The sequence below is a fragment of the Dermacentor silvarum genome, chromosome 1 (genome assembly GCF_013339745.2).
Source record: "Dermacentor silvarum isolate Dsil-2018 chromosome 1, BIME_Dsil_1.4, whole genome shotgun sequence".
NCBI classification, from domain to species: domain Eukaryota; kingdom Metazoa; phylum Arthropoda; class Arachnida; order Ixodida; family Ixodidae; genus Dermacentor; species Dermacentor silvarum.
In genome coordinates, this window is record NC_051154.1 from 77,346,976 (window position 1) to 77,419,064 (window position 72,089).

General features: G+C 48.6%; 1 protein-coding gene and 1 non-coding gene across 2 annotated transcripts; both read right to left on the reverse strand.

Annotated features, from left to right (window-relative positions):
- Positions 1–19,806: 19,806 nt before the first annotated feature.
- LOC119437841 (U2 spliceosomal RNA) lies at positions 19,807–19,988 on the reverse strand. Its single transcript, XR_005189553.1, has one exon. It is a non-coding gene; the product is annotated as a U2 spliceosomal RNA (small nuclear RNA).
- An 898-nt stretch (positions 19,989–20,886) lies between these two features.
- Positions 20,887–25,316, reverse strand: LOC125942694 (uncharacterized). Its single transcript, XM_049660967.1, has 2 exons — positions 24,617–25,316; positions 20,887–21,489 (listed from the first exon to the last, which is right to left on the reverse strand). Exons 1-2 carry the CDS (start codon positions 25,256–25,258, stop codon positions 21,391–21,393), a joined length of 741 nt encoding a protein of 246 aa, XP_049516924.1. The 5' UTR covers positions 25,259–25,316; the 3' UTR covers positions 20,887–21,390.
- Positions 25,317–72,089: the final 46,773 nt, after the last annotated feature.

Below are 72,089 nucleotides of genomic sequence, written 5' to 3' on the forward strand. Positions count from 1 at the left end.
CGTGCGAGGCAGTCATGGTGCCCGCTTTCCCGTTATGCCGTTTTAAATGCGAAGCATTTCTAGGCGAACATTTGCTACTTTGACAGTATCTATCTATCTATCTATCTATCTATCTATCTATCTATCTATCTATCTATCTATCTATCTATCTATCTATCTATCTATCTATCTATCTATCTAGCCGCCGGCGTCTTTGTGCTCTCATGGTCGTTTCGTTAACTTGGTATGTACCAAAATTGGCATACAATGACAAGAGTATATGACGAACCTAAATGATTTGTCATGACATGAATGTTATGACATGCGTGTCATGTAGGCCATGAAACAGCCGCCTAAGTCTTTGTGCTCTCATGGTCGTTTCGTTAACTTGGCAGGTACCAAAATTGGCATAGTATGACAGGAGTGTATGACGAACATAAGTTATAGGTCTGACATGCGTGTCATGTAGGTCATGACAATGACCCAGCGAAAAATATTAACACTTAAAAACCACTGAAATGGGTTCGGACGTGGGTAATAAGTGAAGGAAACATTAAAGGATGCTGGTACAAGTCATAGTCATGAGCATGACTCAGTAAAAATGTCAATGACTCAGCGAAAAAAGATTAACACTCAAAAACCACTGGAATGGGTTCGGACGTGGGTACTAAGTGAAGGAAACACTAAAGGATGATGGTAGATGTCACAGTCATGACCATGACTGAGCAAAAATGGCAATGACTCAGTGAAAAAAGAATAACACTCAAAAACCAATGGAATGGGTTCGGATGTGGTACTAAGTGAAGGAAAAGGCTGAAGATTGATGGTCGAAGTCATAGTCATGAGCACGACTAAGGCTCTCGCCTTAAGGTCTCTTCGGTGTAGTGACATAAATGTCATGACATGCGTGTCATGTAGCTCAAGAAAGAGCCGCCTACGTCTTGGTGCTTTCATGGTCGTTTCGTTAACATTGGTAGGCTCCCACACACTGCTTCGCATAACATCGATTCCCACAGGACGTGGGATCTGCCGGCTATTTTTTTTTTTAATTTTCTTTCTAAACATTGCATTTTCTTCTAAACATTGTAAGAAATTGGCGCAAGCTATAATTTCATAGATCAAATTTGTCCGCTTTAGGTGCTCTAACAGATGGAGTTTACATAACGGCGATATCTGTTTTCGTTGCAGAGTTACAAATCCGTAACTCTGCAACTGGAACGCAAATGCGTATTTTCGCAGTTTTTATGGACGGGTGTTTCGCAAATCGCCACTGCAGTCTTAGGATTTCTGCCGAGGAGACGTGACTTCGCTACTGCTTCGCTTCAATTTCTCAATTGCAGCTTGAGCTCTAATGTGAATAATTAAAAACATTATTAGTTATTTTTTAATTAGCTATCTGGACACTGCTATTTCTCATGGAGGGAGTTTTTCGCTTCTCTAGGAATCTAGATGTACAGGCGGAAAAGCGATATCTGTCAAAGGCGAGTTGTTACAAATTACTTGAAGTAAAATAAAATATAGTAGTGTAATGGTCGATGCACTGCGCGGGCGCATATCCACCGTAATATATCCCAGGTTTCTGACCACCACCTTGCTCGCTTGCGGCTAATCAGACCTTCATGCTATTGAGCGCGGTCGCCCGCAAAAGAATGCCGTGTCCTTCATGGTGCCTGAAAAAGCGTTCTGTTTACCTGAAAGTTCCAGGAATTGTGGAGACAGATAGCCTGTCCTCGGCGGATCTCAATCAGATCACATTGACGCTCTAAATGCTCACCGAATCATTAACGTTTACATGGATGCTTCGGTCTCGCCGAAATTCTGATGGTCGTAATGCCCCAGCTCGAGTAGTCGAGGTCGTCCATATTCGCGCCTCTGTAGAACATATCGGACGATAACTGCCTTGCAAATTGGCAATATTAGGCGATTCCAAGGTTTCCCTTCAAAGCGTTCGAGGTTTACGTCACTTCCGTTCAGCCGCCCTTGTGTGTTTATGCGTGTACAAAATAACGTGACATGCGTACATACATAACATACATTCATACATGCATGCATACATACATACATACATACATACATACATACATACATACATACATACATACATGCATACATACATGCATGCATACATACATACATACATACATAACATACATACATACATACATACATACATACATACATACATACATACATACATACATACATACATACATACATACATACATACATACATACATACATACATACATACATACATACATACATACATACATACATCATACATACATACATACATACATACATACATACATACATACATACATACATACATACATACATACATACATACATACATACATACATACATACATACATACATACATACACGCACGCACGCACGCACGCACGCACGCACGCACGCACGCACGCACACACACACACACACACACACACACACACACGGCCGGACAGCTTTGCCGCGGAGGGCGGCGGTTAAACAAAGAAAAACGTTTCAAGAAGCCCCTACTTCCACTCATGTCCGTCCGCGCCACTCTTCCTGTGTAGTGTTGCCAATTATTCGCACTATGTAGAGACGGGAGATGGAAGAAGGCTATTTACTATTTCCGGCCCACAATACTTCATTACGATATCATCCTTAATGATCGTGCAATTTCTCACCATTCAGGCATAAGTTTGATTATATCGCCTCTCGACCAGCTCTCAGTGACAGTGAACACTCTCTTCGCGGCAACATAGCGCATACGCGGACAAGAACAATCGCTAGAACGTTTATAAATCGTCGATAGTTCCAACACAACGTTCACCAATTCGTTTTTGGCACACCCGCACATGCGAGGGGAGATGCAACACCGACCTGAACGCGGGGCAAATACATGTCCCGACAATGTCGACCCGGGATTCGGGGCTTTCTCGTAAAATGCAGGATGGTTGTCAACCTTATCCCCGTTTCGTTGAGAAGATGTGCGTGCTATTGGCAGTGGGCTAAAGCGACGGGGATGCGGTAGTAATGCTGGTTGCAAAATCGGAACCAAAATCATAGGGCACGCCTGATTTGCGTTCACGGCCGTTTATATTTTCTTTCCTTTTTTTCTTTGCTCTGAATTCAGAAATGCGCCATGCGACGCATCCTTCGACGTGAGATCTTTCCTCGGCAAGTATCAGCACTGAGAGAAGCAGAAACTTGCACGTCTGTTTCTGGAATACCGACTAGACATTCTCCCCTTGTATCCCCCTCGAGCTCACTGTTCGACAGAAGACCAAGAAATAGCAGCAATACTATAGTCGCGTTAAAGCGCACGTTTAGAAAAAAATGGGGATTCCTGCGCCGTCTTTTCAAAACTACTCTCGGACTGTGGCCTTCTGCAGGCATTGTCAAGGTCGAGAGGACGTGATGTGCTGTGCGGATTTTTCTTTTTTTTTTTTCCCTTTCGTGCAACATTGCTTCAAAGTACTCATAGCGCATATGCGTTCGAACTATTTTTTTAAATCTTTTTTTTTAAGGCGAACGCACTCTCCGAAGGTGGATGATCAGCGAAGCTGTTTAGCGCACGACACAGGGGTGACTGAATTTTGAACAGAGGTACGAACATATTTATTATCCTTATTGGTAGTCATCGTGACGATAGGTACGCAAACACATTCGCGTATCACCTCTGTTACTAGAGAGTTTTAGATTAGGGGGACGCAAGCGTTGGGGCCCGCTAGCGCTTGAGGCCACGCTACTGCGCATGTGCAGACCCCTCTGCGCATGCGCAGTACTGTATCCCCTAGCGCTAGGGGGCCCCAACGCTTGCGTCCCCCTAATCTAAAACTCTCTATTAAATCTGTCCGTCACGTAAGACAATGAATGGCTCATATCCCCTTGAGCAATGGCTCATACCTACGTAAACGCGGCCTTCCCATTATGACGACAGAAGAGAAGTGAAATTCTACGCCGGAATGATGAGCGGCAACGGAGCCAGCTGTGGAAGGAGACGACGACGGCAAACGCGTGAGCAGTGGCATGAGCGCATTCGCGCGGTTGCGCCGAGGGGCGCCAACGAGCCAGTTCGCGGACGACAGATTTACCCTAGCCATATACAGCTTCATTGTAATAACGCTGCACCTCAACAATGCAGTCGTTCGGCGCTTCGCAAGAGCTTCCCATACACAGGCTTGTGCATGTAAAGGAGGTCATTTCAGGAGAGAAAATGCTTAACCGGCGCACGGCTTTGAGTCTTCTTCGCCGTTCACGTGCTTCTTGCTAGTCCACTGCGGTACTATAGCCACATTGTGTCCCTCTAGCACCGCAACATGTCCGAAGACTGAAGCCATGGTCGCGTTATTCGGTCTGACGCTTTAACGCCACTTCCTGTCCCTTGGTGTGCTTTTTTATTTTCTCAGGAGGGGGTGGGAAGAGGGAAGGAGGTGAGAAAGGGGAGTGAGTGGGGTTGAAAGATGGAAGTTGAGCGAGGAAGAGGTGCTAATATGGGAAGAGAAGGAGAGGGTTTAAGCCGGAGCAAGTGGCGCTCCAGGACAACCTGAAGAGGTGAAGCACGAAGCTTCAAGCACTCCGCCGCACGTCAGAAAGGGCAAGGAAAAGACCCATTCCGTAACAGCCAGAGGCTGCTCGGAGGGCCGCTGTCTCCTTGATCGCTCCATTGCAAGCTCAATGAGAACCCCCATAGAACGCAGAGAGAGGGGCCCAAGCTCACATTTATGCAGATGTACAGACGCATGTTTTGATGGTGTCTTTTCTCTGCGGCAACCTAGTCAAAAAGAAATTGCGACGAAGTTAACGTTTTTCTCGTGAGAGCACGTGCCGTGAGGCCACCGATCATCGAACGAGCCACGTGCTTGCCATTCGTTGCTTTGTTTTATTTCTTTATTCATTACATATTCAACTACAGAGGCGGAATGGCCCCATAGACAATGGCTAGTAGTGCAACCATTCACAAAATTGCAATTTTTGCCTCGCCAGGCGGTCACCGAATGTGCCTCTGCAATCCCCGAGCGTCATGTTCCTGCTCGGCTTGGCCGCCATGGCTTTCTCCTCTCCTTTAGGCGATTCCGGACCGTCGTTCAAATGCGGAGGTACAAGGGAGTTTTTCAGCGCCTCCTTGACCTTTTTAGGGCTGCTAAAACAAGCCTTGTCGCCGCAAGGAACGTCTTCCGGAAGAGCCACTGTTTCTACTTCCATGGCGTAATCGTTCTCTTCTTCTGCCGCAATTCCTTCTTTAACAACCTTCAGAAGGTCTAAAGATCCTTTCGATTGTGGCAGCACCAAATTGGTTTCTAATTCCTCTGCTAGCCCTTGCTGCGGTATGCCCCCTCAGCCGGATGCCTCCTCGCTAGCGCCTTTTCCCCCGCTTTCACTAGCTATGTGCTGTGCTTCCTGAGTGCCTATGTCATGAGGACTTTTCCTTTCTTCGTTGCCGAGCCTTATCTCCGCCGCGATCTCCTGAGCCTGGGGACGCGGGAGAGCTTGGACCGTGTGGTCGCCAAAACTCAGGCCCTTCTGCTTTAGCAGCATCTCCGAGCGATTTGAAAATAAGTAGGGGTATTGTTTGGGCAAATTTTGCGATACTGCTGCTTCGGTCAGCAATATTCCGAAGGGCCCCTCGATCTTTACGCTGGCTATCGGCAAACAAACACTATTCTCCTCAACTACCTGCCGGATCCACGTATGTTCCCCGGTGAAATCTGTTCGGCTCGGTTACAGCTCGGTCGGCGCCGTCGTAGAGGGCGCTGCGGGATGCGGTCCCAGCCTCGGCGGCAACGCGCGTGCTGCCGCTGCTTCGTCTTCCTGCTTGCATGTGCGGCCGCGCTGTTTTGAAGGCACGCTTTTTGTTCGCGTGCGTCTCACAAGCTTGTGCTTGGGTACTGTCGCCACGGGCCCTCGAAAAAGGTGGCAGCGGCCTTCTGAGGGGCGTTTGAAATGGGTACAAAGTGCTTCGTTCCGAACTGCAATTCTGGACACCGGACTTGTGCGGAGCGTGTGCCTTTATTCAAATCGCCGCCTGATGCGGTTGTCTAGAGCATTGGCGCTGTGTAAATCTGAGGGCAGACCGAACTTTAATGCCTACCGACTATGTCTGCGCCAACCATTTTTCAGAGGATACGATATCGACGGCATATTACGCGGAGCTCGTTAAAAGGGTTCTCACCTTATTTCCAAACTGTCCAAAGAACTTCACACGGTAAAATAAACCTCGGAAGCCGCGGCGGAAGAGAGAACCTTCTGTGTGCCACAGCAGATTGCGCAAATTTTTCTGCATGTACAACATATATATTGGGTGGCTTAACTATCATGCACTAAGATTTATAAATATGAAAATGTCACGTAGCTGGACAGAACCAAGGTAATGTTGTCTGCTGTTGCTTGCAGATACTCAGATAATTTTTTTGCATTGAAATTTGCTGAAGGTTTCATCAGTAAACTGTGTTGGTGAAGATGAGACGCCTGCCTTCGTTCAGCGTAATAAATTTTGATATGAAATAGTTTTTACATAGCTGGTGTGACTCTCATCTTAAGTTCTAGCCATGAACAGCCACTTTGTGCTAGTGTGTTGCATATCGCAAGCTTGCGCCGTTTCATTTCTTAAGTTATATCGCGGTCACACTGAATTCGCGCAACGATGCTTGACGGTTTTCTGAGTGTGAATGGAAGCAGCGATAAGCATGAAATACAACATTTTCTGGTGCAGTCACTACTTTCTTCTGATCGAAGGGTAGCACGTGGGCTAACGCATTAATTTTTTTATGCTTGGATGAACGGCTAGACCGGATGAAACAAATTATGAGCGCGAGCATAACTTGAGTGGGCTTTGAGTGCTGCCCGATCGATCCGTGTTCACGTCATTCACGCTCTGCACAAGGAACCTCCATGTTAGCGAAGCATTAAGCCTGGTATACTTATCCTTTAATCTAAAATAACAGATTTCTTTTGAGATTTGAGTATTATTCGCTCCACTATAAACGAAAATTTAGCGGAAGCAGATCAATGTCAAGCCGTCGGCGCCGCTAAGCTGGGACCGCTGACCGCGGCGCCATCTATCGGCTCGCAGCAGAGCTACTCGCTGCACCCGCGCGCTGCCGAACATAATCTGGACGCTCGCGCGCGCGCAGTGTCAACACCTAAATGTTCTTTACCGTGACCCGGAGCAAGTGGCACTCCAGAGGAACCCACGGCAGAGGTGAAGTACGAAGCTTCAAGCACTCCGCCGCACGTGAGAAAGGGCAAGGAAAAGACCCATTCCGTAACAGCCAGACGCTGCTCGGAGAGCCATGATCGCTCCATAGCAAGCTCAATGAGAACCCCCATAGATCGCAGAGAGAGGGGCCCAAGCTCACCTTTGTGCAGATGGACAGACGCATGTTTTTGATGGTGTCTTTTCTGTGCGGCAACCTTGTCAAAAAGAAGTTGCGACGAAGTTAACTTTTTTCTCGCGAGAGCACGTGCAGTGAGGCCGCCGATTATCGAGCGAGGCACGTGCTTGCCATTCTTTGCTTTGTTTTATTTGTTTATTCATTACATATTCAACTACAGAGGCGGAATGGCCCCATAGACAATGGCTAGTAGTGCAACCATTCACAAAATTGCAATTCGTACCAGTTTACATATTAAGAAAGAAATAAAACATTGCGTATACAAGGTGCCCCAGCTTCCGCAAAGCTTTTCAAAGAAAAAGAAAAGATTAAGAAAACACTGTACAAGATAGGATCTGACCTCTGAGACCTCTGATGACCGAACACCGTACGTCTTTTAATCATATATTGCACCATTATTCTTTAATCTTTTTTTTTTCTTTCAGCAGCTTAGCTGACGTTAGCTGGGACCCGTACAGTACGAAATTGTTTGGGAACAATAAGGAATACATTTTTTCATATGCATTGCCATAACAAAGACGGCGCGCAGTCAATTCACCGAGATATCTCTCACATTTCCAATTTTACTGCGGCGTGAGGAGGATATATAAGAAAGGAAGAAACACATATGAATGGAGAGAGAGAAACGTTCATAATAAAAGAAATATACAAGCATGTATTCCAAGAGCATGAAATGCATATCTCGGAGCTATTATGTGGATAATTGCTGACGATAGCATTTCTTTACCCCTGTGATACGTCATTGCCTTGTTTTTATTTCGTATGATACGTTCCACAGCTTTAGATATCAGTGAATAAACCAGGTCAGCAGCACGTATACAGTCCCGACGAATATAGAAGGCGTAAGCATTCAAGAATAGTTAATTGTTGGGCTAGTTGGTTTTCCATAACTGAACAAGTAACTAAGCGCGATATAAAAGACAGACCCAAGAAAAGAAGAAACAAAGACAAGCGCTACTCACAACTGTTTAATGCAATGGAAGGATTGTACATACATATATATCCTCTTGTCACGCATGCGCAGACCAGACAATAAGGAAGGCACGTGTACATTAAAGACGGTTGCGCAAGAAGTCAAATTCGGCATCAAGTAAAGAGATAGACGGCTCACTTACACACCGTTCTCTGTTCTGCTTGATAAAGAAGGCCTCCAGTGCAAGACGAGAAGAGGCATTGCCACTCCTTCCCAAAATGGTAGTCTCATAAAATCGAGCGTCACACCCACATGCGGTAACATTAAAATTAAATTATGGGGTTTTACGTGCCAAAACCAGTTCTGATTATGAGGCACGCCGTAGTGGGGGACTCCGGAAATTTAGACCACCTGGGGTTCTTTAACGTGCACCTAAATCTAAGTACACGGGTGTTTTCGCATTTCGCCCCCATCGAAATGCGGCCGCCGTGGCCGTGCGGTAACATGGGCCACCAAATGCGCGCCCTTATCCTCCTTTTTGTTTATTTTTTGCGCATGTTCCCTTAAGCGGTCGTTCACGCGACGTTCAGTTTGGCCGATATACAACTGCCCACAAGGGTGCAAGGAGATGGCATAGACAACCCCTCTAGAGCACTTCACAAAGGGCTCCTCATGCCTAGTACGGCAGCCCCGCCTGCTCTCACAGCAAACTCGAGAGCACAGCTTCGAAAGCTTACCTGCACAATTGGAAACGTACTGCAACATTCTCTGTACGTACCATCAATTCTTGCCATTCTCCAATATCTTACGCAGATTCCACATTACTCGGTATTGTGTAATAAGTATTCAATAAACATTTATGCGCATGCTTTGAGCGGCAAATTCTTCGCATCAACATAGACACCCACGTTTTGTGAGATCTGCGAACCTTCCTCGTTCAACTTCGCCTCGTCACTGGCCGGGCCTTCTCCGCTCATCTATTACCTGGCCAAGCTCCAGGCCACTGGACCAGCACTACTCCTGGGACCGAGGATCCTTACTCAACAGTATCTATTCGTACGTTGTACGGTATGTTGGGCCAGCTTAGTATTTCTTCTCACGATGACTCACTATAGACTACATTTAGAGCATTATAGACCATGCTTAGCTGCATAGAACACCTGCAAACACGTGTTCGTTCATGTGTAAGAAATTATCAGGCGGAACGTTCACCGGTCTAGGTTGCCATGCATTACCATGGCATCAGTTTGATCCGTATACATCGATGCTCGACGAACCGAACGCACCCCTGCTGACGGAACCACAAACAAAAACGTAAGGGACATAGAAAATTAGCCTTTCCCTGAGTATTTATTTTGTGTTGAAGTTGAGAGAAGCCCACACTCAAAGAGAAAAGCATGTATTAGTAGAACAGTGTTGGAATGCACAATTACTCGTGTGTTGGATATGCTGCTCATTTAGTATAAGTATACACTCGTACAGGAGCTTTAGCTCGGGTGCTCTATCTAAATATATGAAAACGGAGAAATCGTTTTGCTCGGCGACCACTGCGCCAAATTTGATGAGGTTTGTTGCATGTAAATGAAAAAACTAAAATCTAATGACTCTATAAATAGCCAGCATATTTTTATTTAGGCTGACGCTTTTTAATAAAAATTGTTGATAACTCCAAAATTTCAAGGACGACACTCAATTTTACAACTTTGTAACTCCGCAATGAAAACCGATATCATATTTCCGTAAACTGTGCCTAATAATACATCTAAAGCGGACAAAATCCATGTATCAGTCACCTCTTTGAATTATTTCATTAATTTGTGAGTTGGACCTTTGCAAAACCATTCTAAACGTTGGAACGAATTGGCGTAAGCTGTAATTTATCAAATTTGTCCGCTTTAGGTGCTCTAACAGGTGCAGTTTACATAACTGCGATATCTGTTTTAGTTGCAGAGTTACGGGTTTGTAAACTTCGTATCTCTATTTTTTTTTCCGTAATGACTTTTGGGAGTGTTGTGAAACATTGTAAACACTAATTCAAAATTGACAGTCGCTAGAGTTTAACTTTCATTCTCAAATGGAACACATTTCATTCAAATCGGTCAAGGGGTTGACTCATAACGCATTTCTGCTTTTTGCATGTATGACACGGCAGCTGCATACGCAGATTGAGAGTCATTCACACGTTCCTGACAATTTTGATATGTTGGAAATCCGGCTTAGCGTTTCGAAAGGAAGATTTTTCCGATGTGGCACATGCAGTAATATTTCTGGCGGTAAAGTCAGGCAGGCCGTCCTTTATGCTTTTCGACAGCCAGCTAACCCACGGAGTGCCCACGTTGATTTAACAGCTGGTTAAATTTCGAAGGCGATAACACACTGTTCTCCACTAAGACTTCACGTATGTAAAACCACATTTCATCTAGTGATTGACGACTTCATGTCAGCCTAACTTACTCGTTTATAATAAATCTAAATTTGCGAGATATACGAGTAAGATAGGCTACAGACCACCTCCGAAATGCTCTAAATTCCGTAATGTTCCGTAATTTTGATCGCTTCTTACGCTTCATAATGAATTGCTAGGCTTGAAGTCATTCTATTCGATATACGCAGCGTTATTTTGTGAGTTAAATTTCTAATTCGTCTAGAGAGAGAGAGAGAGAGAGCATTTTAAAGTGAGAAAATTGCAGAGACGTCGGCCGGGAGGAGCTTTGTCTCTGGCCTGCTACTCTGCGTGGGGGAAAGGGAGAAGGAGCGAGAGGGAATGCGAATGACGATGATAGTGTACAGTTACCTACGTACACGTGCGATATGCATTCGTCTGGGTTGGTTATACATTGAACTGATCGATGTTAACTATAGGCTAATTCCGTGCATCATTCTGCTTGGTGTTTTCAATGCGTCTTAGAACCATTAAATTACCCGTATTGTTTCTCTCACCCACATTGTCAATATCAAGGAAGAAATGTGCGATTTCAATGGCCCCACTGAACTTGAAAGCATGATGCCCCGTCACCTGTACCCGTATCTTGCACACTTGCGGGATTAACGTGCTATTCTGGTGTCCTTCATTCATTTCCCGAACTGAAAGAGCCACCCACGACTTGTCTCTCTCTTTCTATTGCTTTTACAGCGAAGCTGTTAGGGGCTCACTCTTCCATGGTCGCGTCCGGATGTAGAAAAAAATTACTCCATCTCCCGCTAAAGGGAACCATGTGTGGATGCGAAGCAGCGGGGAGATGGTTAGCTTGAGCACGAGATGGTTTCGCGGCAACAGCCCGAGCGCTCATCGCGGCGCTGCACAGGAGAGAGAATGAGGCGCGCGCGCTCCGTCATTTTCATACCGCGAAACTACCGTGGCGCCCCCAGCGGAGTATGCAGCTGTCGCACCACCTGTCGTGCGCGCCGCTCCGGATTCCTAGAGGAGAGAAAGGGGGAGCGTAGGAGAGGAGAGAGAGAGGGGGGAGGGGACGCGCATGCACTGGGGGGTGTGGGACGCGGGCGCCGCTCGGTGAAGGGTTCCTAGAGGAGAGAAAGGGGGGAGCGTAGGAGAGGAGAGATAGGGGAAGTGGACGCGCATGCGCTGTGGGGGTGTGGGACGCCGCGGGACGGGGGGACGGGCAAAGCCCCGCCATAAGCTGCTTCGCATCTAAAAAAACTCTCATTGGCCGTATGCTGTATGTGCGAGTGAAAGCGCGCGAGGGCGACGGACACACGCTTTCACGGGGAGCAAACGCACGGCGGAGAGCAAACGCGACTTCCCAGTGGAAGGGGAGCGGTGGGCGAGGAGGGCATCGAGGCACCCTAGACTGTGCGTGTGCGTGCCCGCTCTCCCATTGCGGTACATGCGCGCAGCCCTGCCGGCCTCTGCTGCCTGTGCCGCAAACTCTGTCTGGGCGTCGGGCATTCGCGCGCACCGTATCTTGAAAACGATCTGCAACACGGCTCCTACCTTTGTATGCGCTGTGCTTCCGCCGCTCAGTTTCCGTTGAAGCGATAGACCGCATGAACCTTCGCCCGCTGCTGCTGGCGCGCTTGCTCACGCCAGCGTTTTGACAGCGGTTGTGTGCGGTCACACAAACAACGCGCAGAACTGTTGTCGACGATCGCGGCGTTTTGCCTGCGTTCGCACCAAACGCGCGCGGAGTTGGTGACGTGTTTATGAAGAACGTGCCAACTTTTGCCGTACACCCTATGGCGGTGTACCGTAGCGACCATAAGGCCATGGTCCCTGTGGTCACTAAATAAATGAAAACCACCGAATCATATATATTTCTCATTCTTTAATAGTTCAAATAACCAATTACACCATCACATCTTAGTAGTCATAATTGGAAATACAGAATCCCCACCATAGTACAGCTTCGCTGGTCTTCCATCTCCACCCCAGTGGAAGGGCTTCAAGGGCTTGTTAGACGCGTCTGACAGATATTTTGCCAGGGGCTCTGATTTTGCCTGCTTTTTTTCCAGCCATATACAAAGCAGTCGCTAGTCATGGGTATGACGCATGAAGTCGTGCAGGAAATGTAATTAATAGAGCAGTCTTGAGAAATTGCACAAGTTACCTAAGGACCTCGTGTCCTACAATAGAAGGCGCGGCCCATTTACATATCATCGTCGTATTAATGCCAGGACAGAGGAGCGCTGACTCACGAGGCGTTAGACGCGTGTGACCCCTTGAGTAACGAACTGGCGACAAGTCTCGGTCTCGCCTCCTTGGAGGGAGCTTCTGCCGAGTTTCATGCGTTATTTATCGCGGCCAGCGCCAGCGGCGGCCGCCACTCCTTTTTTTCGTCGAGTCCATGCAGCGTCCGTGCAGACACACTCTAGCAGGCCCGGGCGGGCAACAACATGGCCCCAGGTGCCGGAACAAGGCCCCGGCTGGGCCACCGCCCCGAGCCACGCATGCGCGCTGGCTTCCCGCCTGGGGGGCCGGATTTCCCACTTCCCCATATTCCAGCAAGAACGCCAACCGACAAAGCAGCGGTCCGACGAACTGAGTGCCCCGGGCGCCAAGGAAGCTCTGTGGAAAGAGGGGCGGAGGGAGGGAAGGCAAAAAAAAGGAAAGGGACTTTCCAGAAGGGCAAGCAAAAACGGAACGAAGAGTTCACGACCGAGGGTGCAACGGTGGTAGGAGTGGAGGATGGGGAGAGTCGCCTCCTGAGAGAGGAGGGAACAGAAGTAAACGCGAACAGACACACTTTTACTAACGTCCCTGGTTGTTATGGCAACGTAAAATTGGCCTCGGGGCAGGACAATTATTGGACGTAGCGGATTATATGGAGTTCTGGAGGCGCGAGAGAGGCTTCGTGCGTATGTGTCTGTGCGTGTGTATAGAGAGACGGATAAATATTCGCCGGGAAGCAGCGAAGGAGGCGCTCGAGGCGAAAGCGATGTGCGCGCGCTCGCGCGAGTGCCGGGTAGAAGATCCGGAGGGGATTTTTCGCGCCGCCGACTCGCCTCGAGCCACTTGCAGAGAGGCACGCCGCACGTGTTAGAAAAAGCAGAGAAGAAGCGCGCGGCGGCGGCGGGTACAATCTCCGACGGAGTTTTCGATCGGCGCCCGGGGCGGTTTCCCCGTTCCAGGCCGCTGTGCTGGCGGCTGCTGCCCCGGCCTGTGCACGCCCCCCCCCCCCTCCCCTTCCCTCCCCCATCGCCCTTGCAACCCCCTTCTTACCCCCGGGGCGGAGACGCGGCCCCCTCTCGCGTGCCGGCCGCTCCTTTTGTCCGGGACAAACTTTCTCGACTAGGGCTCCCCGGCACGGAGGTCGTCGTGATAAGGGCACCGCAGTAGTACAAGGCGCACGCTGTACGTTGCACGCAGTACAGGTCAGCAAAGCTTACGTCCACGTGTCACGCTGCGCACGGCAGCAATACACGCGGGGTTCCTCACATACGAGAACCCTTGTACCTGTATCAACGCGATGGAAGCATGCAAGCGCGTCACGTTAGAACTTCGCGCTCATGAGCGCGAAGCTCTAAAAGGAAAGGTTGTAGTAGTTACTACCTAGTGTCACACCATTCGTCATAGTGTCATATCGGACCAGCTGTGGCGTATTCCAGAGTGGGTCTGATATATATGTGTTATAGAATAGGGACTTTGAATTCGGTTGTGCCAACTACGTTCGCAATGGGTAGCTGAGACCCATTAGTAACAGTGACTACGTTGTTTAGTCAGTGTGACAGTTGGTGACGACAGAGTTAGTAGCAATACTAACTAAACAAGGTAGCCACTGTTACCTAATGGGTGTGAGCTCCCAATTCCAAACACAGTTAGCACCACCTGCCACAAATATTCTCGCCTCTGTTGCATATATCGGACCAGCTGTGGCGTATTCCAGAGTGGGTCCGATATATGTGTTATAGAATAGGAACTTTTAATTAAGTTGTGCCAGCTACGTTCGGAATGTGCGTTGTTTAGCCAGTACTGTTACTAACTCTATCGTTGCGAATTGCAGTTATACCTAGGCAGCAAATGGTCTACATTGGGTAGTAACTACTACGACCCTTTTTTTTTTTTTTTTTTTTTTTTTTTTAAGAGCGTAGTCTCATTGTGTGCTGGCTTCCACGGGCGGCAAAGTTGTCTTTTTTTCCAGTGTCGTTTCCATTGTCCGTTATTAATAGTGTGATGTTTATTAGAAATCTAACTCTATTTTTATTTAAATAAACGTTCAATAAAAAAGTGATTTTCTCGGCTTTTTAGGGTTGTTACTAAAAATCGAGCTCCTGGGTTTCCTTATACGCCTCGCTCAGCCTGACGGCTGGATAGTCGCCTGGGTAAAGCCCGAAAGGCCGCCGCTCGACCTGGCATCCTACCCATTTATTGCGCTGTCTTGATGCGTTGGAAAGGTAATAGAAAATATGGTTACCACATGCCTCGAGGGCTATCTTGAAAGATCGTGACACCGGTGCACAACGAAAACACCTGAAGGGCATCGCACTTTTCTTCAACGTGAAAGGCGCACATGATAATGTAAAGCACGAAGCCATTCTTGATACCCTAGGGAATGTTCAAAGAGTTGACGAATTTTACTGCTTATTCGGAGCTACCTGTTCAGGTGAGCCTTCTTTGTGGTATAGATGGTCGAATCACTGGCCATTGCACCTGTCTTGGCGTCCCACAAAGCGTGGCTCCCAGCCCCACTTTGGTCAATATTGCAATCATTGGACTTGTCGAGACCGCAGACAGTCAGCCTCTCCGTTTACGCTGACAACATATGTATCCGTTGCCTCAGCAGTAACGCGTCCCAAGGCGATTTTATGGCTCGAAAGGGCAGCAACCCTTTACCCCCTGCTCAAGACCTCAACATTTCAACACAGAACTGCGCATTAGCTATAGCTTTTACCCGCAAGCCCATGACCAGGCACTGTGCTTCAATGGACTATGCATATACTAACGGCCATATACGTAATATTAGCGGCTCCTTGGCGTTCTTATTGATAATAACCATTCGTGTGGAAGAGGCTTACTTCTATCGCTCACATAATTAGGTTTCTCGGCGATAGAACGGGGGAAACACCCGTGCGACTTATCTATACGGTACGCTCTTCTCGAAATACTTGGATGTGCAGCGTACCAGTGTTGTCCAACGCTGGCAAAACTAAACTCTTTGTCCTGTAGTAAATTCAAGGCCAAGAGCTTCAGTCACGTCTGGAAAAACATCGGTGCGCTTCAACAGCCGCAGTAATTTTCAATGACATGTACCATGTTTCTTTAGCTCAAAATTATTAATTTTTTTATTCGCATAACGCATACAGTGCTGTTCGGACTGTTCAGGTAGATTACCTTAAGAGGCTAACATTGCTTGCTCGCAAATTGTAAAGTTCCAGTGGCTAATTCAAAATCCATATGTAGCTTTGTAATGAAGAATTTTAGGACACATGTTGCGATTGCGAAATTGAAGCCGATATGTAGTAAAGTCATTCCTGCTTGGCAGAAATTTTACGAATAGAACCACTTTAGAGTTATACGCCCTTATTATGCCTCACAATATACATTGGTGTTCTAGTTAACAGTTTCCTAAAAGTCTCCGTCTAGTAGTCTGGGACGATCTGCACTCCATGGAACGCCAATGCGTATTTTAGCAGTTTTTAGGGACGGATGTTTCGCAAATTGCCACTGCAGTTTTAGCATTTCTGCCGAGGAGACGCGACTTCACTACTGCATGGCTTCAATTTATCAATTGCAACTTGAACCCTAATGTGAATAGTTAAAAACATTATTAGTTATTTTTAATTAGCTATCTGGACATTTCGATTTCTCATGGAGGGCATTTTCGCCTCCTCCACGAATCTACATTTACAGGCGGAAAAGCCATATCTGTCAAAGGCGAGTTGTAACAAATCTGCTTGAAGTAAAATAAAAGAAATAATAGTAGTATAATGGTCGATGCACTGTGCGGGCGCATATCCATCGTAATATATCCCGGGTTCCTGATCACCACCTTGCTCGCTTGCGGCTAATCAGACCTTCATGCTATTGAGCTACTCGCCCGCAAAGGAATGCCGTGTCCTTCATGGTGTTGTGCGGACTGTGGTGTTGTGGTGTTGTGCGGAATGCCGTGGTGTTGTGCGGAATGCCGTTATGTGTTGTGCGGATTTTTTTCTTCCTTTCGTGCAACCTTGCTTCAAAGTACTTATAGCGCATATTTTAAGGCGAAAGCCTTAAGTGGTTCGTTGCGCGATGGCCTTGAAAAATAACACTGCACCTCAACACTGCAGTCGTTCGACACATCGCAAGAGGTTCCCATACACAGACTTGCGCATGTAGAGGAGGTCATTTCAGAAGCGAAAGTGCTTAACCGGTGCACGGCTTTGAGTCTTCGCCGTTCGCGTGCTTCTTGCTAGTCCACTGCGGTACTATAGCCACAATGTGTCCCTCTAGAACCACAACGCGTCCCGAAGACTGAAGCCATGGTCGCGTTATTCGGTCTGACGCTGTAACACCACTTCCTGTCCCTTGGTCTGCTTTTTGATTTTCTCAGGAGGGGGCGGGAAGAGCGAAGGAGGTGAGAAAGGGGAGGGAGTGGAGTTGAAAGATGGAAGTTGAGCGAGGAAGAGGTGGTGATATGGGAAGAGAAGGGCTGGGTTTAACCCGGAGCAAGTGGCGCTCCAGGAGAACGCGCGGCAGAGGTGAAGCACGAAGCTTCAAGCACTCAGCCGCACGTCAGAAAGGGCAAGGAAAAGACCCATTCCGTAACAGCCAGAGGCTGCTCGGAGGGCCTTGATCGCTCCATTGAAAGCTCAATGAGAACCCCCATAGAACGAAGAGAGAGGGGCCCAAGCTCTCCTTTATGCAGATGTAGACACGCATGTTTTGATGGTGTCTTTTCTGTGCGGCAACCTAGTCAAAAAGAAGTTGCGACGAAGTTAACGTTTTTCTCGCGAGAGCACGTGCCGTGAGGCCGCCGATCATCGACCCAGCCACGTGCTTGCCCCGCTCGCTTACGGCGGTAAGGTGGATGCTCTAAAAACATTTACGTTGAATCTCCTCAGGGAGTTATCTGAATGATGCGTAAGCATTTCCTAGTAACGACATGGTGTTGAGTGCCCACACTCGACACTGCTGGTAATCCTAGCACTACTCAACGACTGCGGTCGTCTTGGCGCCATTACGGTAAATGCGACAGCACTGCGGCGACACAAACTGCTGCGGAAGGCGGCACAATGTGAACAGATGAGGTAAACAAACTATACTGCAGGTGGCGTCGCCAGGTGCGCTGATGACGTTCCGATCCTAGGGAGCCTATACATTCAAGCGCTGTGTAACGGCGTTGCATGTAGGCTCCCTATCCGATCCCAAGCCACGGCTGCTCAAATGTTCTGGCTTACTAAAGGTGTGCCTCGTACGTGTCTGATTGCACACGTTACGTGGTCACAGAGACGCGCTCGTGCCACTGCTCACGCGTTCGTCGTCGTCTTCTTCCACAGCTGGCGAAAACATTGCTGCTGGCTCTATTTTGAAAGCGATCGTCTTACGCGAAGGACGGACGTACGCTCGGACAGTTTTCTCGTTCGGCAACCATAGAAGTGCTTTCGCATTAAAAAAAATATGAGCCATTCCACTGTGAAGATGGATGACCAGTGAAGCTGTTTGGTACTAGACACAGACATGACACAGAATTTTGAACAAAGTTACAACACTTGCAGTGCACGAGTCCGCTTTGTAGGGTCCCGCACATTGCCGATCTTGGTCAAGTCGTTGTCGAACCACAGCCGATCACACACTCTACAACTACACCCAAACTGTCTGTCCAGAAAATCACTTTTGAATCTAGAGTATATTCCAATAAAGTCTTGTAATCATTACCGGCATGGTACCTGCGTCTTTGTGATGCGTTCTCCGCCCCGCGACGTTGATCGTCTTGTCTGTCTTGCCGCATGCGTTTAGCGTTTTCTGCACCATCTTCATTGGTGTTTGCGGCCCGCCGGCGTCGATTGCACTCTCGCATATGTTCTCGCCGTCGTTCTTCATAGGCGCTTTGCTCCTCGGGAGTCCGGATTATTCGCAATGCACATGTACGGACTATAGGTGGCGTGCGAGGTGATCCATGATGGCGGGTGCAGAGAGTATCACAATTCTCGACTGCGCGTCCGCGTCGTAGCACGCCGGACTTTTTCTCGCCCTTCTCGCAACACGCCGAGTGTATTCTTATTTTTCAAAGTTTATTCTCATCGGCTGTGGAATGGCGCTGCCTTTTACAAAGCAGCTAGAGATTATGCGGGACACCTTGAAACCTACGAAATAAGGATCCGGTGTTTAATCGAAGGCGAAGAAGTTTTGAACGCTGGCCATCTAATTTGCTGCGGCGTCAAGATATGCAGTGCTTACGCAGTTACAATTCAGTGAATGTGTGTGCAGACGTCCCACGCTTGAGGGAGGTCCCACATCCCCCACGTCCAAGCTTTTTGTTGTGTGTTGCAGCGGCAGTGGCCGCACATGTTGTCACGGCGTGTGCGCCCCGTAAATATAAATGAGCCTTAAATTTAGTAATTCACGCCCCACGTAAATATAGAGGACAAGCCTGCATAACCAGAAGTGCGTACGTGCTTGTTATTTTAAGGCGAATGACGCCCTTAACCTTACTGAAGCATGTATGCGACGATAAGCGTATCTAGAACGAATGCTGAGGCTAGAGTGCAGTGTTATCAGTTTCTGTCAGAAAAAGTACGCCGATTTTGTTTTCAAATTCGTTTTTAATCGAAAAGTATCAGTCCAAGCATTTGAAATATGCCAGAGACCTAGCGATCGGCGCGCATCTGCGAACGTAGTTAATGCCAGAGACCTAGCGATCGGCGCGCATCTGCGAACGTAGTTAAGGTCCGATACAACGAGCCTGGCGAGGTCGAGCAGGCGCTTCAGCGTGCCACCCACATTTTTGTTTGCTTCAGTTTTGCCTGCCACTGAGACAAAAGCGCAGATTGGTGGTCAGGGGGGAGGTTTGCAGTGAACACTTCGGCGATAAATCGTGCGCCGCAAACCTTCACTGGCGGCTATTTTCCAGCGGATCGATGTCGATAGACCATAAACGTAGGCCGATCCTGAAGCTACTAAGTGCAATACCGGGCCGATCCGGCGGAGGTGAAGCAGGCTTCAAGCACTCCGCCAATATGCAAAAATAAGTTTCATATCTTGGGTCCTAATATAACCCATATCACATTTTAAGCTGATAAGAACAGATACTACACTTTAACCCACGTCGACCATGTCTACGTTCGCACCATACACGTGTACGAAATCACGCGTATTAAAACTAGTGCCTACCAATCTGAGCGTCTTCTGTCTCCTGACGTGATGCTCTACGTATGCTCCTTTCCTCAGTACTGCTCTGACTGCGAAATGGGTAGGCCTCGTGTTGTACGGTCTGAAGAAGAACAGCGTACCTACCAAGAACGACGGCGTGAACAGAAAAGGGAAAGGGCGCGGCGGCGACGGAAGGAGACCACCGACGATGAGCGGGCCGCGGACGCCAAGCGTAAGCGTGCTGCCCGCCAGGACCGCGAGGCGGAAAGAAACGCGAACCGCCCATGTGGCCCCGATCCCGCAAAGTTGCAACGTTTCAGCGGAGCAACGGTCAATCACCACATACACAGCTTCGCTGGTCATCCACCTTCACAGAGTGGAATGGCACTGAATTTTTTTAAGATACGCGTCCAGCGGAAGCGAATGAAGCCTTATCTCATCCTTCGCCACTCGGTTGGTGTGCTGAGGCACGCAACACATTCGAGTGCTTTTATTTTATTTTTCCGTGGCGCAAATAGAAGTTGTTCACAAAACAAAAACGCGTCCGCGCGTTACAAGTGAAATTCAAAATGGAGAACGCCAACTTGTCTTACTGTTATATATATATATATATATATATATATATATATATATATATATATATATATATATATATATTGTTACGATGGGGTGCGTTTATTTAAATATGAATCGATGAAAAGGGGAAAAGGGTTGCCGCGCCGACACCGAGCCGCTCCAAAGACAAGCGCACTACGTTTTCTTCTTCCACCGACCTTGCTGTTAGCGTAACACTCCTCCCTTCACAGACAAAGCCCGCTGGGCGGGTGACTGTTACGTCCACTCTCAGTCACGAGGATGACAGCGTTTCAGGCGGGCTACGTGAACAAGCTACGTCTTCTTAGACCGGTAGCCATTAGGCACGAGACGAGCAATGGAATAAGTCACATCACTTAGGCAATCAGTGATGACGAAAGGCCCGGTGTAACGAGCCAGAAACTTCTGGCACAGGCCGCGTTTGCGAACTGGTGTCCAAAGCCATACCATGTCCCTTTTGTCGTACGACACATTCTTGTGTCGTGAATCGTATCTGACCTTGGAGCGGTCCTGGGACGCCAACGTACGGAGATGAGCTATGCGGCGTGCTTCCTCAGCGCGGCAGAGAGTCTGGGCGATAGAAGAGTCCGCATGAGGAGTAAAAGGTAGAATATGGTGTCAAGAAAGCTGCGGGGTGGTCTCACATAAAGAAGATAGAAAGGGCTGTAGCCCGTAGTTTCAGGCTTTGCAGTGTTGTAGGTGTATGTGATAAAAGGCAAGATGTCATCCCAATTTTTGTGCCTTGAATTGACGTACATCGAAAGCATGTTGGTCAAAGTTCTGTTAGTGCGCTCGACGAGACCATTTGTCTGCGGGTGATACGGGGTCGCGTGGCGAAACTGCCAAGCACAGAGACGCAACAGCTCTTCGACTATACGTCAGCCACGAACTGGCGACCACGATCGCTCACAATAACACGAGGGGGTCCATGAGGCAGTATAACGGAAGACAGGAGGACGCTCGAAACATCAAGAGCCGTGGCCGTTGGCATCGCTGCGGTTTCAGCATAACGCATCAGGTGGTCGACGCAGACTATAATCCAACGGTTGTCGTTTGGTGATCGCGGGAATGGGCCGAGAAGATCCACTCCAACCATTTCGAAAGGAGATGATGGTGGCGCTACAGGGTGAAGGAGTCCGACCGGCGCAGTGTTAGGGCGCTTGAATTGCTGGCACTTGTTACAACTGGCCACATACTTTTCTATATCCCGTCGCATACTAGTCCAGTAAAATCTGCCCTGAATGCGGTGGTATGTTTTGGTGAAACCCAGGTGTCCAGCGGTCGAGTCGTCGTGCATAGCACGGAGTACGTGGGTTCTCAAATTCTTAGGGACCACTATAAGAGGAGGCGGGCACCCTCAGCCGCGTAATTCTTGTAGAACAGGACATCTTGGATGACAAAGCCATTGGTACCTGTCGACTGAGCAGCTGAGGTGAAGAGGCCATCCAGGCTTGGGTCATAACGCTGCTCTTCCCGGAAGGTGGCCAGATCGGGAAAAAGAATGTCGTCGATGGCGGCCAGAAACTCATCGAAACTGTCGGCGTCACATTCACTTGTCGGTAGAGGGAGCCGCGAAAGAAAGTCGGCGTCCGCATGATGTCAGCCACTCTTGAAACGGACTGCAAAGTCAAATTCCTGCAAACGTAGCGCCCATTGAGCAAGGCGCCCAGACGGGTCGCGGAGACCAACCAACCAACATAGCGAATGGTGGTCAGTAACGATCGTAAAGCGGCGCCCGTCGAGATATCGGCGGAACTTCTGGACTGCACAAACGACAGCGAGGCACTCCAATTGCTCAGTGACGGTGTAATTCTGTTCGGCCTTGCTCAACGAACGGCTGGCGTAAGCAATGGCATGCTCGGCGTCATCAAAACGCTGGATGAGGACGGCGCCGAGGCCGATTCCACTCACGTCGGTGTGCAATTCTGTTGTGGCAGAGGGGTCAAAATGGCGAAGTATTGGCCTGGAAGAGAGCAGGAATTTCAGTTGACGAAACGAGGAATCGCAATCTGCTGTCCAGGTGAAAGGGTTATCCTTGCGCAGCAATGAAGTCAGGGGGTAGGCAGTATCGGCAAAGTTGGGCACAAAACGTCGAAAGTACGAGCAAAGACGCAAGAAGTTCCTCAGCTCGCGCTGTGACTGCGGTTGTTTAAAGCCGCTAACTGCAGCGACCTTCTGTGGGTCTGGTCGCACCCCCTGCTTGTCCACTAGATGTCCAAGTACTAGCACCTGCGTTGACCAAAGTGACATTTCTTTGAGTTGAGGGTAAGGGCAGCTTGTTCAAGGCACGTCAATACAACGTCCAGTCGATGGTTGTGCTCTGCAAAGGTGCGACCAAAAATGACGACGTCGTCAAGATAACACAAACAAATCTCCCATTTCAGGCCGCGCAGTACCGTGTCCATAAACCTTTCAAATGTTGCAGGCACGTTGCACAAACCAAATGGCATGGCGTTGAATTCAAACATGCCGTCTGGGGTCACAAAAGCGGTTTTCTCTTTGTCAGTTGAATGCATGGGTATCTGCCAGTATCCCGATCGGAGATCCACAGATTAAAATTAGGATGCGGAATGAAGGCAGTTGATAACGTCATCGATCCGGGGAAGTGCATACACATCCTTTGAGAGACGCCGGTAGTCGACACAAGACCTCCAGGACCCATCTTTGTTTTTCACGAGGATGACCGATGCAGCCCAAGGGTTAGAGGAATCTTGGATGACGCCCTTGGCTAGCATGTCGTCGACCTGTTGAGCGATGATCTTGCGGTCTGACGCGGACACGCGTTAAGGCTTCTGCTTTATGGGATGCGCGGGCCCCGTGTTGATCCTGTGGCGAGCCCGCGGAGTTGGAACGCGAACTTTGTTAGCGTTCAGCGCGAAATCAATGACGCATGCTTGCTAAGAACGCTGACCAGGGCTTGGCGCTTCTCTGACGACAATGACTTGTTGATCATTTTTATAAACGGCAACGAGTCTTCAGCCCCGTGCTCTCGGGATTCGTGGGACGTGTCATCAGTTAAAGCGCTTATGCAGAGACTGGTATCCACTTCAAAAGAGGAAAGTCGTATACCGCTGGGTAGCACAACAGACTGTGAGGCTAAATTTGACACCCATAGTGTAGTCGTTCCGCAGGCCACAGAGAGGACACATCGAGGTATACGAGCACACTTTTCTTCACAACCATCGAAGACACAGGCTCAACAATTGCATCAAATTTATCGGCGTCGACACCGCAAGCAGCAACTCGAACTCTGGATAAGGAACGTGCCGATAAGACAGCATCTTCAATGACGGCGAGAGTGCGTGAACAGGTAGCAGGTTGGTCAGCAAGAGGAGAGAGGAAAAGCTCGCCGGTACCGCAGTCAACAGTGGCACCACACTGTTGTAATAAATCGATACCAAGAATTACGTCGTGAGTGGATTTAGCAAGCACTGCAAACTCGGCTTGATACACGTGATCGGAGAAATAAACGTTCGTGGTACACACACCAATTGGTCGGAGCAACTCGCCACTCACAGCACGAAATGCATTAGAGGTGTCCCAGCGAAACATAACTTTACGGCCTAGTCGGGTTTTGAAATCCAGGCTGATAACGGAGACACTCGCTCCAGTGTCCACTAAGGCCAAAGTAGTAACATTGTCCACTAAAACACGAATCTTGTTATGACACATTGTGACTGGCGGAGGCATAGGGGCATGTCGCTGAAGATGACTGGCGACCGCACTTCCATTGGTCGCGCCGCCTAGTTTCCCGGTGGCGGTGACGTGAAACGTCGTCGCGGAGATGGAGACCTGCGCTGGAGTGAAGGCGGTGGTGTCAAGCTCCGCACAGAAGCTGGTGAGTCGCTACGGTAATTCGCCTGGTGGAGCGTCCTGCTATCAAAATCAGAGGGCCAACGTGTCTCGTCACCGTGCCGGTTGCCCCGCCGATAAAAAGTTCGCGGTCGTTCATAGGACGGTGGTGACGTGCGACGGCGGTGAGGACAAAATCGGGCGACGTGGCCGCGAATGCCGCATTGGAACCAGATGGGACGTTCACGGCACGCACTGAAATTGTCAGTAGGAGGATAACTGGCACGGCCATCCCACTCTTGAGAAACTGCAGGCGGTCTGCGTGAGTAACCGTTGTGGAACTGGTAACTGGGATGCGTGCTCGTAGTAGGGCTTGGCACTCCTGGACGAGGTGCGAAGTTGCAGGCATCTACGGAGGCGGCGGTAATGGACGTCTCACCGAAGTCGCCGAAAGAGAAAGGCTCTCGAACCCGAGGAGTCGAGAGGGAAACCGCCTGGCGTCGGTCAAGCTCTTCGCGCATTACTTGCCGAATCACTGAGGCGAGGTCGGATGGAGCTGGGACGACGTCAACACTGGCGACGTTAGTCACGTTGGCCAGGCGGCCGAACTTCGGCGTGATACGCCGAGCTTTGAGTGCTTCAAATGTACGGCAGTGCAGAACGACGTCCCTTACGGACTCCAGACGGTCTTTTCCTATGAGGAACTGGTACACGTCCTCAGCGATCCCTTTTAGAAGATGACCAACTTTGTCCTCTTCTGGCATCTGAGGGTCCAGGGCCTTGCACAAATTAAGCACTTCCTCGATGTACGTAGTGCAAGTTTCACCGGGGACTTGAGCTTGCTGCATTAGCGTTTGCTCTGTACGCTTCTTTTTAGCTGTCGGATCTCCGTAACACTTCTTGATTTCGTCTACGAACTTCTCCCAAGTTGTCAAACTTTCTTGGTGGTTTTCAAGTCACACAGACGCTGTTCCCTTGAGGAAGAAGGCCGTTGAACCGACTTGCTCGTTGGTAGAAGCTGAGCCATCCGTCCACGTCTTCTCCGTCTTTTCCAGCGAAGGTGCGTGGCTCGATGTAGGGCTGCCATGGAACTCTGGTAGAAGGTGGCGGATTGTCTAACTGGAGAACTGTAAAATTTGAGAAATGTTTGTATCGTTAAGATGCAGAATCTGCAGGGCAATGTTGGTAGGCGCGCTTCCTGATAAAGAACATTGTTTGCTACAAACCTATAGGGAGTCCCAGGCACAGGCGCAGGGCTTCACGCTCCAATAGAAAGAGAGGCTTAGTTTTATAAGCAGGGCTTCCCGAGAACAATACACAGCCGAATTCCAATATTGGACGCATGTACATTTTGTATATCATTAGGCTTGCCTACGTAGCCCATATTTTCGGTTGCTCAGTCTGCGTATAATAAACCCAAAGCACGCTGAGCCTTAGATGCCACGTTTTCTAGATGTGGACTCCAGTTGAGTTTTCCGTCATAAATGATACCTAAATATTTAAGAGACTCAGCCTGCGGAATGTTTTCTTGATTGTAAAATATTGAGATTGAAACCGGATCCATAAGTGGGAACACCAATATTGCGCTTTTACTTACGTTTAATGACATGCAAATTGATTGAAGCCATACCTCAAGCATAGTCAAGTATCTCTGCAATTTTTGGTATAAAGAATATATGTCGTTGTCGGCCGCGAAGAATGCAATATCGTCTACATAAACGTAAACTTGAACGTCCTGACTGGCTGGAATAGAGCTCATTAATATGTTAAATAATATTGGAGATAGGACTGCTCCTTGGGGGACACCACGAGTCTGTTTGAATTTAGACGAAGAGCAGCCATCCTTAAAGCAATAAAATTCTCTTGATCTCAAAAATTCTGCCAACCACACAATAATATATTTTGGAATATTATGATTCCGTAGTACATTCAGTAAAACTGTATGTTCCACGGAGTCATATGCTTTAGCTATGTCTAATGTCACTAAAGCGGCATATTGTCTTCTTTTTCTAGCGAGTTGTATGCGGCTCTCTAAATCAGCATGGGCACACCATATAGAGCAGTCAGCTCTGAAGCCTATTTGATTTGGATTTAATATTAAATTATCCGACATCCAGACAGTAATTCTGTAATGTAGAAGCCTCTCTATGAGTTTGACCATATTAGAAGTAAGAGAGATAGGTCTGATATTTTCTGTGGTGTAACCTAATCCTTGTTTTTTAGGTATCGGGATTACTTTAGCTAGTTTCCATTCGTATGGTATCCAGGCGTTGTTTAGAGAATAGTTTATAATGCTTAGGAGGTCACAAGGAGATAGTTCGAATAAAATTTTTATCATATGCACTGTAATTCCATCAGGACCTGGAGCTGACACGGGTAAGTTTCGAATTACTTGAGCTAATTCAGGCAAAGTAACATCATTAAAGTCTGACGTTAGGGCTGGTTTTTGCAAGTTATGTGACATAGACGACATGAATCTACGCTCAAGGCCTTTCGCAATCTGTTCTAGGGATTTTGTCATTTCATGAGATGGCAGGGTTACATAATCAATATTAATTGATGGTGGCAGAATTTTGCGATTTCGCATATATCTAAACAGCGTTTTTTTGTTTTGTTTTTGGGATTTGAAAAAAAAATCAAAGTGTTTCCTATCATAATCTTCTTTAGATTGAGCGACTGTGCGTTTAAATGTAGCGGTGTAAAATTTGTAATCAGCCCAATTTTTGGGGGGCTGGTTATAAAGTAGTTGCTTCCAAGCTGCTTGTCCTCGTCTGTAGTCTCGTGTACAGTCTCGATTCCACCAAGGACTATGAGAGGCTCCTTTGGCAGACTCAATAATAAATTTAGCTTCTTTGTATGATCGTTTGATTACAGCACAAACTTTCATAGGTTTGCTTTCTTCGCGCTCTTGAGAATGGTGGGCGAAATGTGCTTTTAAATCATTTGTAAATTTATTGTAGTTTACGAATACTCGGATCTGAGAGCACGATGGTATTAATGAGCAAGCAACTTCAAATATTATTGGACAGTGATCACTGTTGGCTGCACAGTCCAAGGCTGCCCAAGATGAACTAGTGAGAGATGAAATTATGAAACTTAAATCTAAGGCTGAGTGCAACCGATTGCAAACAAATGTAGGAGTTCTAGTGTTGAGACAAGTCATATGATTATCTGTTGACCAATTCCACAAGCGTTTGCCACATTGATCTGTTCGGCATGTAATGGGAGTTGAAATCTCCCACAAGGATTTTATCCTTGCACCTTGACATCAACACGGAATCCAAAGATCGAGTGCCTTGCACACCCGCAGGAAAGTATACATTTATAAAGAGAATGGTAGGCAGCCCGGTAAGGTTACATCTAAGGCAAAATTTTCACTTTTAGGGGACATATGTTTGTATGAAATCTTCACCTTGAGACTAACTCTATTACTAATGAAGAATGCTAAGCCTCCGCTTTTCGAAGGACGGTCCAATCGGAAATATCGGAAGTTATTTATATGAAAAGATTGATGTGTTGAAAACCATGTTTCTTGCAGTGCAATAACATCCGGGGAGAATTTCGATGCCAAATACAATAAATCTGTTACGGAAGAGTGAATGGATCGGCAATTCCAATGAAGAATTTTGAGGAATCCTATGGTTGCGAAAGGATTGACTCAGTAACTGCCTTGCTTAAAATGCTGTCTTTTAAGAAATCGTTCTTTGTTAGGTTGTCTTTCAGGTATTTTTTGGTCTTTGAGTGAATACATGTAGTGGCTGTTTTCGACAAAGGGGATCTAGATCGTTTTAGCGATCGGGGGTTCACGTCCATTCCCTCTGAGCTTTGTGCCTCCTCATTGATGTTTTCACTGTGATTTTTATTTACATCAACAGATGGACCAGCAATTTGATCATCTTGGGGCGTGAGTTTAGGAGCCACCTCTTCATTTGATGGTTGGGGACACTCAGTAGTTTGCGAAGGTATACTCATAGGTGCTGTTGTGCCAAATATCGGTGCCATCTGGTTAGTTAGGATTTGTGACAAGGACTCACAAAGGTTTCCAGCTAGGCGCTCCATGGCCTTCTCCATGGCCCTTTCGACAGCATCGGCAATTGAAATTGAAAGAGACGCTTCCGTGGACATTGTATGACGGGCTGTGACAGCTGCGTATCCCTGTGTTCTAGCCTGCATTTCAGCTATGGCTTCTTGACGACAACAACGTCTTCGCTCAATGATTTCTAGAGTTTGTAGTTCTCGTGCCCAAAGACAAGCGCACTTCGTTCTCTTCTTCCACCGACCTTGCTGTCGCTTTAGCGTAACAATATATATACCGTCGCATTTCGATGACACAGTAAAAGCACCGGAAGAATTTTATACTGACCTGTACAGTTCCCAAAACAGCCAAGCTACTTTCATTCGAAGTAGTGATGAACAGGATACAGGGGCTCCTTCTATAACTAGCGATGAAGTTAGAAGGGCCTTGCAAAATATGACCAGGGGGAAAGCTGCTGGAGAAGATGAAATAACAGCCGATTTAATCAAAGATGATAGAGATATCATGCTTGAAAAGCTTGCGGCCCTTGATACGGAATGCCTCATGACGTCAAGTGTACCAGAACGCCAACATTATACTCATCCATAAGAAGGGAGACGTTAAAGAATTGAAGAACTATATACCCATTAGCTTGCTTTCAATATTGTATAAAATATTCACCACGATAATTTCCAATAGAATCAGGGCAACAATTGACTTCAGTCAACCAAGAGAACAGGCTTGCTTAAGGAAGGGATAGTCTACGATGGATCATGTCTATGTTATCAATCAGGTAATCGATAAATCTGCGGAGTACAATCAACCTCTCTATATGGCTTTCATATATAGATTATGAAAAGGCATTTGATTCAGTAGATATACCAGCAGTCATAGCGGCATTGCGTAATCAAGGAGTACAGGAGGCATACATGAATATCTTGGCAAATATCTATAAAACTTCCACAGATACCTTGGTTCTCCACAAGAAAAATAGAAAGTTACCTATCAAGAAAGGGGTCAGGCAAGGAGACACAATCTCTCCAATGATATTCACTGCATGCTTAGAAGAAGTATTGAAGCTCTTAGGCTAGGAAGGATTAGGAGTGAGGATCAACGGCGAATATCTCAGCAACCTTCGGTTTGCAGATGACATTCTCATATTCAGCAACGATGGGTATGAATTACAACACATGATTGAGGACCTTAACCAAGAAAGTGTAAGAGTGGGGTTGAAATTTTTATGCAGAAGACAAAGTTAATGTTAAATAGCCTGACAAGGGAACAAGAATTCAGAATCGCCGGTCAGGTTCTAGAGTCTGTAAATGAGTACGTTTATCTAGGTCAATTTCTCACAGGCGACCATGATCATGAGAAGGAAATTTACAGAAGAATAAAATTGGGTTGGAGGGCATACGGCAGGCATTGCCAAATCCTGACTGGGAGCATACCACTGTCTTTGAAAAGAAAATGTACAATCATTGAATTCTATCGGTGCTAACATATGGGGCAGAAACTTGGAGGCTAACAAAGAAGCACGAGAACAAGTTAAGGACCGCACAAAGAGCCATGGAACGAAAAATGTTAGGCCTAACGTTAAGAGACAGGAAGAGAGCGGTGTGGATCAGAGAGCAAATGGAGATAGCCGATATTCTTTTTTACATTAAGAGAACAAAATGCAGCTGGGCAGGCCATGTAATGCGTAGGATGGATAACCGGTGGACCATTAGAGTTACAGAACAGATACCAATTGGAGAAGGGAAGCGCAGTCGCGAACGGCAGAAAACTAGGTGGCGTGATGAAGTTAGGCTCAGCGGCTCGCCGGACGCTGCCGGCTTGGTCACGCAACATGGAGCCATCTCCCGAAGAGGGCGGCGCAAAACCCGCGCCGCCGAACTCGGCGGACCAGCGCTCAAATAAAACTTCAGCGTACTAGAAGTTACAGCTTGAGTGATATTGTGAACAAACATTAGAAAGAAATCGGAAGCAATATTTTTTTGTAACTTCTTTAGGCTGTTATTAGCGTATGTAATGCGGTCCTGTATAAAGGGTTGGGGGCCAGAGACCGCATTTTTTTTAACTTTTCACTGGTTGCCTGGATGATCTGCTTTTGTTTTCGCAGCGATGTCCGCATGCTCTCGCTTGAGTGCGCGGATAACGGCTCTGGCTTTTGACTCAAGGTCACTTGAAGGTCGCCGACAACGGGAGCTAAAATCATTTCATGCTTAAAATGAGGCGTCTACTCGAGTGGTACAAAAAAAAACCACGTGACCTTCTCTGAGCGAGTGGCGGGTGGAGAGGGGAACGAACGGCGCGCGCAGTGTGATGATTATGTTGTGGGCGCAGGTCAGCCAGACGCACAAGAAAACAACCAGAGACACAAAGAGACGTATTTATGACACGAACGGCACATGGGACGAATACGGGAACACGAACTATACAGATAAGCTGGATAAGTGTCACGCTCGAGCACTCACAACTCTAAACAGGAGTCCGGCCTCGGGGCGACGGCTCGGCGGACTTTGCTCTGACGGCGGTGGGTATACGGGCGGCGGTTGAAGCTCGGGATGGCTCCAGGACGTAGCCTGGTTCCGGAGCGTTAGCTCTGGGTCATAGCCCGAGCTCGGCAGCACAGCGCTGGGTTACCAGCCAGGACGAAGCCCAGCACAGCCGTGGGGAGAAGGCCGGGACGACGCCCGGTTCGGAGAACAGGACCAGGGCTCTGGGTCGTAGCCCGAGCCTGGAAACACGGCAGCGGTCGTGCGAGCCGGGACGAGGCCCAGCTCAGCAAGACCCACGACGGTGGCAGAAGCCGGGGCGACGCCCGGTTTGGAGAACAGGACCAGGGCTCTGGGTCGCGGCCCGAGCCCGGCAGCACGGCAGCGGTCGTGCGAGCGGGGACGAGGCCCAGCTCAACAGGACCCGCGACGATGGCAGAAGCCGGGGCGGCGCCCGGTTCGCAGTGCAGGACCGGGATGCCGGGACGTGGGCCGGCGTTCGGTCCGCTCCATCTCACTGCACTGCCCGTTCTGTCAGCTTGGCTGCCCCGTCGTTCCAGATGGTCTCTCCCGGCACGCGCACCGACCACGCGCACCAGCGACGCTCACTCCCGCGCTTTTCAGCCCCGCACGCCGAGCACAAGCACGGAAAAGCCCGCGCATTTCAAATATCGGTTCCGCACACCGATTATATGTCGTCCTCCTACCACAGCAGACAGAAAAATTAAAAACAGGTAATGCGTCGCTGATGTCACGCGGCGGCGGCGATTGGGGCGATAGTCGACTGCGCCACAACCGCCAACCACCGACATTCGATTTCGCCATCTGCGAAAGCAGCAACGCGACGATGCGAGACGGCGCATTACCAAGTGTGCAGCAGGCTTTCGCCTTCACCTGTTATAGGAGTGTAACATGCTGCCGAACTTTTTTTCTACTGCGTGTGTATGCGTTAAAACCTTTTTAATTCGTTTTCTATTCAACCACGCGCTTAAGTGTGACAGCTCACCATCCACCATTTGGTACTTTTCTATTTTTCGTGTTAATCAGTACTTTTTGTTTAGTTATTTTCACCACTCATAGCGCCTTAGCCCATATATCAGTGAAATGGAGCAGCAGGAGGCATGTGCTTCCACCCTCTACAACTGATCTATCAAGCGCACTGCGAAAGAACGCCGGTAATAAAAAAAAAGCAACACTGAAATCAGGACCTTTCAGGGCTGTGTGACTTTAAGGTATAGAATACGCAAAGGCAAGAAAAGTTCTCACTTGTAGTTGTTCCTTGCTCTAAAAGTTGCAGAACATGGGCCTTCTGTCTCTTTGCTTCTTTAAGTTGGGAGCCACGCGATCTCCTAATCTCTCGCCTGGCCCAAGAGTCTCAATTAAGTGCTCGAAACGTGTGTAAATATAGTCCGTCCCCGGAACCGTGTTTGTTCGTACGCCTAGGGTCGATGGCAGAGGCGCGTTGCGCCAGCACGTTGCAGGAAAATGGGCGGGTTAAGAGGGTGGTTGAGGTTAAGGGGGTGGATTGAGGATTTGCTTCGGAGCTCGTCATCACTCTCCGTCCTGGCGTGGAGATGAGATGCACGAATGGAACCCTGCGCGCGCCTCGCCGCCCCGAGCAGATAATGTATGCGATAGAAGGAATCCGGTCGCAGTGCGGCGCCTGTGATTGACGACCTCGCACAGGGTCCTGGAGACAGGAACGACGCGGCACTCAATGCCAAGGCAGAGCAGAGCCAACACTGTTGATGGAGCAAGAACAATGTCGCCCTTCGACCGCGCCTGTTCGTGACACTCGAGCGCCGGAACCACGCGGATGCAATCAGAGAGTACGGGGATTAAACGCGAGGCGAGGAGAGATTAGTTCCGTGCTCGGTTTCTTTCAGTGTAGCGCTGGGCACTTGTGGTGCGATTCGGTCGTACAGAATAAATAAATAGGTGCGGGACGGGGACGGCGATTGCGACATTGAGACTTCCCAGTGATGTCCTTGATCTTTCTCAGCTGAGCCTCTGTGGCTGTATGAAAGAAATGTGCGTATAAATCACTTAAATGCCGAGGCAAAATTTCGTAAAGAAAATATAGTACACGAGGTGGTTCTTCTGTAGCAGCGCTAAATCTTTAAGCTACTGTAGTATAAATGGCGGTGACCTTGTGACCATTTGCATGTAGCGATTGGTAGCTTCTAGAGAAAGAGCAGTTTGTGTGCTTGTGCACATAATTATTCGGATTACCGAAGTAACCTTTTTAATTATTTGTCTGATATGTCTCATGAATTCGAGCAGTTGGGAGACAGGCCTCAAAATCATCGAAACGGACGATGAAGGTCTGTACAGATAAGTTCGTGTCAGAACCTACGAGAACAATTATTTCACCTTCGCCGGCTTCCTGAAAGCAAAAGTGACTAAACAAAAAAAGATTCACCTATGACGTCAATCGTGCCATTCCCGCGTGTCGTCCCGTTACCACCGTCGACCGTCACAGTCCCGTGAGCGGGAGCCTTGCGGCTCGCTTTCTTTATCTTGCCACGGAGATCGACGCTTCTCCGTGCCTCATCAAAATAAAGTTTTGTCTCTCTCTCTCTCTCTCTCTCTCTCTCTCTCTCTCTTTATCTTGCCACTTTTGGCAACAGCGAAGTGTTCCGATGAGTCTTGACGTTGCGTGATGCCGGTGCAGCGCCAAACCTACGCCATCCTGTCGTCGTGCACTGCCTTTGCACCACATGAATCGAGGCGATCGAGGTTTTTGGCTGCAGCGTTAGCCACCACCGGCTTCGAAATGCTTGCCATTGAGGAAAAGAAACGTAAGCGGGCCGGCCGCAAGGCAAAGTGACATCGCGGCTGAAAGCGAGATCGATATCATGTGGGTCTATTTCCCAATCAGCTTTCGAAGTCAGCGAGCCTGCGAAGGGGAAATAATTGCTCATCTATCTGTATAGTTCCCACAGATATTCCTCTAGCTGTTTCGTCGTCCGACAAGATAATGTTGAGAACCCGCTTCCAAGTGGTCGAACACATTAGCCATTTGAGAGCAATAATTACGTTACATAAGGACGCCAGTCATTATGAGAGCAGAGTTAAAAAAAATAATTACTTAATCATGTGTTCATTCGCTTCCTTGCTAGGAAGCGCGCAAAAAGTACGCAGATACCCCGCACCCATGGTTGGTGTAACACGGCAGAAAGCTACCCAACTTTTTGTGATTTGACAGGCTCTGAACCAGCTCAAAACCAAACGATGGTATGGTACAGCTTTATTAAAAGAGGGATGGCTCATCGGCCTATTAAGTTAATGCAGTTGGGAATTGGGAGATGAGGATAGGGCCAGCCACTGAGGAATGCTTCAACGCACTGTTACACCATGCAGAGAATGCCTGATTCCGCTGCAAATGGGAACGGCACTCGCAGGACACTGTCGGCTTCGGCTTAGGGACGGATCCACTCCTCGAAGCTGGTCACTTGCCCCCGGTGCTTTCGTCGGATAGCTGCATACGTACAGGCTGCAATACAAACAGGCTGCACAGGCTGCCCGCTGGGCAGCCTGTTTGTATGGGTGGTAGCTCTTCCACCTTGTTGTCCGGAAGACGTCTTCTTTCCTTGTTTGCACGCCAGCGTGCAAGTGCAGCCGGCGTAAGTGCAGTACCGGTGCGGGCCTTTTGCACGAGTACTTGGCATGCGCGCGACAAGCCTGCAAGTAGTGGATCTTCCTTCGGCGTATGTTGTATATGGCGTTCACGGGGCTGTCGTCGCCTCTGTCGTTGTTCTAGGAAGGATGTCTCTTAATTTCTGTCATTTTTCAGGGGCACAAAAGTCACTACGTCGCTGCGGAGGCTAAAGGCTAGTATCGCGCTGGCAGCGGCGTGAGCCCCTTCGTTCCCGAGTACCCCTCAATGGTCGGGAAACCACCATACCCGAGTTTCCACTGCGTGCATCGTGTGCAGCCTGCTGCTTGCCTCTGCTACCTTCCTTGCGATTAGGCGAGTGCGCGGGTAGGGGGGGGGGGGGGGGGGGGGCGTAATACGGTATATATGGTCATTTGTGAAGTACATGGATGTTCTTCGAGGGCTTCGTGCAGTGCGTCACGCACAGCCAGCAGTTCGACCGTGAGCACGTCTGGCGGTTCTTGATTACCAAACACGTACTCTTAGGCGCGCGTGGTTCCAGCGTCGAGGCGGTGTATTCCAATTGAGGCTCGCGTACCGTGGGGTGTCGTGCGGAAGGAAGCGTCCACGTAAAAGGGATTGACACAGGAGCTGGCTCATGTGCCGATTTGCGTAGCACTACCTGCGCTCTGGGTGGCAGCGCGGGTCCATGCGCCCTGGCAGAGGTCGTGAGTCGACCAGTTGTGGATGTGCCTCCCACGGTGGCGTCAATGGTACGGGCTCTAACTCTGAGTCCGGGGTTTCGCCAAGAGCGCGTGGAAGGGCGCGGCCCTGGTGAGTAGAGTGGCGTCGGAGCTGGTCAACATTTCGCCGATGTTCGATAATATGTTGTAATGCTGGCAATTTTCCATAGCGTCGCAGATCGTCCAGCCGTGCGTGGCGCGGCAGCCCAGTGACGACACGGAGTGCCTCGTTGTACGTACAGGGTCTCCAACTGCTGGACGTGTTGTTACGTCAGTCTGTACGCAAGCGCTCCGTATGTTGCATGGGACAGCAGCCTAGCCAGGATAAGCTGGCGGGCTGTTTTGGTTGAGGCCCCTCCAAGGTGCCACGATATTCGCCGTATCAAATGAAGGATCCAGCGCCAAGTTGGACGTATAACTGTCGGATCCATATGTCTGGCCGACCGTCTGCTGCTATCGGTACGCCAAGAATCTTCACGTAGCCTTCGGTCACTAGGTGGATAGGCATGCCCGCGAAGTGTAAGGCCACTTTGTGCCGGCGTCCGTCGTGGCCACCAATGGTGATGTATGCGGTCTTTTCCTGGGCTGTTTGCAGTACCGCCGCTTGATCAGTGATTTCATCTTCCCGAGACGTCCGTAGAGTATTGACGTTTGCGTAGATTGTAAAATGCAGTTGATCCACTTCCTCGAGCAGCCAGGTCAGGCGGGCCATTGCCATGTTGAAGAGCATCGCGGAAAGGATGGCTCCTTGCGGAACGCCAACTGCATTACTCTAGCGTTGTGTCGCCGGGCCCTATGTGTGGACTTCAAAGGTGCGGCCCTTTGATTATGTTAAGTCGGCAGCCAGTTAGCTCTGCCGCGCGATCTGCGTCTATCACCGCTTCATGCGTCACGGTGTCCAATGATTTCTTTAAATCAACTGCCACCAAGAGATCGGGTTCTAAATCCTGGTTGCGACGAGGTAGGCGCGTAGTTTTACGCAGAAGGTACAAACTGTCGTGCGCGCAAAGGCCGTGGTGGAATCCGGTCTGAAGCGGATGAAACCATCTAGTTGTCTCCAGGGGGTGCATCTCCAGGTGGTGCATCTCCAGGTGGTGCATCTCCAGGTGGTGCATCTCCAGTGGTGCATCTTCAGTGGTGCCTCTTGTGCAAGCTGTCTCCGGCAGCTTGCACAAGACGGACGTGAGTGAGATGGGGCGCAGGTGCGTCAAACGGTCAGGCGTCTTTCCAGGCTTAGGAATAGGAACCACCACCGAATGTCTCCATCCGTCGGGCAGTACGCCTGTGGTACAGACGTCGTTGATCAGCAGCAGAAGATCATCCAGATTGTTATCATTTAGATTCAAATTTGCCGACTATGTTATGCCGTCTCCACCTGGTGCTCTCCGCGCGTTGGCAGTATGTAGGGCGGCAAGCAATTCTGTCTTGCCCTCTTCGGAGAGTACTGGATCTCGTTCGTACAAAATGGGCGCCGGGGGTTCTGCCGGTTCTGTAAAAGGAGCATATGCCGCCTCATTCTGGAATTCGAGTGGTGTTAACCCGGTGGCTAGCAGGATGTCTTCTGTTTTACGGTGGCGCTTGGATCCGCTTCCGCTACCATTGATGACGCAAAAGGTGTACGACATTTTCGACAAGCCCGTGCGTTCATCGAAAGAAGCGCAGTGCTCTTGCCAATGGTTTTGATGGAGTTTGCGTGCATAGCGGCGTGCGGCCCTAGTGAGCCGACGAACTTTGAGCAGGTCTTTGTAGCAACGACCGTTGGTGCGCTCGCTAGTTTGAAGTCGGGTCCTGCTGTCTCAGAATTTGAGTAGATGGGTGTCCAGTGAAGGTACGTCGATGTTCACTTCAAGATCCCGTGGAGCTTCGCGGCTAGCCTGCTGCAAGCGTGGCACGAAAGGCAGTGTACGCTCGTAGTTGGATACGTTTTCCCTGAAGGCGCCCCAATAAATGGTTCGAATTTGACGTCTGGGTCGTCGTTTGGTAGCTTTATAAGTGTCGATCCAGATCAGGTAGTGGTCGCTACCTATGTGACATCGCCATTACCGCACAAGTCCTGGTGGCGCCCACGTCAGGTCAGGTGCCGCGGGTGTATTGCATGACGAGTTGGGTAATTAAGATCGTTCTGCAGAAGTAACTCGGCTCGCTCCGCTGCATCTACCAATGCGGTGCCTCGAACGGAGACCTTGTCGTAGCCCCACTCCGTATGGAGTACGTTGACGTCTCCTCCGATTAACAGGTGCTCTTTTGGGCAACTGTTTTGCAGCTCGATCAGCTATCCAGTGCAACTTACCAGAGAGGAGCCTGCACGTATCGGTCCGCATGTACACGGAGACGGTGATGATGCTAGTTTGACTGTCCAGTTTGCATCGAACGGCCACGATTTCCTGGCGCGTTGGGCAGTAGGTGGACATGTCAATTTGTACCTGTGGCACTGAGTTGTGCTCGAACACTGCAGATTGGGCCTCGACGTATTACAAGCCTGCCTTGCGACTACCACCATGTTGGATACTCGGTTTGAAGTAGCTAGTGTAGCCTCGTACGTTCGCAGACTGGCCTCGCGTTTTATGCAACGGAAGGACTTGTGGGTAGTTCGTCTGAGCGAAAATCAAGTTCAGCTCCGGTGCGCACCTCCCAAGTCCGCGAAAGTTCCATTGGAGAACTTCCAGAGACTTGGGATGCGGGGAAGCTCGACATTCGGACGACGTGGCTCTTCGTTGCTTTGTGGGAGCCATGGGGGAGGTAACAGGCCTACGGTTGAACGCCATCCCCCAAGAGAGCTGTCGTTGTGCGTTGTTGCTGGGCAGCCAGAGCTGCGGTTACCGCTTCGGGTACCATCTTAACTAGGGCTTCCATGTCAAAAGTCTGTAGAGCCTGTTGCGGCTGCTGCTCTTTTAATTCTTGTGAAAGCGGCGTCTTGCACTACTGCCCCTGCCGTTCGTTCGAGACCGAGTGGTTGGACTGTCGCTGCACGTGTTCTTTAGGTGTGCCATGCTGTTGCGCCTGCTTCTCTTGACATTCACCTTCGTCTGGAGTGGTTGTTTGTCCTCTTTTGGCGGCCTGAATTCGCTTGGTTTTCACCTCATACGCGTTTTTCGCTCTAAACTAACTGTGATGTTTGTTTTGTCATGGCCGCTTCGATCCGGCTAATTTCTGTTTGCAGTCTCGCTAGATGTGGCGTTTCCGCGTCTACAGCAGTTTCTGTGTGGCCCTAGGCAGGCCGCTTTTGGTTCCCTGCCAATGCATTAGCAAATTACACTTTCTTAAGTGATGTCTCTGAAGACTAGCTATTCACATGGGTTGTTTCAACTGCCACAGCTGTCGCGGTAGAGCGGCTACGGGAGTGGGATTCCTTGCGCCCGGCCCTACTGCTCGTCCGGCGTCTCGACCTGCTCCGTGAGCGATGCGTTTTCGCCCCTTTCTTTGATTTGTCCTCTCTGGCGATTTTTGTTGGGACATGCTGCGTCGGTGGATAGGTGGCCGTCCTCTTTGCACAAGCGGCAATAAGGACCGGAGACTACCATCCGAATTAGCTGTGCCGCACAACGCACACACACCTGGATGGGGGCAGATGGCCTGCTTGTGGCCAGGCTGATGACAATTTTTGCACACCAGGACGCGCGGTACGTATGCGTGGGTCGGCAACAACTGTCCGTGGTACACTATGTGGAGAGGCAGTACGGGATGTCCATATAGTGACTAACACTGTGCCTTTCTTGTCCATGCGACGCACCGCCACCACGTTCCTTTTTTCCCAATAGATCGAGCGTAGTTGACTATCTTCAGTCTCCTCGGGCGCTGTACCGTGGCCGCATGACGAGGTGGCACATGCTCCCGGTATAGGGGTGCGGTGAACGGGTACGGGCATTGATGGTTGTCCCGGTCAGTCGATCTTCTACAGCCCATTCAGGATGGATGAGGCGTGCTCTTCGTTGTAGATATGAATATTCATCCTGTTGCTGAAACGCTCAGGTTTCCACGTGAAGTGCGGCGTCAAGCGTCCCGTAGGCGACAGGGCCGGGCCGCGAGCGCACTTTCCACCACGTGAGCTGGGAGCGACGCCACTGAGCGTCGCTCAGCGGGGCGAACTGTCACTATCACCCTTGCTGAAGTCTGCCTCTCTTGATGAGCTGCGGTCTTGGGTGCTCGAGAACGGCGTCCCTTGCGTGGCATGTCAAACCACGGAGCGTTTTTGTCTGCCGCATCTGGTAACTGGTCCTTTGCCGACCATTCCGCCTGGTAGTTCGAAATCGTCGGCTCAGTGAGTCGCGAAGTGTGCGTCTCTTCGTCGGAGTTTTCCTTCGTTCTCGGACGCTTCGATCCTTTCGCGCGATCGACTCTGCTCGAACAAGGGCCGTGGACTGATCGGCGGTCACGTTCTTCTTGGTGGGTGCTCTAGTTGATGTGGGCTCTCCAGTAGAGCGTCCACTTCCATTCTGAGAGCCCCGGTGGTTATTGAGCTTTGACAATCGGCGTTTATGGCATCGGTTATGCTTAACCGCCCCGGCAGCGGTGATCAGAGTGGCCGCTCAGTGGCCCAACTCTGACCAGAGTTCAACAAAATTTTGGCAAACTGACCGGATGCTTAGATGTCTTCTGAGATACAAATTAACACTGTAGACGTCCAGTTGCTAGAGCCGGAGAAAGGTGTATCCGAGTGCGCAGCACATAGCGCCTGCAGCGTTCGTCGATATGGCTTGGCTTGGCTCACCAAACGATAAATATGAGAGAAAAAGACTGTCATTATCGAAGGAGCGAGAGATAGACAAGAACGCTTTCTTTTATTATTACTTTTTTTCTATCATTCCCGTGCCGCAGTGCCGATATCTGCGTCAGGAAATACGGTCCTCTTTTATACCGTATACGTATTGCTACACCGCCTTAGATGCAAAATCTGCGAGCGCGGAAGTGTATAGAAACCGTGTGTCTTGCGACTCCAAAGCATAGCGAGTTCGAGAGATTTGCATGCAAAGTCGAGCGAAGGAATAAAAGCGGCGCTGATATTAGTCGCCGACGGCCATGCCGCGGACGGCGAGTTTGATTCGGAGCCGAGTGCGGGGGGTAATAGAGAGGTGGAGGGGGGGTCCCCAGCCGGGCGCTGATATGTGCCCCGCGGGGCCGAAGGGGAGTGGGGGTCCGACTGGCCTGCATCGGCGTGATACGATTGGTTCCCACGCTTCTGGCTTGCCGCCGGCGGTGACTTCTCGTGGCGCGCTCTTGTTTCCGCAACGGGCCGCGCTTGCACAGTAGCTTCGTCGCGCGCTCCATACGGCCGATGTCGGCGCCGATATTGAGACAGCCACGCTGCCACCGGAACGTTGACCCGCCACCTTCATCTCCTTATAGGACCGCCTTTGTGAGCGCGCCTCGAATTCCTGCATAGACAATTTTCGCTGTCCGGTAGCCACGTTGCGTCGTCGGCGCAACAGGAGACTCTCAACCCGCGCTCCCGCTTTCCATCTTCACTTGGTCGCAGCTGCCGGCCCTCGCGGAGTCGGCAGCCTCTGTTTGCTTTATCGCACCTCGCGCTGTTCCTTTATAATTAGCACGTTAGATTAAAATGATGCGCAGCGCGCTCATTTCGAGATGGCACGCAGTAAAAACAAGGCGCAGCCACGTGTCCCGCGTTCCAGTGACAACTAATTACAGGCGCTTTATTTGCTAATTACAGGACGGAAAGGGGAGGGGGGGGGTGATAGCCGATTGAGATCGAGCCGGGCGCGGGTGCCTTACTCGCGCGCGCGCGCGCGCGTCGCACGCATGGATAATTAATCGCCTAATTGGATCTCGTTAACCCCCCCGCCCGCCCCGCGCTGCAAGTTCATCAAGAAGCTCGCGCCGAGGTCGCGCGCGCCGCTCTCTGCCTTCTTGCTGGCGCGCTCGTCCCCCAAGGAAAACACAGGCGGCCGGCTCGTCGCTCGCTGCCGCTGTGCTGCGCCTGCCAAGGGAACTGTTATTGTGATCGCGCGCTCTCATTAATTTAGCGCGAGCCAACGCCGTCGTCTGACTGCTCCTATTACGAACAAGAGGCCTACGGCGCGCACTCGCGCAGCGCAGCGTGGCAGCGGCAAAATGAGCAAACAAACGCGGCAAGCGTTACACACTCCGCGCGAAGTAGCTTGCTTGGGCTGAAAGCAAAGGGAAACAAAAGTAGCTCGAGCGTTTTTTCTTTCATTCATTTTTGATTTGATGGTAACACCGTGATCACAGAAAAAAAGAATTGTATTAGGGATCACTCCGGGCCATTCAGCGTTCTCTGGGCAAGCGGTCCAGTTATATTATAGTAACGACAACCAACTGGTGCACCAAAGAGTTTGCGCAAGGCAGTGACGTCAACCAGAGCCCCAACAACTCCTTTTTTTTTATTCTTTATCCCTTCGGCACTAGCTAGGATATTTAATTTGGTAATGTAAGCGATCGAGTGTCTGACCTATGCAGCACGTCAAATCAAGAAGGCTAGCCTCGTTTGGGTACCGATGAAACTGTCTCATCTATATATAGAGTCCCAGTTAAAGTAGCTAAAGTACGAAGCCTATGCCTCAAGTAATGCAGAAGTTGTATTTTATTTTATTACATGGCATTGAACGTTCAAATAAAAACATAGCTCTAATAGTCCTTCCTCTTAGGATATAGGCCTAATATATGGAACTACTTCGCTAAATATCTGACGAAGTAAATAAACATGCGCAATGGTCGAACACCAACTGCCCAATTTGCTTAGAAAAATAATTTGTCGGTACTCACTGATGCACCCACTTTCGCTACCACTTTCAGATATCATAATAATCAAATTTCTCCTTCATTTATGGCGTCAAAGTTTGCACACAATTTTTGGCAGTGCAAGTTTTCAAGACGCTCTCGCATTGAGTTGTCCAGCTATACATGTAGACCGCATGCTTTGGGCACTCCTTTTTACGTGCGAAACAGTTCGTCTTGTCAAAAATTCGTGCCGATGATGGGGCTGTTACTAGGTCGTTTCTATTCCGTGCAATAAGCTTCCGTACCCTCATGTTGTTATGGTGTCGCCTCCGCAGCACTTCTGTAGTTTGTGCGTCTGTGTGGTCTTAAGTTTACCGACAGAAATATGCCGATACGGTGGCACTGAAACATCTATTTGCTACAGAGACTGGGCCTGATAAAACGCATCGATGCCGTCAACGAAGTGTCCGAGATCCTGATATCTGGCTTTGAAGACATATTCCAGGGTCTAGGACAACTTGAGGGCATCACCTATCGCCTGCAGCTGAAGCCCGATGTACGACCAACCATAAAGCCAGCGAGGAGAATTCCCGTCGCCCTTCAAGAGCCCGTGAAAGCGAAGCTCGACGAGATGGAACGCGATGGCGTCATTGCAAAGATGACAGAGCCTTGCTCGTGGTCCAGCTATATGGTTGTAGTACTCAAAAAGGATAAGGTACGCATATGCTTGGATCCTTCCGACTTAAACAAGGCGATTTTGCGGGAGCATTACCATATGCCTACATTGGAAGACGTACTGCCACGGCTGCAAGGAGCCAAATATTTTTCCACCCTTGATGCCGCGTCAGGGTTCTGGCAAATAACCCTCGACGAAGAAAGTTCGCGTGTTTGCACCATGAGCACGCCGTTCGGAAGGTACAGATTTCTGCGCATGCCATTCGGCATCACATCAGCGCCAGAGGTTTTTCAACGCGCCATGCACGAGGTGGTTGGAAGCTTGGCTGGCGTAGCTGTCGTGATGGATGATATATTGGTCTCGGGAAAGACAAGGCAAGAGCATGAAGCGAACCTCACCGCCTTGCTTCAACGCTGTAGGGAACGCAATCTAAAGCTAAATAAAAAGAAATGCCAATTTTTGCAGGGCAGCGTACGTTACATGGGCCACCTCCTCACTGCCGAAGGGCTGTCACTGGACCCGGACAGAGTTCAAGACATCATGCAAGTGCCCCCGCCGAAGAACCGTAAGGAGCTTCAAGTGTTCCTTGGAATGATAAACTATGTATCTCGGTTTATCCCAAACCTGTCGGTCGCATCCGCGCCCATTCGGGAGCTGCTTAAGAAGGACGTCGCTTGGACGTGGACAGAAGTGCAGGAAAACAGTTTCCAAAGGTTACGAGCTAGTCTCGCTGCAGCACCAGTCCTAGCATACTTTGACCAGTCCAAGCCAGTGAAACTGTCCGTGGACGCGAGCCAGTACGATGTCGGAGCAGTCGTTTTGCAAGATGACCACCCCATTGCCTATTCGTCCCGCTCCTTAAGTGCCACACAACAGCGGTACGCACAAATTGAAAAGGAAACCCTAGCCATAGTTCATGGCTGCATGAAATTCAAGGACTACATACTAGGACAACCCGTAGTCACGGTAGAATCCGACCACCGACCACTGGAATCATTTTTCAAGAAACCGCTTTGCGATTGCCCTCTTCGCCTTCAACGCATGCGCCTCACTCTTCAAAGATTCCCTATCAGCGTGATATACAAACCAGGAAAGGAACTGTCTTTGGCCGACGCACTTTCGCGCTTTCCTTGCAAAACAGAGCTGGTGGATGACACAGAGCAATTTCAAGTCAATGTTGTTTCTTCGTTACCTGTTTCAGGTCAACAGCTGCTCAGCATGAAAGCGGAGACTGATAAGGACACCCTCATGACCGAACTTTGCCGTTACGCAAGTACAGAGTGGCCCCAAAGCAAGCAGCAGCTGCCGGATGCCTTAAAACCGTACTGGAGCTACCGTGATGAGCTCCACGTCGAGGATGGGCTGCTTCTCAGAAGCAACAAGCTTGTAATTCCGCCAGCAAAACGCAAGGAAGTTTTCGGCCTCCTCCACGCTGCACATTGTGGCGAAGATAAAATGAAGGCAAGAGCAAGACAGGTAATGTACTGGCCAAACATGAATGCCAACATTTCTGATGTAGCGAAGTCATGCGCTGTTTGCGACAAGTACAGGAAAATAAATGCAAAGCTGCCCATGCTGAGTCACGAACTACCGAGTTTGCCATGACAGGTTGTCGGGGTCGATCTTTTTCACCACGAAGGCAATCATTACCTCATAGTGGTAGATTCTTACTCATTTTTCTTCGAGGTTCGCAAGCTTAATCGGACTACCGCTACTGCTGTAATCAACGCAAGTGCCGAAATCTTCGCGACACACGGCATTCCCGCCAAACTGTGCAGTGACAACGGCCCTCCTTTCAACAGTGCAACTTTCCAAGCATTCACAAGTCAATTTAATATCAGCCACACCACTTCTAGCCCGTACTACCCGCGCGCCAACGGCTTGGCGGAACTCGCCGTTCAGGAAGCTAAACATCTGCTAAACAAATGCCCGTTTTCCACCCTTGAATTTTACAGCGCATTGTTGGAATGGAGGAACACTCTAAGGGACGAATAGTTGCAATCGCCAGCTCAAAGGCTCATGGGACGTCACACCAGAAGCCAACTCCCGGTTCTCAACTGCCACCTGGAGCCCAAGACGATACCCACGGAAGCAGTTCGTCAGCGACTACAAGAAATACGACATAAACAGCGTTCCTACTACAACAGAACGACACGGGCTCTGCCAGACCTCCATAGAGGAAACAGAGTGTCCGTATACGACACACACAATAGAACGTGGGCTCCGGCCATTGTGGTTGGTCCTTCAGGGCCACTGCGATCCTACGTAGTGGCTACAGACAGTGGACAGCAGTTACGCCGTACGAGAGAGCATCTCAGGGCCACAGATGCTGCTCAGCCTGCTAAGTCACAAGCAGAAACACCAAGACAGGCAGCGCCAAGTACCTCAGCAGACGCAATCCAAGCCCCACTTCGAAGAAGTGAACGGGTACGCCATGAGCCACAACGTTATCCACTACCAGAACGTAAATAGCGAAGCAATCCTTGTTTGCCAATGAAAATGTTCATCAATGTTTCTTTTTCTTTTTTTCTCCCCCAAAGAAGGGAAGATGTACTGGAGCGCAATATCATGCCTGGAAGTCAACCAGTGCGCATGTGCAACACGCCCACTGCTTATCGCAATGCGTCTTATATACTCGGCTGCGTTTCTGAATAAAGAACTTTTGTTACCTGCTACTCGTCTGGCTTACTCCGACTCTGGAATACAAACAACTCTATTATACTCTCGCAGAGCCACAATAGTATACTATTGTGGCTCTGCGCGGTTTATTAATCGGTTCGCAGATTCGCAGCCGCCGCACACAAGAACCTCCAGTTGTTCATTCGAACAGGCCACTACAGAGCCCTGGGCCAAGCAGCCAAATCCTCGGCGGGAAACCAACTTCATGATTGCACCAACATACGAGCAGATCAGAGGACCACTATCATCACCACCACTACGCCGGTCAGCGGTCATTATGATGAAGTAATACCCCTGTCACACGGCACATGTAATGTCATTTGCAGTAAATGATTCATACCGAATGTCATTGCGGTCTTCCTTTCCCAGCAAAATGGCATTCGTAATTGATGGCAATCTTTATCGGCACGCTGTTATGATAACGAGACCTTACAAATCGTGCTTCTTGTTTACATATTTTCACTTTATTGTTAGCAATACAATGGTAAACATCGGATGATTATTTGAAAATATATTACACTTCGTGTTAACTTATCGATTTTGTAATTTTTTGCCAAGCAACTGTCGTCGAGATTACACAAGTCATGCGTGAATGAGTTCGGGAAACTCAATCAATAGGCGAATGCCATTAGCTGTGAATGTCATTCACTATGCCCGTGTAAAAGCAACAAAAATGACATTAACACCTAATCTCATTCACTGCGAATGACATTACACGCGCCGTGTGACAAGGGTATAAGTAGTCATAGGCGCGAGCGCTTGAGCTCTGGAACGACCGGCTTATCCCGTACCAATTTCAGGACTGGCAGGCTCCTGGACATCACTTAACACCCGTCAAGTTACTACCTAGTCCGTCGATACCTTCTGTTACGTGACACAGCTCAAGCATTCACATCAAGGATCTGCCCAGCCACTTTCACTCGATCCCAGCCGAGTCATCAGAAACAGCTGTCATTGGCGGGCCACCAGTGACAACGCAAGATCCAGAAACGGGTGATCTAACTCCACTTGCTACACCTTATTCTTCCTTTACATATGACTACTTATTATCTAGACTCACCCGCACTTAAATACAAGATCCGTGACAATATCGCACATGTAAGTACGAATATCATAGACCGCACAATTGGCGAACACCCCCCACCCGGTTCTCGCAGCTGCCCTCTCACCTCTCGCCAAGCATATCGCGCAACAAACCGTTCTGATGGATCAATTGCGCGCCAGGGTTCAGGCTGTCAAAGACAAAATCAGCACCCGTAGCCGTCCCAGCAACTCTGCCCCGGAAACACAACGTGGTCACTAATTCTACACCAGATACACAATATACACACGACAGGCACATACAATCACCTCACGCAGCTTTCATCTGAAAATAGTACTGCAGAGGCCCGCGTCCCAAAAGACAGCGCGTAGTCCAACTTACGGCCCTCACAAAAGCAGAATCGTATATCATAGCTATACGAGAAGCCAGAGGCAATGATGTATACATCATAATCATCCTCTTATTCATCATCCTCATCGCCATCATTCTCATCATCAGACTGTATTATGTTAACTGCTAGACGAAGGCCTCTCCCAGCGATCTCCTCCAATCACCCTTGACTTGCGCCAGTTGACACCTTCTTATGCCTGCAAATTTTCTCATTTCGTCACACCCCCTAGTCATCTTATGTCCACATCTACGTTTCTTTTCTCCGGCAACCGTTCTGTAACTCTGTAATTCTATAGAGCCTCTGTTATATGGCCTACGCATCACACAGCCTGCCCAACTCCATTTCTTCGTCTTAATATGGCAACTAGAATATCGGCTGCCCTCGTTTGCTCTCTAATCCACACCGCTATCTTCCTGTCTCTTAGCATTATACGATTATCATTTTTGTTCCACCGCTCGCGGCGCGGTCCTTGACTTCTTTTCAAGCTTCTTCGTTAACCTTCAAGTTTCTGTCCCATGTATTAGTACTGGTAGAGTGTATTCATCGTACACTTTCCAAGGATGGCAGTAAGTTACCAGTCATGGCTTGGCAATGCCTGCCGTTATTGCTCCTAGGCCATTTTTATTCTTCTGTAAATTTCATTTTCATGATCAGGGTCCTGTGTGACTAATTGGTCTATATAAACGTACCCTTGCAGAGATTGTAAGAGTTTATTGCTAGTCACTAGTTATTATTCCCTTCCAAGGCTATTGAACATTATTTTTCTCATGCATAATAATATTCAGACCTATACTCTTCCACTTTATCGGCTAAGATTCGCAACCATTTATTGCAAGTCATCTCCATCACTGCTGAACAGGACAACGTCATCTGAAAACCGCTGATCACTGAGATGTCCCTCGTTGATCCCCAAGCACTCATATTCCTTCTCAGTCTAAAGCTTGGGTATTTCTTATCATGAAGTGAACAGCATGGGAGAGATTCGGATTCCTTATCTGACCCCTTTATTAATCGCTATACCCCATAAATGGCTACTACCTCGTTGCTGAACCAAGCACAAAATATCTTCGCCACTCCGCAGTCACACTTGAAACTGTGCGATAAAAGCTAAAATTAAAACTCCGGTAATGACACCAAGTTATTTTCATAAATACAACCACTGCATCGCTTCCGAGATTTGAGTGTGTGGCTACCTGTTCTGGCTTAGGACGTCACACCTTAGTAGACGTAATCAATTCTTATCGGGCCCTTTCAAGCACAAACTGAGTGAACTCTCTTCCAGGTGCACGTCCTCAAGCTTAAGGGCTGCCCGAACCATTCTCTTCTTTTCTCGATGGATTTTAACACTCCCAACGTCACGTATGAATACACAGCCGGCCATAACAATGATAAACATAAAGATAAAACGACTTGTTCAGATTATCGCTCCACCTTTCTTACAGATACGATGCAGCCTACGCGGATAAGAAGTGCGCAAGAACGCGACACAAATTCATACCTAACATGGTTTCGTAGTCACATGAGAGTGGCAGCGGGAGAACACCCAGACGTCTCTCGTAGCGACCTCTACATCTCGACAACCGACTTCGCGCCCTATAACGTAAAACTATTTCAACACTGTTTCAGCTCTATTTCAACTATTCCACTCTCCTGACGTCAAATTTACGTAACCGCCGACGTAAGCATCGAGCAATGGCCCTCAGCGTTGTTTGAACCGCCCAATGAAACGTTCTCCTCGTCATCTAATGGGCTGACAAGAGGCGAAGACAGCGTGTTATGGGTATCGTAGCAAAACTAGGGCCCAGTGTTAGTGCCGTGCGTGAAACTGCCATTTCCTGCTCGATTTGCTGCGCTGCTACCACACGGTTATAAACAGGATCCCAAAAACACGCTCGTCCTGTGTTCTTTCTTGTCCGTGTTTTTGGAGCTGTTTTAAATAAGTATGATCAGTACCAACTAGCTCGCACCCAAACCCTTCTGAGTCATCAACAGGAGTATATACGAAGCCACAAAAAAATTGCTAACGCGACAAAGCAAGGGCCGCATTGAGAAAGCTTTTTTGCTAATAAATGTTTTTTGTCGTTGGCCGGCTATCTTCGTTGTAAATATGTCCAGCATCACAATTTGTCGGAATTTTCTCTTACGAAAAATTCTATAGCGTGACAGGTTTTTGTTATTACGGGCCCAGCTGATGCCAGCTGTTTACGCGACCGAGAAAGAAGCATGGTACTAACGAAGTAGGTAACTGCATATAAATAAATAAATAATTAATTAATTAAATACATAATCGCGGGACATGTATAGGGGATGAGAGGCGGAACTGCTCATTCGCGACAACAGTGAATAATCTCCTGGCAGGTTTACATGCAGTTGTTTACACGCACTGTGATGTAAGCATGATTTGGCAAAAGTGCAGGGGAAATCTATGAAAATGTGTTAGCAAGAGTTCATACGTGATTAACGAGATGCGTGTAATTTGGAGCTACGTGTGACTCATATTTTGCCGCGAAATATCTTATGGACGAGTGACTCATATTTCGCCGCGAAATATCTTATGTTCCGTAATGCTATACCCCGCGTAATACCTCATGACTTACGCATTACCTCTAAGGGGGTCTTCAAAGAGAGCCTCAAATACTTTTCTATGCAGTGTTGATTGTGATACTTATCAGATCTTAATGTCATGCCAGAGCAAATGCAAAAACAAAGATGGCAATAGGCGCATGATATCGGTAGTTTGGTAGAGAAGTTTCCAAATAGAAGCAAACGATTAGTCGCTATCAGCCCAAATTGCGACGCGTTCCTTCGTTGTTTTTGCTATTTAACCCACTGATATCATCGTGCGGCACCAATACCGTTCGCGCACACGCATAGGATATCATCATCACCACCATCCCCGCTAACATCCTCATCACCATTATTATTGCTATTATTTATTTATTTATTTATTTATTTATTTATTTATTTATTTATTTATTTATTTATTTATTTATTTATTTATTTATTTATTTATTTAGTGAGTGAGTGAGTGAGTGAGTGAGTGAGTGAGTGAGTGAGTGAGTGAGTGAGTGAGTGAGTGAGTGAGTGAGTGAGTGAGTGAGTGAGTGAGTGAGTGAGTGAGTGAGTGAGTGAGTGAGTGAGTGAGTGAGTGAGTGAGTGAGTGAGAGTTAGGCATATCATGGGTAACGCCAGCTACTCCTTCTGGCTTAGATCGACAAACAGTACATGCAAAAGTAAAGTTAAACCGACTCACACAAACAAAAAAGAATGCAAAAATGATAACACCAAACGTAAATAAAATTCAGATCGCGCTTACACATTCTTTATGCAAAGTTCAAGTGAGAACATGGTAGTACAACACAATAAATGCAACTTCTGCAAGTAATAATTGTTCGTAAAAAAAAAAAGAGGTCTGAAGTAAAAATAAAATTAAGCTCGGTAACTATCAGTTACTCCAGTGAGAACATTTGCAGCCCACGCCTGTTCACTGTAGTCCTTTTGCGTGGAAGTTGACAGGTAGCAAGGTAATGTGGTTACCATAGCCAATAAGTGCAGTAAGCTGTAAGTTTTAAATATCAACGAGTGCCGCTTAAAGCAATGGGCCCCGGAAAGGCCACCATCCGGTCGACTGCCTCAGCGAGCTTTCAAACTACGCTAATCAGAGAACAAAATTAAGAAGAAGAAGAAGAAGAAGAAGAAGAGGAGGAGGAGGATGAGGAGGAGGAGGAGGAGCAGGAGGAGGAGCAGGAGGAGGAGCAGGAGGAGGAGCAGGAGGAGGAGAATGGCTTTGACCGTAAAAGCTGCTCAGCCAGTTTAAGTTGTCTGCATTATTCGCAGACTCTACAAACCTGCAACAAACCACCAAAACGAAAATGTGTTGGGGAAGCAGCCTCGATTCACAGCCATCTGCAAAACACTATCTCTGAAATTTATTGCTTACTTTCTTTCTTGCTGACTTGAATATTATAAAAGAAGAAGCATTCAGAATAACGGTGTACGGCTTTTTAATTTAGACCGTGTGAATACTTCATTCTATATGAAGTTGTTTTGAACTGCTCTTTTCTTTTTTTTTTCGTACATCGGTTTACAAGTTCCACTCGATAACCATAGTTCATCGATTATGTGCAAATTTGTAGTTTTTTTTTTTTTTTTTTTTTTTTGGCAAAGCACGACATATTATACAAAATTAGGTGCATTGGTTGCCCTTGGCTGTGGCTCACTGGCTAATGCGCTCTGCCGCTGAGCCCGAGGTCACGGATTTGATTTTCGGCCGCAGCGAGCGCATTCAGAGGCGGGAGGAATGCACGAAATCTCGAGCTTTGCGTGCCTGTTATAAAGAATCCCAGATAGTCTAAATTAACCCAGATCCCGCCACTAAACCGTGTCTTGTAGCCCCCGCGTTACACTAAGACGTTTAACCCCACAATTAAGTTGCATTGTTGAAGCCGCATCATGGCACTAGCGGATCCAGAAGAAGGGGCCGGGTGGCTGGAAGCCTGCCCTCTCCCTCACCCAAGACAATAGCACTAGCCCCTCCCCCTCTACCGGCCTGAATTAAATAGTTAATTACGTCCGTCTTCAAGGGCGCTGAGTCTCCTCCCCCTCCATTCTCAGTTATTTAGATAAGCTACCCTCTTCCCCCGCCTTGATGCTACCCTGTATCCACCCATGCATCCGGATAGAACGGCTCGTACGAACAGACGCTGGTTAATCGTGGTTAAGAAGAGAATTAAAGCAAAGACGCCTGCCATTGACGACAAACATCTCTTGCGAATAAGACACTGTGAGAATGCGACCTCTCCTTTTTTTTTTCTTTTTTTAGGATGCCTCGGCTATAAAGTGTTCTTCTTACTATTGATTGTATAAACGTTATCTTGGCTCCCACCCTGAAATTTCCGCACGAACTGTCACTTCAGTCTTTCTTCCCTTTCTGCACCCTTTCCTACCCCACCCTCTCAACACCATCCCCACTGCTGACCGTTTTTCAGGTGTCAGCAAATGTAACTATACCTTTACAGCGCGGTCAGCCCTCATATTCCTCAATTTCCTTTTCATCTTATTTAAAACAAACATTCAATTACTAGTACTACTTCCTGGCCCAGAAGCTTTGTAATTCAGTCAACATGTTCTGGCCAGAGCCGAGAAACTGCGCTGTCTGATGGAAGCCAGCACTGTATTTCTCCTCTTTCAGAGACACAAAAGCTCGTGCCTCCACAAGTCCGCAAGTCCAGATTCACAAAGAGATGCCAGAAAACACGAGACCCTTGACCCCCCCTCTCCTTTTTTTTTTTTTTTTTTTCCCGCACGACACCTCTACGACGCCGTGTTGTGCCCGTGCATATGCAGGGCGAGCTCGGCTCGCACCGTGCCACGGTGGTCATATATAAGCCGTGGGCGAGATGCGCTCCCGGCACAGGGCGTGCTATAGCATCGAAGGGGTGACTGGCTGACGCCCACTGGGCCGCGCCTGCGGCGTCCGCGGGCGCCCACGCTGCCGCCCGTTTCCGACGATGCGGCCTTTTAACGGCGTGCGCGGCGCGGGGTCAAGCGCCCGCCCGTCGCCACGACGCACACACCGCGCATGTTGCCCGTCCCGCGGGAGCACCGCGCGCGTTGAAACATAGCCGAGACGGCAAAACGGCACTGGCTGCGAAGGGAGCCCTCTTTCAGCGCCGGTAACAAGGCTTCGCGATGCGCGTGTCAGTACTCCCGGCGAGATGTAACTCCCACGCGGATCCACTCGCCGCTTGTTATTACACGATGGGGCCGCTAAAGCTCACGGGCGCGCCATGTTGGTGCCAACGTGCCTTTCGAATTTGCCCGCCGGATGCGCATACTATCGGCGGCTATTGGCGCTATGCGGTACTTCGGCCTCGCTGTGATTAGTTTCGTAAGCAGCCTGCTTCTTGTGCATCGTCAGGAAGACGGCATCAACAGCCGCAGCAGCAGCAGCAGCAGCAACGACATCGATGACCTTGGATGTGTTGTAACATCTTATTCGCAACTATTCGCAGGCAGGTGCTGGAAGCATGGCGCGAATTACAGCGTCCAACTTCAAGATTCGTCACTGGCAATGACCAATGCCAGTGACGAATCACTGGCAATGACCAATGCCAGGGCTTCATCCGCACGCAAGAAAAATCCCTTGCAGGAGGGGGAGGAGGAGCAGGATGTTGTAGCCTATATAGGCGGATCTATCTAGCCTTGCAAGACATGCCGGCATTTGCTCCGCCCGAGCGCCTCCTTTCAGGCAAGTTCGTCGCTGTTCAAGCGCAACACAAAACAGCTCGCACAGTGTAGCGGAACGGGGCTCGAGCCCGCAGCCCAAGCAGCACAGGTTTCGTGCCAAAGAACTCTTGGAGGCAGCAGATGGCGTGCAGTGCAGAGATGAAGGGGGGAGGGGGGGGGGAGGGGAAAAAAAGAAGAAAAGCGATGGAGTTGCATTTGCCTAATTGTGTACAAATGTGATGCTTCAGATTATGGTGGTATAATTCTTGAAATATTTCGCGCCGTAACGTGGATACATTTTTCTTGGCACGCAAGTCAGCTTCCCGGCAATAGACCGTGTGCCGCGGAGAAGTAAGAATTAATCCTCCTCCAAAATCTATCCCTGCTTGGAGAGAGCCTCGACATCGCCAAAGAGAACGCCGAGCGGGCGCACTCAAGCAGTCGGCACGCGCAAACAAGTTCACTAGCGAGTTTGCCGAGGGTCAGAGGATGGGATTTGTGAGCCACGCGATGCGTGCGGAGGCGGTGTTCATGCCGCCGCCGGGCCGTTCCGCTGCTGTTGCATGCGGCGCGTTTCCCGCTTGCCTTCGCGGGCGGTCGCAAATTTATAGCGGTCCCGTAATTAGCTGCCCTCGAACGCTCATTTGGCCGGCCGACACGTGTGTGTACGTGCGCGCGCCGTTGCCGCATGCGGCCCTGTGATTGCTGGCGGCGCGCCCGTCGCTCTGCTCCTGTCCCGCACGGTCGCTCAGATGTGTGCACCAGAGTCCCTTGGCGTCCACTATACGGGGGTCAGTGGCCGCCCTAGGTAGCGTTATGCCGTTCTGTCACCCTCCCGTGCCTCCTTGCTCCCTCTTCAATTTTTGCATATATATATATATATATATATATATATATATATATATATATATATATTTTTTTTTTTTTTACTCGCTGGCAGACCTGCACCTAGTTTGCCTGTTGCTGTAGAACACGATGCTTTCGTTTCCTCTGAAGGTTCCCAGTCGGGCTGAAGGTGGACTTCCACTTTGTGCTTTTCTTGATTCCGCAGTCATTTTCGCAACCGATTCAAGGAACGTACGCTGCCCGCGATCGTTATTCTCTCTCCTCCCACTCAACCCTCTTTGACCTTTGTGTCGTAGTATATCACTCAGGCCACAAGCCAGTGTTACAAGCGGCTCTCCGCGTGAGACCCGCAGCGGATAATTTCTGCACGTTGCCACTGCGAGGGTTCGCTGAAACTTCTTGGACTTTTTTTTTTTTTTTACAGGCCTCGATATTGCACAACGTGTAGAGTTGTTTCTGCTATAATGCGTACTTTTGCCCATCGATCGTATAAACGTTACCATATGTGTGACCTTCGCTATGACCCTGTCCATACGAACAGCCACCATAGCCATTCTTCACTTTCTGCTCCAGCGTTCTCTTCTCAGCTTTATGATCTAGCCCCATTTAGTTGTTATAAGCTTGTTGGGGGCACGTTGGGTGTGCGGCATAGGAGAGCAGGTGCTCTGCCCAGGTACTACATCTGTACACATCTTAAAGCAAAGCTTTATTTGCGAACCTTCTTGGGGCGGTATTCTGTAAGAGTCTGCCTAGTGGACTGTCCATTTCGGCGGCCGTTGATTCGCTGCTGCTTGATGTGCCGGAAGGTGCCAACCAGTCGTCTCCTTCCTGCACGTCAATCATGATCGCCGCGTGTGTCACATTGCATAGCATGAGTGCACGATAGCACGTGAAATGAAATGGGCAAATTTATAGCGTTCGGTTAACCGCTTCACGAAAGCCTCTTTTACCCCATCGACCCGGACACAGTCCTGGCAGAAGCGAAGGCTGCTCGAAGGGCCGCGCTCCGGAACATCCTCCCGGAAAATCCTGCGCCCCTGCCGGGGAAGTTTACCCGTGCTGAAGCCACACGCCTGCGACGCATCGTCACGGAGACAGCAATGACACCAGCCCGCCGCGCCATGATGCGCCTCCAGACCTGGCAATCAGCCACTTGCCGCTCCTTTCCAGGGAACCAGCTGCTGGATCAGAGTACATACTCTGAGGCTGCTCGGATCTCGCCGAGCACCGGAGACGAGCGATAGTCCTCCCCCCTACTCTGAGGCCTCATGATTTGGACGCCTGGCGCCTCCCCACTGGTCCCTCCGAGAGACGGCACCTCATATTCCAGTCATTACTTCTATTTTTACAAGTCAAAAATTATGAATAATATTTTAACCTCCTCCTTTACCCCTCCCCCCACCCTGATGGATTCACCTCCTGGGGACGGAAACTTTTTATGATTATTTTAATAAACGTTCTAACAACAACAACAACAACAACAACAACAACAACAAATAGATTCCAAGATGTGTGTTGCATCTGCGTAATTTGTTATACTGTGTGTGTTTCGTGTGCACGTTTTGTTCTAATAAACTTGTTGAGCACACTGTGGACGTATGGCATCAGACAACCAGCGCATTGTATTTATTGCATTCTATTGTACTGGATCTTGGTTCATTATCATTCCTCATCCGCCCTCAATTTCCTTCTGTCTAGCCTTTCCCTTTGCCCCTGCTCGGAGCTGCAGACCAGAGACATGCATACTGTGGTGGTGGCGGGGGTTGTGAATTGTAGCAACAGGCGGGTTTAATTAGCCTGGCGATCAAGGCCGGCAATTGCTCCGCCCGAGCGTCTCTTACAATATCGCTGCAGGGTTTCACCATATGTACATCAAACCAGTCCCTCTTAAGAATTCGACAAGGAGACGTGAATTAAGCTTCTTTGCGGGCTATAATTGATCGCTCGGGAAATACAAGGTGTTGCAGGCGCGCATGAGGAAGGCCGTTTTTTTTTTTTATTTTATTTTATTTTTTTTTTTTTTTGCAGATTCTCCAGGAGAGCCTCCCTTTCATCTTGGAATTTCGTGCACGACCACACAAAAGTGTTCAATGTCTCCTGTCTCGTCGCATGCCGTACAGTTCGGAGAATTGATTCGCCCCGTCTTAAATAACCAGGGCGGTGTACTAGCAGATCCTGTTCTTATTCGGTATAAAAGTGAGGCTTCCTCTCGGTGAAATCTCTTGGTTACGCAGGGCATATGCGGTGGAACCCAAAGTGACCCAAAGTGATTTCGAATGTCAGATTTTTTTCACTTTATTACTCTTTGGAGCCTTGACTTTGGGAGGGTGATAGAGCGCTGCGTATGCAAGCGCATCAGCTTTTTCGTTGCCAGAAATACCAATGTGGGAGGGAATTCACTGAAACTTTACTGTGGAGCCTTTGTTGTTCAGTTCTTTCACGAGGGCTAGTGATTTGCGTGGGAACTTAATGGATACATACTCCTTCATCCAACCTATATACTTCCGCATTTCCTCTCATTATACATTTCTGCTATCATGCACAATTTACTATTGATTTTTTCGTCTTCAATCTGGTGCGTTAGAATAGTCATATATTACTTCGAGACTGCTTCATTGTGTGCCTGTGGCTATTGTGGACTGCTCTCGACAACTTTGATGACCGAGTCCTGTTGCGTAAGTTCTCAGGTTGAAAGTCCTTTCATTTCTACGTGAATAAAGGTTTTCTTTCACTGTTGATTGTGTTTCGTAGCCCCACCTGCCATACGCCCGTATTTGTTCGCATTCTCCTCCCCGTCCTAATCGTCACCAACCTCCCCGACGATTTTTCTTTCTTCTTCTCCCAACGCAGATGAACAAAGGAAGCAATATCCACTGCAAAACAAGTTTCTTTTGAGTTGTGCAACAGTCTGCGATGCAGTTCGAGCATGCCAGAAACTTAATTCCAGAACGGTACACTGTACGCGACCGGATTGGAGCCACCGTTGCTTGCAGGGGATTAACTCTTCTGTGATGTTGCAAGTGCCGGGTCTCGCACTTGCACTAGAGGCTTAATTTCTAGCTTCACTACACAAGAGCCAATTACAGGAGAATTCATCTTCGGTATTTGCAGATGGATCTACAACGCTTGCTAGTTCAATGGCTGCTTTTTACATTCGGGGCCATGACACATGGAAAAGTTCCAAGACATCATCAGAAGTGGCAGAACTACTTGTGCAAGTCTTAAGCTGTGAGATTTGTGGCGGAAAGTGCACACAAAATCAAATGGGCGATTGACTCTAAAGCAGCCTCGGAGACACTAACGTACTATAATTTACAATGTGACAAGCTTCCTCTCTATCTTCTCGCATTGCTAAAGCATTAACTCTTGAGACATTCTCCAGAAATAAGATTCATCTTCACTGGATTCCGAGCTATTAAAAAAACGCAAATTGCGCGCAGAAATCATGATTTTATAAAGAATAACATATGAATATGTCGTATCAATTTTGTGGTATGAAGAATACGAGGCACATTTTTTTTTTCTTTCACGGTTCAAGTGTCCATATGAAACTGGTCTTAGGCCCGAGCGCTGCGATGCCTATGGCTGTCACTCGAAGTAAGTAAGAATATTAGCTGCTATGGAGGAGTTGCAAAACATGACTGCGCACCCGGAACGTGACTCTGAAACTAAGAGCACTCATTCACATTTATGCAAAGAAAAACATATTGTCACAGCCACGCTTCCGTTGTCGCAATGAGGACATGGAAAATACATTAGGTCATGTCACCTTAAAACTAGGGACTTGGTCTGACGCAGTTAGTGACATCTCGCGCGCTGCCCCCTGGTTCCTACATTATCTGTCATGCCTACAAGTGGGCGGACAAAGAAAAAAATACTAAGGCAGCCTTCCGCGTCCCTTTCCTGAGCTCCTAAGATGGAACCACTGTAACTGTTGCGGCCAGCCTGCAGCTAATAGAAAAAAGTACTTCCAGAGTTGCTTTTTGCATCCGCGCGTAATTATGATATACTGTGGTTCGGATAATGATGCTAACACATATGACTATGTGTTTTCATTAAGCGACAAGGACGTGGAAAGCATTTCCGACCCATTCCCAACAAGACGTCGCCCATCGTCAGCGCATCCAAGTGTTTTGCCCCCTTGACCATCTGCACAATTTCAACCTTCCAGCACCAGCTCGTTTCATGTCTTCTGTGTGACTGTGCCTTCACCGTGCAAAAAGATCATCACGGGTTCGCCTCCTACGGAAAAGCAGATGTCATTAACACATCGCAATATAATTTTGGTGAAATGTGTTGAATATGGTACTATAAGTGGGGAAAGTTGCCGCATTGAACAGAGTTGAACAGAGTTGAACTTCTTGCCGTATTGAACTACCTGCTAGTCCCGTCTTTTAGCGTTGTTCCCTGTAACTATAATGCCTAACTAAGATGTACAGCCCATGGTTACACGCCTTTCCGCCCAGAGAACGTAGGACCGCTTTCTCGTGTCGCAAAGCGGGGTCGTTGATGCCACCACGCTGGAAACAAGTCCGTAATATACGTCCCATGTGACTGCCGCCTAAAAGAAGTACTGACACATACTTTCGAACTTGTAGAACCTCGGCTGCACGCTTCTCTCGCGCGTAAAAGGATTTCACTTAGCAAGGCTGATTGTTAGGAAAAAACAATAAGGGCTGGTATAGTATAATGATTATATCCCAGTGCTAGTCCGTTAGCTCTTCATCAGTGATTCGAGCGCAGTGCTGACAACGATAGGGAAATTTCTCTACATCTACGCAATTTAGGCATTGTCTAAGAAAATAGGGTAATTTGTCCATATCTAGGAAAATTTCGCGCTAGGACACTGAAACGGGGAAACTGCTAACGTGACGGTGTGCTTTGAGTTAAGTCACCGCAAACTACCTTCGCATTAGCATGCGAACTATGACTTTTGTACGCACAGCAGCGCATGCAGTGAACGCATTTCGCCAAGTAAACGACAGGTTGTGGTTGCCTTGGGCCTTTGGGTTCCTTTAAGAAGTACTTCGACTGCGATTTTGCCTTTAGTACCTCCAACTCTGCTGTCGATCTCCGTGCACTGTGAATGAAATATTATTACTCTGTAACCAGCGTACCAAACGTGTGCTGGAACGCCAACCGGAACAGCACGAGCAAATATGGCGTAAGTGGACAGAAATACCTAGCGCCGAGCACAAGAATGCTGCTGTAGCACTAAGCAGTCGACTACGCACAAGCATACTAAAATTTACCGGGCACCGCCCATAGACAAAGAAACCTTGAATGCAGTCTCAGTGGTCATGTGTTTGGGCAACTTTTGCTTTGGAGGAAAGACAAATTATCCCTGTAGCTTCGCTGCGAATGACGCATATAAGGGTAGTGGTGCTTACGCCAGTACATTTCCAAACATGACAGAAGGAATCAGACAGTAAAATGCTTCCAAGGAAAGCAGTTGCTGCCCTGACGAAGACAGGTTCCCTTGTACAAACGATGGCTTCAACGACATTTCTTCTTCGACTACGGCTTATTACGTCAGTACAAGACCTGAAAAAAAGTTGTGCACATCTTTTACATTGATGTCGTGAAGTGGCGCACTGTTTTGACCCTGTTGTAAGATGTAAGGAAGGCCCGGTGTCCATCTTCCTTACATATTGAATAAGGTGCCGTGAAATACTGGCAATTTAGTCAATGTGCAGTCCAATTTTGGGCAACAACGTGCTAACGCCTTTTTCTGTGAACATGGCTTCAAGCAAGAGGCTGTGTTTTGAGCATAGCAGCTTGCACTGCAATTGAGTCGAATGACTTCATTTATATATTATTTTAAGCCGTGCTTAGAAATAAACTCAAGCTATAGAGTTTGCAGTTTATTTACATACCGCAAAGAAAAATTACCCTTAAAGAAATCATGTTGACAAACTGAACTACATTTTGCAAAAATCTAGGAAAATCTGGGATTTTTTTTAAGTTAGGGGGAAACAGGCTTTAGGCTGCACTGTCCGAGCGGCTCTCCACATTCGTTATCACCGGGCCGACCTACCGTGAACGGTGGATGAAGAGAAAATAATCGAGCGAAAGAAATCCTTAGATTATACCGTTCCAAGTATTATAGTAGATTATTTAGGATGTTGTGAGACTTCCTTGCTAGTATTTCTTACCCTACGACACGTTCTGTGATATATATATATATATATATATATATATATATGTGTGTGTGTGTGTGTGTGTGTGTGTGTGTGTGTGTGTGTGTGTGTGTGTGTGTGTGTGTGTGTGTGTGTGTGTGTGTGTGTGTGTGTGTGTGTGTGTGTGTGTGTGTGTGTGTGTGTGTGTGTGTGTGTGTGTGTGTGTGTGTGTGTGTGTGTGTGTGTGTGTGTCGGTAAATAAAGTGCAGATTTCAAAAAAAAAAAAAACCAAACCGTTCTGCGACCGACACCGTTAAGCTGTCCAAGAGGCACTGCCTAGCCGGCTCCTGCTCTTTGCACGGGAGTGGGACCCTGGCCGTCATAGGTGGCGTATCGCACGACTCCAAAGCCGGGAGCGGCTTCCCCCTGGCCGATGCGCGCCGTCGTTCGCTTTCTGGAGCCTGTACATTCTGTTGCGCGGTGCCGATCGACAAACACCACGTTGTTGTACAGCTGGCAAATAAACAGTTGTTTCTTTACAAACATGTGGTATTCTGTAAGACTATCCTCGCTACAGTGTAGAGCCCATCGCTCTCAACTGCGCTAGCTCACTTTCATCAGACTGTTGTCAGAGCAAATCATTTTGGAATGGCGACCTCATATGCCGTCGCAGCGAGGGCGACGCTGCAGTTTTTGAGGACAATTGACCTGCACAAACGGCTGTAGTCTGAATTACATGTTCATTGTGCTGCACTTTATCACGTGCTACAATAGTGTGTCTGTACTCTCTCTCTCTCTCTCTCTCTCTCTCTCTCTGCTTTCTTCTTACCATCCTACCTCCCCCGTTCCCCAGTGTATAGAGTAGCAAACCGGGTTTTCCGTTCGGGTTAACCTTGCTTCCTTTCTCCCTTCTTTCGTCGCTTTCTGTTTTCAAGGGTTCAAACCTTCATTTGACGAAAGAAACGACGAGTCGAAGTATGTCAGTATACTGCTTTAAGAAGCCTTGCCCGAGTTGCCGCGCGTGCCCAACACGTTCAGTGCAGGCGTGGCTCCCTTCGAGCGGGCAGAGTAGGCGCCTTCCGCCGCGGGCGCCCAAGAAGCGGCGACGGCGGGCGAGCGGGCGTCTTCATTGTGCGCCGCGTGACTGCAGCGGCGCCGCACTCGGGCCGGCCTCTTATCATGTCGCCGCTGCGCCTGGCCCTGGGCGTTTGGATTTTGGACCGAGCGCGGCTCGAATGCCGGGTAAAGGGGGGAAGGAAATATTTTGGCCGCTTGTTTGTTTAGCCCCTGGGCCAATTTTCCCTCCGGAAGTTGATTTCCACAGGCACACAAAAAGCCGCCGCCTGTTTTAGCTGCGCTTGACTCTTTGTTTGATTGCCCCGCCGGCCGCATTCGAAAAAGGGTCCTCTTGTCCTCTCCCTCAACGCCCCTCGCCCGTACTGTATTTTATCGTCAAACTCCTTCAGATTCCTCGATATCATTTTGGTTTTTCCCTTTATCGTGAGAGGCTTTATTCGGGTAGGTTTCCTTTACAGCTTTCTTTCTTTCTTTCTGTCTTTCTTTTTTTTTTTTTTCTCGCGGCTGCAGAGGTGCTTTTCTTCTTTTGTCGTGCTATTGATCAAGAACACACGCGCTGACCACTAAAACCAAGCTTCCTTTCCTTCAAGTGCCCTTCGAAAGTTTTTCGGCCCCTAGCTATAACCGCGATATGTCTCAAGAAAGTAAAATTAAAAACAAACCAAAACAAAGTTTTCGTCTTGTTCCATCAGTTCATTTGATTTCATTCCATGAGTGTTAATGTGGCTTGTTATTCGAGCAGTGGATAATTTGTTTGCACTTCCAGCAAAATAAGGTGCTTGTAATTCGACGAGCGTTTTCAGAGCAGGTCCGAACGCTGATGCGATAGCAAAGCCTGTAGGTTTAAAAAGCGAATAACTGCCCCTAAGCGAATTTTCCAGTTCACGTGTTTTACCGAGCGGAGCGACCTCATATTGCGCGTCGTGTTTAAGCACTCTACGATGTTTTACAACTCAGCATTGAGCTAAACGCCACCGTGGTGTGCGGGTCGTGAGCCCACACGTTCGCGAAACTGTGCGTGCCCTGATGAAACCTTGCCGCTGCGGATTGCGCGTCATTGTATCATCATCATCATCATCATCATCATCATCATCATCATCATCATCATCATCAGCAGCAGCAGCAGCAGCAGCAGCAGCAGCAGCAGCAGCAGCAGCAGCAGCAGCAGCAGCAGCAGCAGCAGCAGCAGCAGCAGCAGCAGCAGCAGCAGCAGCAGCAGCAGCAGCAGCAGCAGCAGCAGCAGCAGCAGCAGCAGCAGCAGCAGCAGCAGCAGCAGCAGCAGCAGCAGCAGCAGCAGCAGCAGCAGCAGCAGCAGCAGCAGCAGCAGCAGCAGCAGCAGCAGCAGCAGCAGCAGCAGCAGCAGCAGCAGCAGCAGCAGCAGCAGCAGCAGCAGCAGCAGCAGCAGCAGCAGCAGCAGCAGCAGCAGCAGCAGCAGCAGCAGCAGCAGCAGCAGCAGCAGCAGCAGCAGCAGCAGCAGCAGCAGCAGCAGCAGCAGCAGCAGCAGCAGCAGCAGCAGCAGCAGCAGCAGCAGCAGCAGCAGCAGCAGCAGCAGCAGCAGCAGCAGCAGCAGCAGCAGCAGCAGCAGCAGCAGCAGCAGCAGCAGCAGCAGCAGCAGCAGCAGCAGCAGCAGCAGCAGCAGCAGCAGCAGCAGCAGCAGCAGCAGCAGCAGCAGAAGCATCGCAGCAGCAGCAGACAGCGCCGCAGCAGCAGCAGCAGCAGCAGCAGCAGCGCTAGCAGCAGCAGCAGCAGCAGACGCAGCCGCAGCAGCATGCGCAGCAGCAGCAGCCGCAGCAGCCGCAGCAGCAGCCAGCCGCCCGCCGCCGCCGCCGCCGCCGCCGCCGCGCCGCCGCACGCCGCCGCCGCCGCCCGCGCCTATATTTATGTCCACTGCAGGACGAAGACCATCACTCGTCCATTGTACTATAAACCTCTAATCACTAGCTAGGCTCCAAAGCACATTAACAGAGAAGGAACCTACAAAAGAAAAAGTATAAGGTTATAAAATTATACACGAATGAAACGCACCCTCATATAGTGCTATTCGAATGCTGGCTGTCGACGTGCGAGCCGTTGTCGCGTCAAGTACATCAACCTCCCCCACCTTTCACGAATGGTGTCACCAGAATTATTCTCACTCCAAGACGCTTAAGTAAACAAAACTGAACTTAACTGAACATAAACAAATACCCACGTCGCTGGGTGGACGCCGCCGCTGGAGCTCAGTGGTCTGCAGCATCGCACCCGCAATGCGGAAGATGTGGGTTCGGCTCCCACAGGCGGCAAGCTGCCTTTCCGTCCACTGACGTCACCCTTTTACTTATCGTTTCAACATATCAATTAAATAAGAACAGTTAGCTTCCCCTGCAATTGCCATGGCTTCATTGTCGGCTGGCTTCGTCTGGTTGCAAACAAACAAACAAACAAAACAAAAAAATTCCAGCAGCACCCACCTCACGACGACTGTCAGCGTTAATACGGTTAGCATGCAAGCACTGTAGTGACACATCGTATTGCTGAAGGCACCTTTGTTTAAAACCTGTAGTGATCATTCTCAGATTTCCATTGCTTCGGCTATACACGGTCTCCAGTATCGGCCCTCGTTGCTATGGCACTCGCTCGCTAAGGTCGGCCACGGCCCTGACGGCATGACGTCGAAGGAATGACGTCGATAGAAGACGAAGACGATATGACGACCATGGAAGGACGACAATCGGATGAGGATTCTGAAATGATGGTGATGGCATAACGATGGCAGCGTCACAATTACGGCGGCATGATGACAATGGGTGACGACGAGTGTATCACGACCAATGTATGACGGTCGACGATGGCGTGACGTGTGTCGGATAACGACGATGGTACAACCACAACGGCATCACGACCATGAGCACATTCCTATAGTGGCACAAGCTAGTAGACAACTTGGGTCACTCGGTTTGGCGTAAATAGATAAATAGGCTTAAAGTGCCTGAAGTAGGCAAAGCATGCTAATCGCATTAAACATCGAGCCTTTAGGTTCCCCTTATTATTTTCACTCACGTAGACATATACGGGATTACAAGAGGACGTAGACGTGATCAGCAGGGCTGGCGGCGGGATCTCGTAAGGCTGTGCCCAATCTATGGGCGCTTACTGCAATGACCGATTGTATTCCGCAGTTCATTTCTTAACAAAACGTCGTTTTATGCATTGACGCACAAAAGTAATTGGAACGCCAGTGCATTACTCCGCCAAGTTCGGGAATTAATATCTCGAAACTGGTGTCATCCTGAGAATTCGTTCCAAATGGATCTGCCTTGCGAACTCCACGGCTAGAATTGGTAAATTTCAATATGGGCCATCATTTAATTAGTTATATACTTCATTAGTGAACTTTTGTTAATTAGTCGATTATGCATTTCAATTTGTTGTGTAAGTAATGCCCGCCTCTATCTGCCACAGCAACCTTTAAAAATTTTTGAATGTGTTCGGTGAAACACCCGGTATATGGTTTATACAATGACGAGGAGAATCAAAGGCGCCGGGGAATTTCCTGCTTCCACTTTCCTGAGCAGTCGGAACAGACAAACTTTTTTTTCGTCTGCCTTGAAATGTTTTTTTTTTCTTTATGCTCCTCTCAACCCTTCTCCAATTGGGTGAATGAGCCACCGTGACAAAATGAACGCTTTATTCATTCATTCATTCATTCATCTTCTCGCCTAAAAGGACGTGTACAGCTTGTATGACTCACGCACGTATGCCAACATGTCATCTCTCATCTGTGTAAGCTGATTAAGGTTATCTCCCTAGTCACAATAAGAAGCACGAGGTACCGAGACACTAATTCATCAACGGCGTCTTGGTACAACATGCACGAAACATTTCTTATAAAGCGTAGAATGTGCATTATCCCCGGCTTGCTCCTGTGGTAATGACGATGAGAACGTTCTCCATCTACTTCTCGATTCTTCCGGACATGCTACGCATAAACGGCCGTTAGAAGATTACGCGCAACTGATTCCCATCGGCTCTTCTCATTCGTCGAACTGCTCGGTCCTTGGTCCCCGAAAACATCACAGCGGAAGGCATTGAATGCGACTGAACATTTCTTTAAAGACACAGACGTTCTAAACATCTACTATAAGCGCCACACCGATAAGTTTTACATTTTAGACTGCGTACTCTGGAACTTGGGAAAGTGCTCTGTGACACTGCGCGCAGCAGTTCATAGCGTTATTTAGACGCAGCTCGCTTTAACCATTTGTCTCTTTTTTTTATTTTATTGCGATAGCAATTCTATGGACACTCCAAACGGATTTCTGCCGTCGTCGTCGCCGTCTCCGTGAGGCTTCGTATAAAGTCCAAAGGCGACAAAATCGTCGCCGCGCGCCGTATGCTGTATGTGCGAGTGAAAGCGCGCGAGGGACGCGCACTTTCACGGAGAGCGAACGCACGGCGCAGGGCACACGCGACGTCTCCCGTCGTGCGAATGACCGTGTGGGGATGGGAGGCAGGGAGGGGTGGCGACGTTTAGCTGCGGCCCTAAATGCGTATCTTGCAACCGGGCGCAAGGGGAACTGGCGACTCAATCTCCCACGCGAAAGGAGGAAAGCGGGAAGGCAGCTCGGCGGGAGGGAGAGTGCGCGGCTTCTACTCTGCCAGCAACTGCGTATACTTGTACTTTGCGCGGCTCCGGGCTCTCGCGCGCACCGTATCTTGAAAGCGATCTCCACGCGGCTCTATTTGTATGCGCTGTGCTTTCGCCGCTCAGTTTCCGTTGAAGCAATCGATCGCACAAACCTTCGCTCGCTTCTGAACCGCGCTTGCTCACGCCAGCGTTTTTTGACAGTGGTTGTCTGCGGTCATCGAGTGTGATCTATTCATGTTTGCTTGTGCGCGCTGACACCAGGCTCGTTAATTCAGTTAGTAAGCGAATGCGTCCAAGTTAATGCAGCCGATAAAACTACTATCCTTACTCCGTATAGCTCTCTACTAATTTGCTATCGCAATTTATGCTTCGCCTTTCGGGCGAAACTGCGACTTTTTTTATTGCGTAATGGCACTTTAAATTATTGTACCTTAGTCCTCGTCTATTTGTTTCTGTAGGATGGAATAATATCGTTTGTATAAATATAATAGTTTAAGATGTAGAAATGGTTATTGTAAACTGGAGTATTGTGTGAACTGTGCTTTTTAAGCTAATTATGTTATTTTGGGTATTAATGCTATTGTGTTTTATTGCGCAATGTTGCGTTAAATTAATATACCTAAATTTTGAACTATTTGGACTATTTGAATGACTGTTATAATTTTTGTTGTTTGCATTTCTTCTCAATCTCTTTGCTCAATCTCTTTCTGCGCTGGGTGAAGGTAAAAATATCATCGTAAAAAAATATTCCTATTCGCTACTTACCGATTTACCTTCGGAGTGTAGAGCATGCAGTGTTACCCCCCCCCCCCCTCCCCAAATGGGTGCGTTCATGCCTAAGTGTGCGCAGCTGCCTTGTAGAGGTTTGTGGGCCTTGTCAAGCTGTTAATGCAGCTTTTAGCCTATATATATTCCTTCCCGGGATGTCTTCTGAGAACAATCAACGTGAATTGAATTGAATATCTATACGCGCTTATTGTCTAGAATGTGTGTTATGCTTACTGGATTGCATCTCGCGTGATGCAGCTCGCTTTTTGCCTGTTGTGTCTCTGCGCGCGTATTATGTTGTCTGTGTATTTTGTTCATCTGTGCCCCTGTTCATGTCGGACCGCGTCGCGGCCTCGTGCACCTCTTCGGAACTCTGAATACCCGCTACAGCCCGATGTTAGCCTACAGTCCATTAGCCCACAATCCCTAACCCCGCCACCGAATAGTGGGAGGCCGTGTTGTCAAGCTCGGACCAGCGGGATGAGCAGCAGCTGGTGTAGCGTGCCCGGGAGGCAGTCAAAGCCGCAGAAACCATGGGCTGAGGGCCCCTCGCAGGGGCAAGCATGAAGACCAGCCGACTTGCGTTTCTTTTCCTTAAATTCAATAGGCATACTCGAATGCGTCGGAAATCAGTGTAACTTGATGGTGCAACTATATTGCCGCCGTTTCGGCGTGTCTCGGACTATACAAGGACCTTGCTTACTTTTTTTTTTAACCACATCCACTCTACATTTTCGAAAATTGTCACGCTTCTTTTTATAATACAATATTCTTAATTATTACTTCTATCTGAAAAGAAGTAACCATCACAATTAGAAGATGATTAATTCTATTCATTTAATTTTGATTACAATAAAAAGAAGCAGAAGAAGAAGCTCATCACAACCACCACCACCGGTTTTGAGGCAACAGCAACAACCTTCAAGAATGAGATTGAAATTGTATGACTGATGCGTGCAAGTCAGAAATGCAACACTTTCTTAACGCCTTCAAAATTGCGCAACGTGTGATATACCTCTGAGAGGAAGCTATAGGTCCGTCAAATCGTGTAAAGCTCACAAACGACAGGCAGACAAACGGACAGGCAGAACGGGTGGACAGACGAGACGTAGCACATACAGAAAAGATAAACGGATGAACGCGCACGCGCAGACACGTGCCTGCGTGTCGGAAAGAAAGAACATGCTAAAAGAGATAGGACCATTGCATGACTTGCATGTCCGTTGTTCTTCACACGGCTAAAACCATCTCCTGCAAACAGCATGGTATACGCGGCGATATACGGCTGAATGAATCCAGTTCCGGCGATTGCCTGGGAGCAATGAATGAATTTGTGCTACGTCCGCGCAGCGCACTGTTGTCACAATGCAATAGGATGAATAGTTGGGATGGTTGGTGTTACATCATTGGAAGAGTTTCGTCAAGTCACCGTTAAATTCGCCGCTGCAGCGCTCTATATAGTTTATGCATGCTTGCCTTATACGGTAACAAAAATGGCGAGAATGAGCGCCCGGTTCATATAATGACCGTTGTCATTTCAAGTAGGCATCGCACGTTTATCGGATCCCACTCGCACAGTGCGTCGCACGTGCCCGCCGGTACAGCGCCGTTGCGCCCATCATGGATTCTATAGTGGTAAGAGAGCACGGCGCACAGGCGACCACGATACTGCAGCAGCGGGGTCATACGTGTTCGCGTGTCGCGTTTGAAGGGAAGGGGGAGTATTCTCAGAAACTAAGCTGCACGATCCGCGCTCAAGGTGTGCCCCCCCTTCCCAGTGGGGTTTAATTAAATCTCGTTTTCTTCGCCCCAAGATCTCCTGAATTCCAAATAAGGCGCGCTCGGCCGCGCACACGAATGAGGCGCGGCTCGACAACAGGCTGTTTGCGCGAGCTGTTAGACGGTGTGCCCTGCGCAAATTCGGCCGCGCGCAGCCGCCGCCGCTGCTGCTGTTGCTGCTTCTGCTGCCGCACTCTCGGCAGCGGCCCCGGGTTTTCTTCCTGCCCCGGGCCGCGTGCTCGGCGCTCCTTGGGGAGACGCCGCCCCCGCCGCTGTTTTGCCAGCGTACGCACGCCGGCCGCGGAATACGAATCAGGCCGCGAAGTTTTTTGAAACGGTCGCCGCCGCCGCCGCCACCACTTCGTAATCCTGTGCATATGCATGCGGACCCTCGCTGGAGAGCTCGTCTTTGTTGTCCATATCGTTGTTATTATTATTATCATTCTTGCACGCTACAGCTGAAGTGACGCCAGGTTCGGTGCAGGAAAGGAGAAGCAACAAAAGAAAAAAAAGAAAACGTATTACGTGAGCGCTGGCAGAAAAAGGTTTGTCTTGGGGATTAGTGGGCGTCCCAAAGTCGACAGGTCGACAAAGGCCAAACTCGCTGGTGCGGACTTCGGGGAGAGTGTGTTCTCCTTCTCGTTCCTTCTTGATCTTCTTATTTTTTTTTCTTGCATGTGTACGTGTGTGCGTGTGTCCTGGAGTTTGCGGACTTAAGTTGGGTAGGCAGCGTAAGTTCGCACAAGAAGCAGCCAGCCCACCCGCACGTGCACAGGGCGTCGGCGAAAGAGAAGAGGATGCTTTTGTTGCAGTAAAAGGAATACGGCTCTAACATCAGTTAGTTTCATTGCATAATTTCAACCCACCTGTTTAACCGCCGGCTTCTTGGACAACCCCCCGTGGTGAGTATGCGCCATGGCATAGGAAGCAAGCAAGCAAGCAAGCAAGCAAGCAAGGAGTCGCTTATAATTTAGTCCGGCGCTGTGCGGTTGTGCGGCAGTAGCATTACGAACACACATAGGCATTCCTGCAGAAAAACCTGATGAATTTCGCTGGATCGTCTGGAGTAATCTGGGTATTTCAGTGTAGGAGGGAAGAACGGATACTGTAAAGGACAGCTCTGGACTATATAGCAATATGGATATATTACGTTTAGAACAAACATACGGACTATATGTGAGGCAACAACTTTTGATCAGCCGAGGTGGAACAGGGGATGAGGCTCGAACAAGGCTTGTCTGGAACAAGGGAAGTCGCTGGCTCCAGCGACATCCCCCTGTATACTACAGATGGTCACGTCAAATCTCTACCTGTGTTCCCATGTCTTGTTTGGCTTTGTAAAAACTATTCCTTTTGCCATCGGTTAATGACAATGTGGCCTAGAATCTAATCACTGTGTAAGCGTTGCCTTTACGGCATCTAGAAACGACGGGGCACGTATAAGAAACAGCACGAAGCAGGGTTTTGTGAAGTCGCGTCATCAATGTGACTTCACCCTGAGCTTGGCTATCACTGTGTCGAGCGACGACGGCTCAGCAGTGCGGTAGGCAAACATAGACGCTGTGCGGCGCTGGTATACTATTGCATTTTGCAAACATTGGCAAAGGAGTCACTGTACATTGTGTTGTTGTACATGCATGTCATGGGGATGTTGTGCGCTGTGTTTTCGTATGCAGTAAATGCTTGATCGAGGCTTTATGCTTCTTGACTAGCATAAAGCACACTTCACTCAATAAGCGGTCTCACGTAGCGTGACACCACCTGTCGAACTATTTCGGGGCATTCCTGGAACGCTGGCCTGCTGCCCAACTTAACGATATCAATTTACTATACAGAGCTGAATTCGCAAAGCTCTTTGTTCGTAAGAACTAATCATTGGCGCAGACGCCTTTTCTACTGTTATATTCTCTAACACAATTGGCTGATGCTAACGGCTCTAGTGTATACTAAGTCATTTTTGATTCGTAAGATACGTGCCTCTTCATGTGATTTCTCTTGACAGACTTCCTGTGGCGGAAATTGGCATGTGGAGAATACGATGTAGCCAAAGTTAAAAGGCCAATCCAAAACTCGAAACCTTGTTTTTTTTATATTTATAAGGAGAAGCCTTCTGCGTGGAGCAGATACTTAATTTTTTCATTTACCTTTTTGTCAGAGCTTTTACTGCTGTAATTTGGTGACTTCATGCATCATTGGGCAATAAGTAGTATATAAACCGTTGTACTGCTTGATGAAGAAGAAAATTGTGTGTCGCACTCACCAGGAATGCAGCTGTGGCGACTGCTATTGTATAGAGGCAAAATACAGAAACTCCAGCGTATACTAATCCTCAAAAAGAATACGAGAGAGCGACCTTCCCAGGACACACCAGACCCAATAACATTGACCCTGCACGGAGTCAAAATACCCAAGGTGGACGCACTCCGTATCCTGGGCCTCACTTTCCAGAAGGACGGTGCCGGTCTCGCCGCCATTAAAAAGCTGCAAGCGACAGTTACCCAAGTCGCGCACTTGGTGCGAAGAGTGAGTAACAGAAATCACGGCCTGAAAGAGCAATACACGATCAGATTAATACAAGCCCTAATAATTAGCAGAGTCACTTACGGCACCCCGTACCTGGGTCTCAAGAACAGCGAGAGAGACAAACTGAACACTCTGATACGAAAGACCTACAAGCTGACACTGGGGCCTCCACCAACGACGTCCACGGAGAAGCTACTCAGCCTGGGCATCCACAATATTTGGGAAGAACTGAAGAAGAACAGAAGAACTGGGAAGAACCGTAAAAACTGCAAGTAAACTGATCAATACTAAACGCAGCTGCCTGGTCTGTTCAGCTATGGTATATCCATATTAATAGTGTCTTACAAAGACTATTCAGCTTTATATTTGATAGATTACTTCCGAACCTATCAAATATAATGTTGAATACTCTTTGTAAGACACTATTAATATAGATATACCATAGCTGAACAGACCAGGCAGCTGCGTTTAGTACTGATCAGTTTACTGTTGCTAAATACAAGAAAAATTTTATAACAAGGATTGTTTGAAGGACCTCTCAAGTTTGTCTGTAAAGTTGTATACTGCGTAAGTAATGTGATCGCATTTATTGACATTTAGGTATGTCTGGCTGAAGCCGTTCTAAAAACTTAGAATATACTTAGTGCAACTGATTTAAGGCTATATACTTCACACAATTGCATGATTCCTGCATATAACAGAAGCATATTCTGTGCAGCAGTACCACTTCAGCAATGCTTCAGTCGCTTTTGGGTGGCGCTCCAATACCCACAAGGACGTCGGCCAAAAATAGGCGTTGGACCCCAGAGGTGTGAACGCCATTCTAAGTATGTATGGCAAGGCAGTCAGTTGAAATCTTCGCTTTCATTAGAGGTAATTTGAAGTAAAATTCTTGTGGATGACTGCTACATGCTATCTCGTCCAGATACACAATGCATAAGGCTATTCTATCTATTCTTGCATTTTTCGTCCCTTAGGCTCACAGCAAGACATTTTAATTTTACCACGGGGAATATCAAGGCCGGTATTTTGTAGCGATGCCTTATGACTTATTCTATACTAGTCTTATCATCCACCGCTCACGGCCGGCTGATCCCGTTGATAACGCGAGCGGACCGTCGCTCTGACCACTGACAAAGCGCGATAAGCGCGAAAAGGCATTAGCACCGGAAAGGCATCGCTACAACATACCGGCTCACGAGCACATTATCATCGCTACTTGCTTTGGCTTCTGAGGACATGTATGAAAAGGTTGGAAAATAAATATCAGTGTTTGAATTGGCGTGTTTTGTGAATAGACACATACATTTATATCCGACTCATGTTCAAGATTACATCAGAACCCTACCAGAAAATTTCAAGAAATGCTGGAGAAAG

Coding starts and splice junctions, on each gene's coding strand:
- LOC125942694 (XM_049660967.1), bottom strand. CDS start 25,258: ATGCAGCAAGCTCAAGTCCCCGGTGAAACTTGCACTACGTACATCGAG. Junction 21,490..24,616: donor AATGCGGCATTCGCGGCCAC/GTCGCCCGATTT, acceptor GCTGACGTATAG/TCGAAGAGCTGTTGCGTCTC.